A 72,089-nucleotide genomic window follows, 5' to 3' on the forward strand; every position below is an offset into this window, starting at 1 on the left:
GGAAATGCCTAATTCCTTAATTAGGATTCTGTCCTTGCACATTTAAACATATATATACTGTGTGTGTGTGTGTATACACACATGCACACACATTTTTGTTGTTTAGTCGTTAAGTCGTGTCCGACTCTTCGTGACCCCATGAACCATATTGCGCCAGGCCTTCCTGTCCTTCACTGCCTCCCTGAGTTTGCTCAGTTTCATGCTCATTGCTTCAGTGATGCTATCTAACCATCTCATCCTCTGCCGTCCCCTTCTCCTTTTGCCTTCAATCTTTCCCAGCATCAGGGTCTTCTACAAAGAGATCTCTCTTCGCATTAGGTGACCAAAGTATCTGAGCTTGAGCTTCATGATCGATCCTTCCAATGAGCAATCAGGGTTGATTTCCTTTAAGATTGACTGGTTTGACCTCCTAGCAGTCCAGGGGACTCTCAAGAGTCTTCTCCAGCACCACAGTTCAAAGGCATCAATTCTTCGGCGCTCCGCCTTCTTTATGGTCCAGTTCTCACAGCCATACATTACTACTGGAAAAACCATAGCTTTGACTCTGCGGATCTTTGTCGGCAAGGTGACGTCTCTGCTTTTTAATATGCTATCTAGGCTTGCCATAGCTTTCCTCCCAAGGAGCAAGCGTCTTTTAATTTCATGGCTGCAGTCTCCGTCTGCGGTGATCTTGGAGCCCAAATAAATGAAGTCTGTTACTGCTTCCATTTCTACCCCTTCTATTTGCCAGGAATTGATGGGTCCAGATGCCATGATCTTAGTTTTTTTAATGTTGAGTTTCAAGCCAGCTTTTGCACTCTCCTTTTGCACCCTCATCAAGAGGCTCTTTAGTTCTTCTTCACTTTCTGCCATTAGGGTGGTATCGTCCGCATATCTGAGGTTGTTGATGATTCTCCCTGCAATCTTAATTCCGGCTTGTGATTCTTCCAGCCTGGCATTTCTCATGATGTACTCTGCATATAGGTTAAATAAGCAGGGTGACAGTATACAGCCTTGTCGTACACCTTTCCCTATTTTGAACCAATCGGTTGTTCCATGACCGGTTCTAACTGTTGCTTCTTGGCCCGCATACAGATTTCTCAGGAGACAGGTAAGGTGGTCTGGTATTCCCATCTCTTTAAGAATTTGCCACAGTTTGTTGTGATCCACACAATCAAAGGCTTTTGCATAGTCAATGAAGCAGAAGTAGATATTTTTCTGGAACTCTCGTGCTTTCTCCATGATCCAGCGAATGTTGGCGATTTGATCTCTAGTTCCTCTGCCTCTTCGAAACCCAGCTTGTACATCTGGTAGTTCTCGGTTCATGTATTGTTGAAGCCTAGCTTGTAGGATTTTGAGCATAACCTTGCTAGCATGTGAAATGAGTGCAATTGTGCGATAGTTTGAGCATTCTTTGGCATTGCCCTTCTTTGGAATTGGAACATAAACTGACCTTTTCCAATCCCGTGGCCACTGTTGCGTTTTCCTTGCTGGGATATTGAGTGCAGCACTTTAACACCATCATCTTTTAGTATTTTAAATAACTCAGCTGGAATACTGTCATCTCCACTAGCTTTGTTGTTAGCAATGCTTCCTAAGGCCCACTTGACTTCACTCTCTAGGATGTCTGGCTCAAGGTCAGTGATCACACCAGCGTGGACATCAGGGACATTAAGATCTTTCTTGTATAGTTCTTCTGTGTATTCTTGCCACCTCTACTTAATCTCTTCTGCTTCTGTTAGGTCCCTGCCTTTTTTGTCCTTTATCATGCCCATCTTTGCACTAAACGTTCCTTTCATATCTCCAATTTTCTTGTAGACATCTCTAGTCTTCCCCATTCTATTGTTTTCCTCGATTTCTTTGCATAGTTCATTTAAGAAGGCCTTCTTATCTCTCCTTGCTATTCTCTGGAAATCTGCATTCAGTTGCTTATATCTTTCCCTTTCACCCTTGCTTTTCGCATTCCTTCTTTCCACAGCTATTTGTAAATACACACACACACACACACACACACACACATATATATATATATATACATACATACATACATACATACATATATATACACACACACACACACACATACATACACACATGTATGTATGTACACTTTGTCATGTTCATACACAGAACCCTGAAAGGAGCAAATCACATGTATCATGTACCTTCTAACAATCATGTTGAATTAATTATATTTATAATCTAGAGTAATATAAAGTAATAATACCACTGTGCAATATAACCGTATTCAAGTAAAACTGCTAATTTAAAATTTGATATGGAAAGAAATAGCAAAATCTTTTAATAATTAGTTAAAAGCTAAACATTAAAATAAACAAATCCTAAAATTTTTCAGTTCACTTGTGTCATTGACAAGTGCCATCTAATTCCTTAAGTGCTGATTAAATAATGCTTCCTCCAAATAATTTGTTTTACAAAGGGAACCATTTTATGGTTTAAATTCTGAATCTCCCTTCATGCTTTAGTTTCTTAAATGATATGGCAGGTACCTACCATTTCTTTGATTCTTTGGTATTAGTGCTTTAATGGTCATAATTGCAGCTTCATTTTTTACATGTAAGGAATGTCTTTGTTATTAAAATGAGAGAAATATGTTCCCCTTCACACCACATTTGCCTAGTGGGATGGTAGCCAATACAGCAAGAAGATGCTGGATGTTTCTTGTCAATCAGCTCATCTATAATCTAAGTCTTTCAAATATTAATTGAAATAAACTCAGTGTGCTATTTCAATGTCTGTATTTTGGCTCATTTTTCTGGACCATGTGTCACCATCTCTGGCCATTTTAGTGGATGAGGAATGCCAAACCACCAAAGCGTCATATTTGCAGCTCCCTCCCTTCCCCTTTGCATTTGAGCAGGAAAGGGTTGTAAAGTGACCACTTTTTTTCTCTTCATACAAAGACACAACAAAAGCTTAGAGTTTGCTTCCCACAATATTCTTATTATTAGCAATAAATGCAACACAAGTTCTTTGGAAGCTGGATAATTGAACGGACAGGTGAGCAAACGAACACCACACCAGATCGAAACATGGCGGTGACATGGAGGAACTTGGGGGAAGGGTCCCTTAGAAAAATGACACAGAGGACAACTCCCTGAGAAGAGAAGATACATTTTAAAATATCTTGATGTTACGATGGTTGTAAACATTGGATGGTTGAGGAAAGAAATATACTTTCTGCAGGGAAGGAAAAAAATAAACTTTTTTTCCCAAATGAATCCCACCTGATTCTAAGAATGATAAAGTCTTGAACTATACCAGTAAAGAGAAAATCAGCTGCTTGAGTGAGGTGACAGAAAATAACCAAGGAGTGAGAACAATAGAAATGAAAGTTGAGATGAACCAGGAAAAGATTAAGTCACATGGACCTCATGGAAAGCAAGAAATTGTACCTACTAATTCTTGTGGAATAACTATGGGTTGGATAATTATGCTGAGAAAACAGTAAGTGTGACATGTTCTTTCAACTAACATATTTTCATTTAAATATCGCAAAGTGCCATTCCTTTGGTGGAAAAGGAACATGTACTTAGTATAGTATAGGCTTTTAAAAAACAGATATTTAATGCGTGAAAGGTTTTAATTTTTAGAACTAGTCTGAACATATTCAAAATTGACTGAAAATAAGATAAAATGGAACGTTAACTTGAAGTTGTATATAATGCTTCTATTATAAATTGAAGTAGCCTTTCAGGAAAAGAATGTGTGAATTAACTTATTCTACAGCAGCAGAATCTCATGTGCCAATGTGTTACATGTGGTGTAATATTTCAGCATAATAATTCGGTCACACTTGTCAGCATGAAGCTTATTCTATTATTATCTGGATTTTAAACTCTGAGTGGACAGATTTATACCACATCCTATTCTATGCCTCTTTAGTAAAAAAAAAAAAAAATCCCACTGCATTCATGGAATTTACTTTGTATTTAAATGCATTTTAGACTGCAACCTTGCAACATATTTATATTATATTATATTATATTATATTATATTATATTATATTATATGATATGATATTATATTATATTATATTAATATTAGTCAGCTCAGTGTAAAATTTGTTCCCAGGTGAATGAACGTAAGACAATAAAATAATAAATTTATCTCCCCAAATTAGCAAATATTTATAGTCAAGGGACATATACACAGAAGTACATTTACAGATATCAGACTATTTCTTTAATTATTTTAGTCAATATTTCATGCTGCCTAACTCCAACCAACTCTGATTGGCTCACAAGGTTAAAAAAAAAAAGACAACAAATAAATAAAAATTCAATAAAGGATAATCCAAAAAGTACAAAATAGTTGAAATGTAGTTGCAAGATAGCAATCCAGACACCAGTCTAAACAGGGGAGTCCATCCACTGTACCCCAAGGCCTGAAAGAAGGCCTTTTGGACAGCCATCAAAGTGGTAGCCATCCAGATCTCAGGGGGGAGCTCATTTCAGAGGGCAGGCACTGCAACAGAGAAGTCAAGCTACATGGGTTACGATAGATGGCATTGTTTAATGCTCCCAAATATATCCTGAAGAAATTAGCTTTCCTCAGTCAAGAAGACAGGTCTTCTTTAATCTATTTTAGTTTAGTTTTTGAAAACATCAAGGTTCTTCCAAACTTGTTGGACCTTGGTTGATACCATTTTAACTACAGGAGAGTTACAGTATTTCTGCCCTTTATTAATATTTAGGGGTAATGAGTAATATTTTTTAGACCCCAGGAAATCATTGGCTCCAGGAAAACAGGTCACCCCACACATTAATCCCACTGATGCTTACTCATACATCTGAACATAAACTGAAGGAAGCAACCTCTTCTTCCATTGGCACTTTGCTCATCATTTGAGCTGCATGGTGTGAAAGAGATTCCCTTTATATCTTGTGGCCTAGAAAGGCAGTAAAATGCCTTCATTAAAAAACAGAATAAATAGTTTCCATAGCCAGTTGGCTGCATGTTCATGTTTTGTAGTGGTGAAGCAGTTGAACAGTGTGGAAGAGAAGCATGAGAAAAGGAAGATTAACTTCCCTTTTTATCTCTCTCCGTATAATTTTTACTTCTGCTCAGTTGATCAAAGATTACAGCCCAGCAATAGGAAAAGGGAATCTGTGAGGAAGGGGTGGAAATGAGTTGGTGGATTGGATGGAGAAGCTTTGAACTTCAAATCCAGCCTACCTGCTGATATTCCAACAGTTTACAAGAGTGTGACAAAACAGGGATGTCCTCAGATTCCATGCAAGATCTGTAAAGGAGCATTTCTGTGCAACAAAGAAATGCCAGGATAGTATTTTAGCACTGTGTTTGGTTCTTTACATGTTGATTGAAAGGCCACTGAGATACAAGAAAAGATTCTAAGAATGATAAAGCTCATCAAAGCGAATGCTGCAGAATAGAATGCCATTATATTTCTGGTTCCAGGGGTTTTTTCCCCCCTTCATCTTCCACCTCATAATCATTCAGCACTTATCCTCACTAGGCCTGATCAGTCCTCTCTGATGCAGAAGAATTAGGATCGATACCAAAGCTCTTTATGAAACTTGGTGTATGTGTGTGTTTTAAAAATCTCTCCCCAAGAAGCAAGAGAAAGAAGAAACTTCATTTTTCAACAGAAGAGGTTTCAAAAGCAAAGTTCATACCTAGCCGTTAGTTCACAGCCCTATTAAACTTCTTTGGTGAATGCCGGCAGCTTATCATCTTGTTATCATGAATAGGCCTGACCATTTATATCTTTGGCCTCAGGTCTATTTATTTTCATGTTCTCTGCCCTGTTCATCATAAGGTAATGAAGACAGAACAGTCTGGTCCTGCATTCTTTCCCCTTACTCTTGCAGCCTGCTTATCTTAACAGAGTCCAGGCTGGGTGATTTCATAGAAACCATCTTACTTAGCCTTATCTGTGTTATACTTCTATATTTAAACAGGGAGGGCTGTGTGTTGCCAAAGAAATATAAAACATAATGCTACTTGTTGGTTGGCATGTAAAGAAAGGGCATCTATCACTTTTATGTAGCTATTCAAAAAAGGAGGCATTTAATAAAGCCAAAAGACCAAGCCAGGGCCTCTGTTAATATAAAACCAGCAGTTTAATTATTAACATCTTAGAGTACTAAATCAGCTTGTGGGAGGACAGTGCCAAAACATTACTGCAGTCTGGATAGATAATGTGTTGCTTGGGGCAAAAGGTGTAAGAAGCACAATACAAAGAGCCAGTGTTTTGTTTTGGTGTCAATATAGATCTGTAGCTACATTGGCCACAGCTGAAACTTGTATTGATTTCTTTATTCGACTTTATTCGACAGTATGCACCACTTTTCTGGAACTTAAAAGCAGCTAGCGACTTAAAAATAATGATGAATTAAAAACTAAAAATTACTAATATTAAAATCATGTAATGTTAGGGTTTTACATATGATAGGGATCTTACTATTTTTAATGATGCCTACCTGATTTTTTTCATGATTTAAATTGATTGTATCTATCCATAATAGTCTAATCTCATCCCCATCTAAATAATGCTATTTACCCAAGTTTCAGATAGTTTGAGAATTTTGGACAGTTCTGTAGGACCTGTTAAAGACATACACAGACATAATTTGGCAAACCCACAGAGAACTGCACCTACTTTGTCTGTTCAAAACAGGTGTAAGGAACAGATCAGGTTGGTCTGTACTGTTGGAGTCTGATCTTTCTGAAGGTTGCACAACACAGTGGTTTAAAGGATTCTTTTCTTGAGGAACCACAACTTTTGTCATTTTGTCCTTCCTGAAAGGCATGACAATTCCAAAGTGATTTAGTCAGGCTGGCTCTCGAAGAATCAGTGCTCTGCCTTTGTGTACGTAGATTATGAAAGGAGATGGAAGGATGCTTGCTTTCCCTTGCTTTCATTTCTATTATGATTTTTCTGTTAAAAATCTGGAGGAAGGAGAAGACTTTAGCATTAGGTCCTGATTGCAGTGAGGTCTAGCTCGAGGCTAGAAACCAGATTAGCTTGCTGATTTAGTATCTTCAATTTCATCCTTACTTTAAGTCTCTGATGTTCATAGCACTTGGTCCAAATTTATGTGCTCACTGAATAATGCAGGCCTCTTGTTATCATCATCCATCAATCAAAGAACAAATCCCAGACAAAAATAATCAATTACTTCAAGGTGTACTTCTAGAATCTGAAACTGCATAATTCAAGGTTTATTCCATCATTGCTGCCAATCGCCAAGGATTTTGTGGACAGCTTGAGATTATTGTCATAATGATGACTGAAAAGAGCCTTTGCGTAAAGTACAGTGCTGTATATTCTCCGTCTGCAAATCACACACAACTGCCCAAAAGCAAGAAGAGAAAACTTCTGTTCAAATGCAAGTATATGACTTCCGTGAGAAATCTTTTGAAATCTTAAAAATTATTTTACACATTATTGCTTTCCTTTCAGTAATAAAAACTGGATGCCAAGAGTGAAAATCATAAAGCACATTCACCAGGATTTCCATATGCCCTTCTTTTAATGTTTCCATTGCACATTGTCTATTGCCTTAGAACACTTTGGAATACCGGCATGCTGAATGGGGTCTCAACTGAGTGTAGAATGTAAGCAAAGTCAGGCTAGTTCTTGGCTAGGAGACCAACAGATGATCCCAGCTATAGGTTAGGGTTTTTTTCAACATCTTGGAAGAACACAGTGACAAATAATTTCTTTGCATTGTCAGGAACTGAGCTCAGCTCAAGGGCATTTTTACCTTTATCTTTTTTAAGGCAACTTACTTTTCCAGTGAGGGAAATAAAACTGAGATATATGTTCATTATTCTAACAATTATGGATAGCTTTCTGCAAAAGAATGTAATTAACATTCAAAATTTCTAATTAAACTGGTCAGGTAGAAACCTGAAGAATTCAACAGTTTTCATATTGAAATATTATATATTTTATTTTCTATATAAAGGTTTTTCTATAGTTGTGTTATGACATATATCAAATGTATTTGAGTTTCAAAATATTCGCGTTTATTTTTTTGCCTATGGAGTAATTGATTCCAGATTGGAAATCAACATATATTGCTGTATTATTATATATTGGGAAAATAATCATACCATCAGAAAGAGTCTCTAGGGCAGTATTTCAGCTTAACTGAATGAAGAACCTCTGATGTAGCAAAACTGGATTATAATCTTTTGAAGTCACAGGCCATTTTTTAGCTGCATGCATACTTTCCTCTAGGAGTAACAAAGTGGTATACGAGGTTACAACTTTCTCCAAAGTTTGTCCTCATAATATCTCCATGAGTTAAGTCAGGTTGAGAGAAAGTGACTTTCTTACCCATTGAGGTTCATAGCTGAGAGGGGATTTGAGGTCCCAATCCTAGGCCAAGAATAAAATTAGGTCATATCCATTGCGATTCATCATTTTGAAAATGCTCAGTTTAAGCCCTGATGTGTCTCAAGCAGTTACACATTTTTAACTTCCTCTCATTTTCAAAAAGGTGCACCATATATTTCACCAGCTATATAAGGATAATTTGGTTTGGATGTAGGAATGTATAGCTTTGTAGGATTGGTTCCAGAGAGAAGGGCTGGCACTTGGTGAAAAAAGACTTTCTTTTTATATAAGATAAGAAATTCTACATTCAGTCTTTATCTCCTGATATGTTGAGGCATTGGTCTTTGTTTTTTATTGTTTCCTTTTCTCATTTCCCCCATCTCAAGGCATTTCATGTTTTGCTGTTATGTTTGTTAGTGGTTATGAGTTCTTGGTGGCACTTTATGAGCTTATGTGAGGGCTCCAAAGCAGACATCTGTACTTTCTTCTCCTTTTTAAACTTTTCACATGTATTGATTATGATGTATATATTCACATACTCTTTTTATTATGTGAAGCCTTCTTGACTGTCTGGGATTTTTCACTGGAAAAAGGCCAATGGAAGGTGTTAATTCATGGATTTTAACTGAGGTATGGAATGTTGCATAGGCTGTATCTGAAAGTGCTAGGATGGACACAGATGCACCATCATACACAGCTAAAATAAACATATGAACTGTCTCTACCCACTTTTGACCAAGACATTCTTCTCCTATTATTGTTGTTGTTGTTTAGTCGTTAAGTCGTGTCCGACTCTCCGTGACCCCATGAACCATACTGCGCCAGGCCTTCCGGTCCTTCACTGCCTCCCTGAGTTTGCTCAGTTTCATGCTCATTGCTTCAGTGATGCTATCTAACCATCTCATCCTCTGCCGTCCTCTTCTCCTTTTGCCTTCAATCTTTCCCAGCATCAGGGTCTTTTCCAAAGAGTCCTCTCTTCGCATTAGGTGACCAAAGTATCTGAGCTTGAGCTTCATTATCGATCCTTCCAATGAGCAATCAGGGTTGATTTCCTTTAAGATTGACTGGTTTGACCTCCTAGCAGTCCAGGGGACTCTCAAGAGTCTTCTCCAGCACCACAGTTCAAAGGCATCAATTCTTCGGCGCTCCGCCTTCTTTATGGTCCAGCTCTCACAGCCATACATTACTACTGGAAAAACCATAGCTTTGACTATGCGGATCTTTGTCGGCAAGGTGACGTCTCTGCTTTTTAATATGCTATCTAGGCTTGCCATAGCTTTCCTCCCAAGGAGCAAGCGTCTTTTAATTTCATGGCTGCAGTCTCCATCTGTGGTGATCTTGGAGCCCAAATAAATGAAGTCTGTTACTGCTTCCATTTCTACCCCTTCTATTTGCCAGGAATTGATGGGTCCAGATGCCATGATCTTAGTTTTTTTAATGTTGAGTTTCAAACCAGCTTTCGCACTCTCCTCTTTCACCCTCATCAAGAGGCTCTTTAGTTCTTCTTCACTTTCTGCCATTAGGGTGGTATCGTCTGCATATCTGAGGTTGTTGATGATTCTCCCTGCAATCTTAATTCCGGCTTGTGATTCTTCCAGCCTGGCATTTCTCATGATGTACTCTGCATATAGGTTAAATAAGCAGGGTGACAGTATACAGCCTTGTTGTACACCTTTCCCTATTTTGAACCAATCGGTTGTTCCGTGACTGGTTCTAACTGTTGCTTCTTGGCCTGCATACAGATTTCTCAGGAGACAGGTAAGGTGGTCTGGTACTCCCATCTCTTTAAGAATTTGCCAGAGTTTGTTGTGATCCACACAATCAAAGGCTTTTGCATAGTCAATGAAGCAGAAGTAGATATTTTTCTGGAACTCTCGTGCTTTCTCCATGATCCAGCGAATGTTGGCGATTTGATCTCTAGTTCCTCTGCCTCTTCGAAACCCAGCTTGTACATCCGGTAGTTCTCGGTTCATGTATTGCTGAAGCCTAGCTTGTAGGATTTTGAGCATAACCTTGCTAGCATGTGAAATGAGTGCAATTGTGCGATAGTTTGAGCATTCTTTGGCATTGCCCTTCTTTGGAATTGGAACGTAAACTGACCTTTTCCAATCCCGTGGCCACTGTTGCGTTTTCCAAACTTGCTGGCATATTGAGTGCAGCACTTTAACACCATCGTCTTTTAGTATTTTAAATAACTCAGCTGGAATACTGTCATCTCCACTAGCTTTGTTGTTAGCAATGCTTCCTAAGGCCCACTTGACTTCACTCTCTAGGATGTCTGGCTCAAGGTCAGTGATCACACCAGCGTGGACATCAGGGACATTAAGATCTTTCTTGTATAGTTCTTCTGTGTATTCTTGCCACCTCTTCTTAATCTCTTCTGCTTCTGTTAGGTCCCTGCCTTTTTTGTCCTTTATCATGCCCATCTTTGCACTAAACGTTCCTTTCATATCTCCAATTTTCTTGAAGAGATCTCTAGTCTTCCCCATTCTATTGTTTTCCTCAATTTCTTTGCATTGTTCATTTAAGAAGGCTTTCTTATCTCTCCTTGCTATTCTCTGGAAATCTGCATTCAGTTGCTTATATCTTTCCCTTTCACCCTTGCTTTTCGCATTCCTTCTTTCCACAGCTATTTGTAAAGCCTCATCAGACAGCCATTTTGCTTTCTTGCATTTCTTTTTCTTTGGGATGGTTTTAGTTGCTGCCTCCTGTACAATGTTACGGACCTCCGCCCATAGTTCTTCAGGCACTCTGTCTACCAAATCTAATCCTCTAAATCTATTCATCACCTTCACTGTGTACTCACAAGGAATATGATCTAAGTCATACCTGAGTGGTCTAGTGGTTTTCCCTACATTCTTCAATTTAAGCCTAAATTTTGCAGTAAGAAGCTCATGATCTGAGCCACAGTCAGCTCCTGGTCTTGTTTTTGCTGTCTGTATAGAGCTTCTCCATCTTTGGCTGCAAAGTATGTAATCAATCTGGTTTCGGTATTGACCATCTGGTGATGTCCATGTGTAGAGTCGTCTCTTGTGTTGTTGGAAAAGAGTGTTTGCTATGACTAGCTTGTTCTCTTGACAGAACTCTATTAGCCTTTGCCCTGCTTCATTTTGTACTCCAAGGCCAAACTTGCCTGTTATTCCGATTACTCCTTGACTTCCTACTTTAGCATTCCAATCCCCTATGATGAAAAGGACATCTTTTTGGTGCTAGTTCTAGAAGATGTTGTAGGTCTTCATAGAAGCGGTCAACCTCAGCTTCTTCAGCATCAGTGGTTGGGGCATAGACTTGGATGACTGTGATATTGAATGGTTTGCCTTGGATACGCACTGAGATCATTCTGTCGTTTTTGAGGTTGTACCCCATTACTGCCTTTCCGACTCTCTTATTGACTATGATTGCAACTCCATTTCTTCTAAGGGTTTCTTGCCCACAGTAGTAGATATAATGGTCACCCGAATTAAATTCACCCATTCCCGTCCATTTCAGTTCGCTGATTCCCAAGATGTCGATGTTCAGTCTTGTCATCTCATGCTTGACCACATCCAGCTTGCCTTGGTTCATAGATCTTACATTCCAGGTACCTATACAATATTGTTCTTTGCAGCATCGGACCTTCTTTTCGCTTCCAGATACATCCACAGCTGAACGTCCTTTCGGCTTTGGCCCAGCCGCTTCACTCTTTCTGGAGCTACTTGGAATTGCCCTCCGCTCTTCCCCAGTAGCATATTGGACACCTTCCGACCTGAGGGGCTCATCTTCCGGCGTCATATCTTTTAGCCTTTTAACATTGTCCATGGGGTTTTCTTGGCAAGGATACTGGAGTGGGTTGCCATTTCCTTCTCCAGTGGACCACATTTTGTCAGAACTCTCTGTCATGACCTGTCCGTCTTGGGTGGCCCTGCACGGTATAGCTCATGGCTTCACTGAGTTACGCAAGCCCCTTCGCCACGACAAGGCAGTGATCCATGAAGGGGTCTCCTATTATTACTATTTAGCAAAATCATTGTTTTCTATCAGAAGATGATCAACAAATGACAATGTTTATTGCCAAGACTATTTGACAAAGCATAAATAAATAAGTAAATTTCACTGACTTCTGAATTTCTCTAATCCTCTTTCTCAGGAAAACATAGATGGTGGTCACTCACCACACATATGCACACAGATGCACTCACACATAAATGCAAACAGGTATCCTAACAGTTACTCAGTTGTTCTTGTAATATGCAATACTCATTCAAACTTTAGGAAGAAATCAATTTAGCATTATCTTTTTCTTTTTATTCAATAAATGTATACTGTACGAACAACACCTGTGGGGTTCTCTCTTTAAACAGTGAGCACATATGCCCCTGTAAAGTCACTATAAAGTACTTGCTTATGAAGGGCAACTTTCATTTGCCTAAATGGGTAGCCCTACAGCCCAACTGGGATACACTTATACCATCACACTCAGGAATGAAGTAATGAGTGGAAATATAAGGAAAGCTTTGTCAGAAACAGTTTGTGAGTTAAGATGGTTTCATCAAGTATTCACTGACTTGGAAATAAAGGTGTTATTGCCTTATACAGTGCATGAAGATTCCCAAGCCTGTATAGGGTTAGCTAAAACAGAAAACCTAAGAGCTTGTACAAAGTATGTTGATGTAAAGTACAAAAATGTAAGACAAGCTATGTTAGAAAATTTCATTGATTTTGTGTATTGTGTATCTGAATCAAATCTTGCAGATGTATTTACCAAATCATTGCCTATTGTACAACATGAAACAATGTTAACCAGACTTGGATTTGAACAAATGTAATTGTTTCTGTATTGTTGTAACCATTTGGCTGTACTACCCTGTAATGTGTAATGTTGTTTCGAAAACGAGCTGAGAGGGGTGTTAGGATTTTCTCATGGGAAAGGATGCAGCTCGTTATCTTCACAGAAGTGTTGTGTCTAGAGAGAGATTGTATGACTTGTGTGTTAGCACGTATATTGCTATTTACTGCCATCTATTGGCGTGTGTATGCTAGTTACTCGGGGGGGTATGGAGTGGCAATATAACTGGAGCATTGTATGCCCAGCTCCGCAGTTGTTTTAGCATTAGCCACCATGTAGTTAAGTAGTTTTATGGGTTATGTAGTTGTAACTAATAACCAAGTAGTGTACCTCTTCTCTGAGAGTTTTTGGCTAGAGACTTTATGTTTGTAGATAAGTCTTGGATGCTGAATTTATGAGAAGACGTGTTTTTTCTCTATATTTTGTATACAACTTGTATTTTATGAAGTTTTGCATTTTTATCAATAAACAACCAGATAGTATATATTTTCTGGCTGAGTTTCTTTGGAGAACAGGATATGGACATTGCAGTTTGCAAACCTTTCATGCTGGTGTGTATTTTTTTTCCTGGGCAAAGTTTTCCTGGGAGCATTGCTGTACTCTGCTCAACAGGAATATGATCCTGCACCCCTGAAATTATATCCAAACACTACACTATTTTTTCACCTGTTTCTCAAAAACTAGATTAAGAATCTGTCACACACACACAAACTCTCTCTCTCTCTCTCTCTCTCTCTCTCTCTCTCTATATATATATATATATATATATATATATTCACACACACACACACAATATCACTGAGATATTATCGCAGAAATATTAGGACACATACATATACATGGAAAATATGCCATATATTTTTTTTTAAATAACATTAATTTTTAAAAATAACATTACTATCAGCATGGCCTAAAGTTGCCTTGCCTGACGTAGCAACCTTCTAATACATTAGGACTAGTTCTTCCAGAGTTTCAAGCCAGCATAACTCTCTGGCCATGATATCTACAAAATCTTGGAACTGCAAACCAACCGGTCTGAAAGATGCAAGGCTCAGAAAAACTGGTCCCATCTTTGCCAACCAGTTCAAATCCATTTGGTTTTATAGTTCCATAATAAACAATACTAGCACTATGGTACTGAGGATTTGTAAGATTGGTAGTATAAATTTGGTATACAGTGGGCATCTCCTTTATTTTTCACAAACTTGTGTGTGCAGGGATGTAACATAGGTCTTTACTGCTAATTGCTATATAAAGTTTCTACATTGGATTATGCCATAAAAGGCATTATGAAGGATAGCAAGATACAATATCCCATGATTTCTTGCTCAAGTAATTTTTGGTTTCTGTCTATATTTCCAGTTGCAAACAGTTTTGGATACAGATATATCCACACTAGCATTCACACACACATATAAACATAATTCTGTAGTCATCAGGAATAAAGCAAAAAGAACTTCTTTGCTTCTCAGAATAATTTCCCAAAATGGACTTAAAAGTGAATAATTGTCATTTAATGTTACATAAGAATCATTGTTATCTAATTGGATGCTCAGATTGTTGTTTGTCCATGACATGATGATCAGTAACTGAGTCTCTACTAAGGCATGGACCGAATGTAAATACGCTTCCATGAATTATGACAATATTTTGGGATGGAGTGAGTTTAACATAAGGAACATAACTGAAATTTATGTAATGTGTAACTAGAAATTATTACAGTAATTTGATATATATTGTGTAAGTTTTTATATCAGTTTAGTGTTTGTGTTATTCTCTTCTGATGTGCTTGTGCTTGTTTCATTTCCTATAAAGTGTTGGGAGATCCCTGAAGCAACCCAACAATGTGCTGTATCCAATAAGACCAAATTTACATGTCTGGAAGTGTCTCCTTCTATCACTCCAATTAAGGATGTAAGTCATAAAAGCTTACAGCTAACCTCAGGTGGAGGTAAACTCCTTCACAGAGTATTATATGGCTTTCTTGGCATAAGTATGGAAGTGTCAGGCCCAGCTCAAGAACAATGGACTGGGCCTGACACTTCCATACTGAACAGTCCAGTTGAGTTGGGTTAAGAACAGTCCAGTTGAGTTCAGCTCCTTTATTTGCTTACACCATGTAGACAGAACCTTGCCAGACTAAATCTATACTACTGCAACTAGTGGATATACCCTGGGAGATTCTAGAGGTGGCTATCCTGAACCTCTTATGCTTCCCACACTCCTCCTATGGACTGTGTTGTCTTTTGTCTCCTTGCTCTTCCTGGAATGCACCCCCTCCTTCCTGAGAACCTTGCTGTCTGCTGCAATCCACCACATCACCCTCCACTTGGTAGATACATCCCATCACAGGAAGTGCTTTACAATTTCCTTCTTCTGGAATGCCTTTTTGACTTTATAGTCTAGTCTACAGCTCTGGGCTTCAAGGTGGTTTTCTTGAAGTACTAACCAAGTTAAACTCTACTTAGCTTTTGAAAGCAGTCAAGGACCAGCTAGTACAAACACTTTTCCTCCCCTTTTCTTTTCTTTTCTTTTCTTTCTTTCTTTTTCTTTTTTCCTTAGTTGGGTTTAACCTGCTCACCTAGTGATGAGGTCATGGAAGCTTTATAATGTATAAGTATTTTATAAAATTATTGCCTCTAAAGATTTTGGATATTCTTTTTCTCTTTGTCAGCATGGCTACTATTGCTTTTTATTGGGCTGGATTGTCTTCAGAATGGGTGCCCAAGTTTTTTAAAAATTGCACCTGAAAGCGTTTTAAAAAGGCAAGTATGCATTTGGAGGACCCTCCAAGGTAGACCTGTAGCATTTTCTGTTCCTCTGGAGGACTACCACAGATGGAAATGTCTGCAGAACCTCTGTATAAAATCTGCAGAGGAAACCCATTCCTAATTCTCCAAAATATAATCCTTTCTTTAATTTAATGAAATACTTTTTTCCCAATCTCCTTTGGAAGATTTCAGAATCACAGACACTTACTATATACTGAGTAATTAAAGCAAAAATAGCTGCAGTAGATGCATGAGTTTATACATCATGCTAAGCCGTAATGTGATTTCTTTATTTGTAATATACCATGTGATATATATAGATATTCTGGTTTACTCAAGAAACATGATTAAACTTACATCTTAGCTCAGCCTGTAAGTCTAGCAACAGCATTTGAGTTCCTTTCATATATTATTCCAACAAAATGAATTTTTTTTTGTAAATACTAGGAAGAGGAACTATAGTCCTGGCCCCGTTTGTCCCTGTCTTGAGACAGCCATAGCAAAGTACCTGTATGTGAATAGATGTTCATGAAACAAATGCTTTATGTTCAGGACATTAGTGCAAATGAATGTAATTAATGTGTGAATGTTTAGATGTGAATCCATGCTAACCTCTTAGGTATGGGACAAAAGTGCAGCCCCATTGCCCAAAACATTTGCAGTGCCCCAAGAGTAATATGTAGAATAGCCTTGTGGTCAGAAGAAGCAATCTGAATATTTTCTTTGATAAGTAGCAATCTAACCTGATCAAGGCTAGTGAAGCAAATCTTTGTAATTTCAGTAGAAAAGTTTATTACAGGAAATATATTAGGATGAAGGAATGATAGGGAAAGCTTAACTCCTAGCTAGCTACATCCTATCAGACGGAGACACAGAAGCAACATGCTTTCATATACCACAGCAGGAAGCACCCTTACATTAGAAATCTCAGGAAGAGTCGGCAGAGTGAGAGATAAAGAGAGAACACAGAGGAAATTCTTGCCTCTGTATCGACACCTCACTGCTCCTTGTTCTCAGGGCCTGGTGAGGTGCTGAAGTTGCTCAGTTGAAGTTCAGCTGCTCAGGCAACTGAAGTCACTTTTCGAACACGTACTAGCTGAACTGTGGTATCATTTCCACAGAAGACTTTTTCCATTTCTCCAATCTTTTGAAACTATTTTGAAACCAGCTGTGCAGTTGTGTTCACTCTTCCAAACCTCCAAGCATAGAGAAGTAAAAAGGAACATGATGACCTCTTCACCAGTTGATCAATAGAGAGTACAAACAATGTTATTAGACCAATGATCTCCCCAAGCTATTGGAGATCCTAGAGCAATAAATAGCTCCTTTGCCTCTGTTCCACTGAAATGAAATAAATTGCTAGCTACCCTGTCTTTCCACACTTATATTTTCAGAATATACGTATGTATTTAGCTGTTTACACAAAAAAGTGTAAAGGGATACTTTGGAAGCATTAAGCCATCATTCCTATATTATACTTAAAGCCTATTGTAAGCTATAGCATGCTGGCATGTTTATATCTAGTTTTTTTCTTCAATCACTGTATGTGCAGTTATATGTTTTTGTAGTGGTTGGAGTGTAACAGAGGGGAAGGTCTGTTCTAAACAAGCTAACACATAAGTACTAAGAACAGAATGCTGAAGGTTACCAATGGAGTGGAGAAAACAGCAAACCCCCTCCCCCCCACACACACATGAAAGGAGGAAGATATACTAGTACCCCTGCTGCTTATCCACAAAGCCGTCACATGAAAGTAACCTAAGCACCAACCACAGGCATTGCAACCAGCTAGTGGTCTACCAGAAAAGTCATAGAATTCTTGTGACTCTAGCTCCCTTCTCTGTGGAATAGTCACAAGGATCTGGAGATCAATCCTGGTTGCATTTTAAAGTGGAATACACAGGCTGGTGTATTTATCTAGTCACATGCTAAAATAAAATCAACATAAAACTGAGTAATTGTTGTGAAAGTCAGGTGTGGAATTGTCAAGCCACCTTTCCTCTTTAAGGACCTGAAAAGAGAATATAGGTAGTCCTTGTTTAGTGACTGCCTTGTTTAGCAGTTACAACATGATGAAAAAGTAACTTTGCAAACAACCCTCACATTTATGACCTTTACAGGTCTGTAAAGCAAAGGAAAGGTGAAGTAAGATCATAAGCACTGTTGCAGTTTCACTTAGTGACTGCTTCGCTTAATGACCAGGTTGCCAGTCCCAATTGTGGTTGCTCAGTGAGGACTGCCTGTATTGTATCAATTGAAGCCCATGAGCTGGGAGGAAAGGATGAAGCAAAGTTTCTGCTAAGGAAAATAGATTGTTCTACACAGCTTCATAGTTGCAAATGGAAAGATTGTTGCTGTGTTCTCCAACACTGCAAATGAGACACAAGTAAATCAGCACAGCTTACAAACATAGACAAAGACATGGCAAAGATATGGGACCGATTCTCGAGCGGTGCAAAGAACTCATGTGACTGTAGATGAAATAGGGCTATTCATTAGTAATTATTAAATAAAGCTCCAGATGGCAAGGCAATTAATCAGTAAAATCATAAGAACTTGTTGGTCAGCCTTAAACTATTTATTAAAGCAAGTGTGACAGTAGTATGCAGTAATTTGTGCATGAGTGTGTGGTACCAGAGTTCAACAAATGTGCAACATTGCACCAAATTTCCTATTTTTTTACTTTCAGCACCTGCAATTTCTTATATGCCTGCAACGTATAATGTTAACACACAAATTCAAATGTGTGTGTATGTGTGCATACACCAAACTGGTAAATACACCCACACACACACACGTGTGTATGTGTCTGTATTTACCAGTTTGGTGTAGAAGTTAAAGGCACAAGGCTTGAAACTGGAGAACTGTGAGCTCTAATCGTACTTTAGGCATGAAACAACTGCCCAGTCACTTTCTCTCAGCCCTTGAAAGAAGATAAAGGCAATGGCAAACCATTTCTGAAAATGTTGCCAAGAAAACTGCATGGACTTATCCAGGCAGTTGCCAGAAGTCAAGGCTGACTTCATGGCTATCTCTCTGCATGTGTCTGTTTTGTGAATTCTAGAAGAGTGCTAAATAAAAAGCTAGGAATTAAATTTACTTTTAAGCAGGATTCATTCATATCAATTGAGTTTATACAGGATAAGTGGACCTTGTCCATTTGAGATAACTGTTGCTTTTACTGTTTCAGTAATGATCTTTATAATGTTACCAACTGCATACCTGTAAACTATGCTAGGTGTTCTTTGATTATTTATTTCTTTCAGAATTATTCAATTCTAGGGCTCATCTAGTATTCAGAAAGCACTTTGGTTTTTTTGTTTTGTTTTGTTTTACTTCATTATTTTCTTCTTTTCTATCTCCCAGCAGTGGTAAAAAAGAAAAAGAAATAATAATAATAATAATAATAATAATAATAATAATAATAATAATAATAAAAAAATCAGCCTAAACACTTGGAACTAAAGTGTTGATGAAGATAGTTTTACATAATTCCATGTAGGCTTTCCAGTAGCTGTCCTACTGGAAGCATCTAGTTCAGTGTTTCTCAACCTTAGCCACTTTAAGATGTGTGGACTTCAACTCCCAGAATTCCCTAACATGGCTGGCTGGAGAATTCTGGGAGTTGAAGTCCACACGTCTTAAAATGGCTACGGTTGAGAAATGCTGATTTAGTTGAATAGCAGTTAATGCTTCATGTCGCCAGGAGACTTCTCCTGAAGGAACAGGAGGTTTGCCTTGTGCTGGACTTGTCATGTCTGCCTTGTGATCTTAGGTGTCTAATGTTTGAAACCTGAAGCCCAGTTACACACAGTGGCAAAATGTAATACCTTAAATCTCTGCCTTGTTTGGCAGTAAAATCCAGAGTTATTGTTTGCTGAAATGGCAGAAACAAAATGTGACAAGCTCATGCTGCCAAAATAAACTAAGCTGTATTGGCTGATGATTTAACATCCCCTCCCTGATATGCCATTTTTAAAAGAGTGCCAATTTCCACCCTTCGCTTGAAATCAACTCAGCTTTCATTAAGTTACACCTAAACTATTCTTTACATTCTTTTGAATGCATAGCAACACCTCACCACACCCCATTCCAGTACTGACTTATCAAATGAGGCATGACAGAGTCCAAATCTTTGAAATACTGTCTTTTTGCTGGGGTGCATTTCCCGACTGAAGTATGGGCTTTTTGCATACATTTCAATTCTCTCTGCTTCGTTATTGTTTCTTCCATTGCACAGCTGAGCATTGGAGTTAAACATTGGTTCAAATTGAGGCTGAAGAGGTGGTTTACATTCTTCACAGCATTATCCTTTGCAGCAAACATAGACTGTGCTTTCACAGTCTGAGCACAACCAACAGATCCCTATCTTGAGCAAGAGTTTATCAAGAAGAAAGGGAAAGCCAAGTGTAGAAAGTAATAAATATGAGCAAATGTATTTGCATACACTTCAGCTTGTTTGCACATGAGAATGAAGTCTATGTGGATTAAGTAAGAGATTCCTGGAAAAGGAGGAACAAATATTTGATGGAACAGGGGGAGGTTGTACAATCATGTTTAGATTTCATGGAGATTTGGACTGATTTCTAAATTATCTTTGCCCTGAGTAAGAAATGAAGCAGGTGAGAGACAAGCAGCTGTGTTTAGCCTGGATGCAGTGACACACCATTGCCACCTGATTATCTTACTTTCCCCCCCATCTCTGACATTCCAGGCACAAAATGCCACTCCTGCTGATGGCAGGGAATCAAGAAGACTTCCATATATACCGTTTCCAGTCTCTCCAAATCAGTTTGAACTCTCTTCATTCCACGTACTCTTGAAACACTACGAGCATTATGATCTAATTAGTTTTCTCCTTCCACACAACCAATTGGAGCTTGCAGAAAGCATAATTTAATCAGTGCCAGATCTGGAGCAAGAAATAATCCCTCATCCCCAAATCACACAAAAAGGAAATGAAATAAATTGCTCATTCCTTCCTTCAGGCTTCAGTATATGTTATGTGTACTGCCTGCTCATTTAGTTAAAAAAAATCTGAGAGTTTGTGGCATTTATTTATGCAACTTTTTATTGCCTCAATCCATTCTGACCATCAGCAGTTTACAACCAGCCATACCTATTACACAATGTATAATAAAATAATATGCTATAAAACAACCACAGTAAATGTGATTTTATTATATACTAGTCTGATGTTCAAGGCACTACATCTGCTTTACCACAATAATCTAATCTCCTAATGCCTTACTAAGTAGCCAGACCTTCATCAATTTTTGGAAGGCTTTAAGAAAAGGGAGCACTCTTGCTTCTATGGACAGGCTGTTCTAGAAGAGGGGAAGTCCCATAGAGGAACCTGACTTTCATACCTTCCCCTCCACTGAACATCCCAGTAGGTAGGAATCCTCATCAGGCACTCTCTATTTGTGAGTATTAGATAGGGAGATTCTCCCCAGAATAGGTAGTCTCAAAAATAGTTAGGTCCCTTGCTCTATACGCTTTTTAAGTAATGACCAACATCTTGAATTGCACTTAAAAACCCTCCCATAGCAGCAGTGTGACATGACAATAATGGATCTGAACTGTAAGCACAAGATCAACCACATTTTATATCAGTTGAAGTTCATGGATGTGTTCAAGGGCAGTCCAGTGTAAAGTGAATTAATTTAATTGTGATGTAGAGGAATATGGAGGTAGCCTTGAAAGTATGTGGCACTCATTTAAAAGCATGTGCTTGGTCCAGAAGGACAAGAAGAGGTCAGGAAGAAACTCAAAATTGGCCCACTTAGACTCTCTTGGCTATAAGAGAGAGAGAAAGAGAAACTCTGTCACGCTTTCAACATTCTGTTATTATAGAATAATAATTTATAAATAAAGCGTAGTTCCAGGCAAAGTTGTGGAGACTGGTCTTCCTCAAAGGGCTAACCTGGGTGGTGACAAAGGCATGATTTTCAGTGCCTCCCATTAGAGGAATGGCCAAAACTGGTGTATCAGCCGGACAAACCATGGTGTCCCCCTTCTCTTCCAGTAGAAGCCTTGACATGCTCTTTGAGCAGGAGCACAACCCCATCCAGTTGATGGCATCCCAGGCTTGTAGCTTCTGAATTAACAGTTGCTCTATCATGCTTGAGACTGAGCCTGTTTCTTCCCATCAAGGGTCTGAGAGACTCCAATCATGACATCTTCCGTTCAGCTTGGATTTTACATTTAGGTATTTGCCCCAGTGCCTCTAACCATGGTTGTAGGATGCAAAAGTGGCTGAAGCAGGGGAGATAGGATCATACATTCAAACTCATTGCTTGTTTTTGATGGAATTTATTGTAAGGGGCATTCCCATTTTGCCACCACTTCCACTTGACTTTAGAAGCCAAAATCCCTTCCCCACTTCACACAAAAGAGAAATTTTTTAAAGAATCCAAAAATCCTGGCACTTGCATTGCTTTTCATCTTCTATGATGAGAAGAGGAAATGGGCAGGCCTCCTCAGTCAGGTTAGCATTTCTCTTAAAGACTTGCTTAGCCAGGAAGTTTGGTACAGGGGATTTTTCTGAACCAGAACAAAATCCGCCCAGTTGCTGATCTCAGCCAACATTGTGGGACCCTTGAGATCTGGAGCTGTTTTGGAACCAACAGAGTCCTCATCTGGAAATGCCCAAGTACCTCAAAAAATACTTTTCCCCCCATACCTGATAATTGATTTTAGGCTAAATATAGTTATGAAATCATAAATGAAAGATCATTATTATTATTTCTTCATCTGTTGATGATAGAATTCTATGAAGTCCAGAACCACTCCCAACTTAGTGCCCTTCAGAGGTCTTAATCTTTTCATCAGAAAATTGATATATTACAGAAATTGACATGTTGGTGTGCTAAGTCATTAATATCTGAATTACCTCTACTTTTAAGAGTGTTTTCAAAAGAGAGATTTCAAAAAAAATGGGCTTGAAATTCTGAAGGAAGCATGATAGTGTATCATGCTTGATAGTGTATACACTCTTGATAGTGTATCACTCTCTGAGGATTAAGGTTCCTATTGAGGAATAGGCAGGTCTGACCTCAGGCTGCTATTCCAAGACCTCTATGGCCCATGGCATTTCGCCTATGTTTTCAGGCACCTGGACTATCTATCAATACCAGCTGATTCTGTCTCCCACCATCTCAAACTAAGTTTCCACATAAGTTCACATTAAATAGTAATGATGTTCATGCATAATCAATATAGGCTACATTTAAAGCACTGACCCAGCAATAATATTTCTATATCCTATTATCCATACTCAGAGCCACCAGGACTTTATACAGACAAAGAATTATAGACTTACAGATTGCTCTTGACTTTTCCTGATGAGGAAATATAATAAAGAAGTCTAGAGGGTGAACCCTTTCAGTCACACACTCACAAGATCTCATAAGAGTAATGAAGTTTTGTGTCTTGTTCCAATTTTGATGGATTTCTTCCAAGTAATTAATCTAATCTGAAGAAATTATATCGTGGGATCCTGTAGCCCATTTCAGGAACCTGGTTCTAAATAGTCTTGTAAGCTTGCTTGTATGATTCATAGGAAAGAGCAGTCTTTATTTTATTATGGTATTTTCATAGAATATATTTATTAGTTTGTAGTCCACTTTTCCATCCCTAAGTATTCAAGGAGACTAACAGATAAAACAAATGCAAAAAGATTTTAACAATTAAAATCCAGTTGAAATAGCAGTTGAAATCACCACTGATTCAAAAGGTATAGGTGATGAGGAAGACTTGATTTGTTTCCTGAAATTTGAATAAAGCAGCTACTGTGAGAATGTGTTCCAAAGCTTGGAAAAGACATAGGAAAACATCCTCTTCCATTTGCCAAGTGGATGTAAACAGGAATGTTTAGATGTCCATAAATCTTCACACTGACATGAATGTTCTTTTCTCGTAATCACAGTATAAACACTTTAACTTTTAAAACTGAATCCCAGGACTTTGAATTCTACCTGGAAAGCAGCTGGTGATCATAGGGACAATGTGACCCCAATACCGTACACTAGTTAGCAGCCTAGCTGCAACGCTTTGTGCAATTAAAGTTTCCAGAAGCCTTTCATAAGCAGTCACATGAAGAACATATTGCAGCAGTCTAGCTATGATGTGTGGGGTAGCTAAATGTTGCATATCATATACACAGGACCTTTGGACAAGGGCCCTCTTTGGCCCTTACAATACTACCACCTGGCCAGTTTCAGAGGTTCAAATCCTCTCTCTGGAATTACATTTGAACCAGGTTATCCAGATTTCCTTCCACATTTGTCTCATCAATTCTGAATTCACATAAATTTTTCAGCTTCCTAGAACACAAGATTTGCATAATATTTTGTGACTTTTGAGAACAGTAATATGGAAAATTTATCTTTCTTGTGGCCAATAATCAACCCTGTTTTTTCTCTCTTTTAAAAATTACTGTGATATATAAAGTTGCTGTTTCACAAGTTTCTGCCCCTGCTCCAAAACACCAATTTTCAGAATTGGGGATCTAAGCTAGCAGTGAATGCACTTTGATTTGCATACAATCAATAGGAATCGAGGGGAAATTCTTTCAATTTACAGCATGACCCAAGCCTTTTAAAAAGAAGTACAGTTTTACTTTAATTAATTGCAAAATATTTATAATAACAGAAATAAATATAAGCATGGATTAGTCTGAGAATGTTTGTGTTGACTGTTAAAAAGTTGGAAGAGTGATGCAGCCACACAGATAGGGCTGGACAAATTAAAACACAGACTCAGAGATGCTAAAATGATTGAAATATACAGGGTTATACAGCAGTATGTTAATAGGAGAAAATTGCATTTTAAAGTACATCTTCAGAGAAAATAGAAACGTGTTAAAGGAAAAATACAAGACAATCTACTACAGACTAAATTAATACAAGACATAATGGAATCTTTAGCAGTACACATTTATTTCTTTTTTTCATATTTACTAGGGCTACCAAATCTGGAATGCTAAAATCTAAACAACTACTCAACCAGTAGATGGCAAAAAAGAGTTAGAAAAGTTAGTATTTCTGCTGCCATCTAGTCATAGTCTGAATGTTGGCAGTCCAGATCTGATAGCCATTGTGTTACCTTGATCTATAACAGTATGGCAGATACTCCATCAGGAATCAAAGCACAACATAATTTACTTAGGATAGAAAGTTTTACTCATTCCTGTTCTGGAAATAATTTTTTAGGAGTGAATTGTTGGAAAAACTTTGATTTTTCAAGCCTATACTTAGGGGTTAATGAACAACTACAGCTTTTATTGATTGTAACTCAAAAGGTGATGGTAACCCTATGCCTGACACTGAAATAATCTTGGCCTCTGACTTCAAATGAGCCTATAATAAGTTTAGGTATTTGAAGACTGAAATCTCTCACATTCATAAAGCTTAGAAGGCAAGCTCAAGATGGATTAAAACGGTACACTGCTCTGCATATTGATTTTATCCCTTTGAAGTTGGTGGGATAAGCCTAAGTACATGTACTCTAGTTGATGTAATTTGGAGTAAACCATCAATCTCCCTCGAAATGATACATCAAGTCTTAAAGGTATAGCCAAATTGTTTTTTCATCTACATTTTTCCAAAAACAATGTACAAATACATCAAAATAGGAAAACACAAACTGCAGTTGAAAAGGTACTTTTAAAAATACATTTCCATATTTGAAATTGTCAAAATATTCCCCAATTAATCTTGGTTAAACTTAATGTAATCATTTATTGCAGCCTGTTCTGGCATATTACCATTTTTTTAAAAAAATTCCTTTGAACTTTCTCCAGCTTGACAAAGTCTTCCACTTCACTGCTGAATACAGCATACTATAATTTAACAAGATCTGAAATGTGACTCCTGGTGATTTATCTTAAATGGTACTGTCTCTGCTCCCACCCACCCCTTTTTTTTAATGACATAACACATTGCTGATGGAACTGTTCATCTTCATCACAGGCTGGGGATAAGGTAAACTTTGCAAGCGACACTGTTATTTTTATTTAGTGTGTGTATGGGAGCAATCTGTTTGGACTGATTTCCTTTTTGCATCTATCTGCATCTATGAACTTCCATTCATATGTACAGTTCACCCTGGCCACACATTTTTGTTGAACTGTAACCAGAAACACAGCAAGGCAATCCTGCTTCAATGAATAACATTTCATCATAAAGTTCTAAACTGCTATATTACTTCTATGCATACCTTTCATGCTTAGGCAAAGCACAGTGGGGCATTCATATAATGTTTTTAGTAAGAGCAGGAAATAGTAAACTAGGTAATTAGCCTGCCATATGCAGGATTCCCTGCTTGCCCTAAGGACAGTACCAGTCCATTTTGTCACATTTGGACCAACATGTCAGAAGCACAACCAAAGTCCAGTTTTACCTCAAGCATGTTACACAATCTTACGCATCCTGGGATCTCTAATCTAAAGAATACCTTGAAAGCCAAGTATTGCTGCCTGCATCACACCAACTAGGAGGTACAGTACATACAGGAAATTGGCACAAATATTGCAAGTTAAGAATTTAAGGAATGCTTATCTAGCCAGCATTGGATCCCTCTGTGCAGAAGCATCCAGGCCTGGGTCTCAGGTACACATGAACTGCACAATTTTACTTTGTAACTATTACCTGGCAGGGCTGAGGCCTAAAGGAACAGCTACTGTTCCTCCCAGCCACCTTAATACACAAAAATTTTGCTCATACGTGTTACATTATTGTAACCATCTAGACTTAATATGTCAAAATCTTATAGCAGATTTATTTAGTGGTAATTGACAATTATAAGACCAAACTCCAGTCTAGAAAAGACTTGCTTATCACTTATCAAATCTTTGCCCTAGATTTTTTTTTTAATGATATAAAAGTGGGAAGACACAAATCTGCATTCCAGTTGTTAAAATGAAGCACCATTTAAAGGAACTAAACCGCACTGAAAACAAATGATGATTTAACTTAAGTTACATTTTTGTTTATAAAAGGTTTGGCTGCACATTATGCATTCAACTTTGCTTCACGTCATGTACTTTGGAAATATTTTTTCAAGCACACTCACACTGTCTTCTCCAATAAAATGCATCCGTTAAAATTATTTATTCCCCACAAATGGTTCCCATTTAGTTCAAACTCCTTCCTTCCTTCCTCTGGTGGTTATTAAAGCAATTGTTTTATAAGTTCATTATTAGATGTCATTGGTCTTTAATTATAATGTGGTTTTATGTCCCTGAAGTTTTCTTTCTTGGAAAAATGACCAGTCTATCAGACTACCCCAATATATCATTCTGTCAAGTTAGAGAGCAAGGTCTGTTAAGGAGCACATAAGGATATAGTGTTAGCAGCAGTGGCTGCAGGGATGAAATAATACCCAGTTGCTATTTCCCAGCTGCTGTTCTAGACATTTTTAAAAAATAAAGCAAAAAGCTTGTTTACTAAGAAACACAGTGCTGTGGAGAAAAAAGTCCTTCATTCAACAAATATTGAATTATCATTCAGGGCATGGGTGAGACATATGGCAAATAAAGGCAATATACCAGGACAAACAGAATCTAAACATCTTTGGGCAATAGTAAATATTAATAACACGCACGCAACTAGTGCTTGTTAACCTTTCATGCCTTAGATATTTGCTTACTCAACAGAGCCAACTCTTTTTCAAAGACTCTTTAACTTCTTTATTTTTCAGAATCGCTGATCAACACGGAGGGCATGTCAATAATAGGATTCTCAGGTATGACATGAAGAAAAATAAATTTCTCCAGGATCATGGCATTTGTTAATTTAAATGTAATGAAATGTGAAATGCACACTATTTGGTGGGACTCCAGTCAATCTGAATTTGTAGAAAACAACACTTGTGGCTTTTACATTGGCTTAAAGATTTAAATGATGCACTTATTTCTTCCAGGTCCATAGAAGTTCCATTCAGACATTTCTTCATAACTATAGTGAAACCAAAATGTGATGGAGTTGTCTTTTGGACAATTTGAGAGTTATCCTAATGCATCTGAAGAGCACAAGGCTGGGGAAGGTTGACTTTAGAAGCAGCCATGCCATAAAGTCATGATACTCAGATGCCAAGGCTTAACTGTTTAGCAGTTTAATCCAAATAAAGGATTGCTTCCCCCCCCCCCAACATATGCCCAGGATTTTGAGCCTTGGATAATGTACAGCAGTTCTCTGGAATGTTGCATTCTATATCCGCGTGAACGAACAGCAAACTAAAGCTGTTTGCCTTTTTTCAACTAGAGAAATGTGCTCTCGCATGCAAATTTCTTACAGCCCAGTCAGCTATTCCTTATTTTAGCAAGATATACTATTTTTCATGTTTGCTGAGGAGTTGATCCTATCTTAATCTCTACCTTCCTTGCCACACCATTTTCTTGTTTTGTTTTTGTTTTCCTCTTAAAGATAGTTAAAGATCTAAGTGTAAATTGTATATATATCTAAATTCTGTTGCATTTTTAAAAATGAAGTAATGGAAACTTCTCTCCCTGTTTCTCTCTCTTCCCCCCCCACCCCCCATTTTTTTTCCCTAGCAGTGCCTCTTCCATTTTGTTGAACGGGTCAAATAAACATGTGTCTCTTGAAATCAGGGTTTCATAAACACATCCGGTGCTGCCTGACTGAAAACACCTTTCCTCTTGTTCTGAGGTATTTATACAATTTATAGCAAGATGTCTTGGAAAGTTGACTGACATTCTCCAGCATAGCCAGGAGCATCTGTGTGCTCTGCGTATTAAATTAAAAATTTCTCCCAACAGTCCCCCTCTCTTATTCCTTACAAGTTCATGCAGGCCAACAATTTTATTCCAGTCTTTTGCCTCCAGTATAGCGGATGAAATTATCCTTCACAATTTGGTGCCACTTATCAGTGTGTGCTTTTAATGCATACCGAAACATTTTTTGATACAACTGAATTACCTGTTCTTTTCTTTTTAACACAATGTTTGCAGTATATTACTTTCTGTTTAAAAATAACGAAGAAATCTTAATTTTTAATTACTTCTAATTAATTGCAATTAGGGAAAACATGCCTATTTTTTTAAAAAATGCTGATTATGAAAGCAGGACAGTGTTATTTGATCAACAAACAGTGATAGTCAAATATTTTCCCAACAGATACACTGAGTATAGTTCAGTAATAATGTAGGGGCATGTTACACATTCTCAAAGATAATTTCTTTATCATGATATATTCAAAGTCTAAACTTTTCTAATCATTTCTGGCATGAGTTTGCCTTGAAGAAGTTTTGTTATAGACATTGGTAACTACACCAAGACCAGCTTCACCAAGACCAATCATAGTGGAGCAATTTACTCAACCATTTTGAAACAATATGGACTACTCAGAATGTGCAAACAGATAATGCCAAGAGGCAGTAATCATCATGATCTAATTATAATATAACATATAAACTGGCAAGACAGCCAGGGGGTAAAAAAATAAATAAATAAAGGCCGTGTCCAGGACAGTGTGATTGAAGGTCTGCATGTTTTTTAAGTGCATTGCAGCATCACGGGCAATGCCCATGTGACACCCCTGCTGTGTGAGCTGCACTAGTTGCCAGTTTGTTTCCAGGTGTGATTCAAGGTGCTGGTTATAACCTATAAAGCCCCACATGGCATAGGGCCTGGTTACTTGAGGGATAGCCATGGTATCAGCTTGGCTGGTTTGATCCAACAGGGTTGACATGCTCTGGGTTCCTTCAATCAAGCAGTCATGGCACCTGCTGTCTGGAATGAGGTTCCCCCAAGACCTAGGGGCTCCCACCGGATTGGCATTCTATAGTGGTTCCGTAAAGACCACTATGAAAGTAATTTCTAGGGTGTCAGATGGTAGTTCACTAGGAGGAACCTGTATTTTCAAAATTTTCCAAATTGGCATACCTGGATGCCATTTCAAAATGGAATATGCTTGCATATTCCTGTTATATAGCACCAATTGTGATTGTGTTGTTTGTTTGTTTGTTTTTGCAGTGCAACAAAAATCATTGTTATTCTTTATGCATAACTGTGATGTAGAATTTAAAAAAATGGGAGAAGGTCATTAATAACTTTTACACTTCAAAGAAGCTGAATTCAGAAATGTATTAATCTTCAGATATTTAATGGTAATATGGTATCTGTATGTTACGCTTCATACTTAAAGTCTCCTAATGGTATATGTGCTGGTGATAATGCAAATCATTGATATTAGATGCTTCAGAATCATTAGGAGCCTGAAGTAGAGTGGAAGAAATGTAAAGAAATCCTTTGAGATGAAAACTATTTTGCCAACCAAAAACTTATGCGAAATTCTGTGGTATTCAAGATAAAGAAGGACAGGGAAAAATAGGTGAGGCTCTCAAAAGGAGAAGAAAGATGCCAGCTGGATTGTAAGTCATAAATAGTGAAGATGTAGTGTGGCTTATTGAAAGGTTTGGAAATCAGTACTTAGTTATTTTATAACTCGGGAGACAGAAAATTTAGACATCGTAGTCATTGAAAGATATCCATTTTTATGTTTATTCAGTCAAGTACTGAATAAACATGAACAGGAATCAGATTCAACTTGTGAAGATATCATCTTCAACTGTGTGGGACAGAACTGTTTCTCTCCCCCTGCCACCTACAGAATTAGTGATTTACCTAAGAAAAATATGAAAACTCTGGACAAAAAGTCCTGAGTCATCAAGTGAACCTTTCGGGTTATGTAGCTTTTCATTCAGATTTTTAGTGTATAAATCATGTCCTACAGTTCTGCTCATACATGTTTCTCTTTTCTTTAAAACAAGAGGAAGGAAGGAAGGAAGGAAGGAAGGAAGGAAGGAAGGAAGGAAGGAAGGAAGGAAGGAAGGAAGGAAGGAAGGAATGAATTTCTGGATTTGCAGAAAATATGCTAGAACAAATAAAAAATTTTTATTGTGACTCTTTCTTTATGTATCTAAACTTTCCTCTTTCCTTATGTACCCAATTTCTGTGTAATTTATTTCTGTGTGTAATTTATTTCTTGTATTTGTACTACACACAAGGCATAAAAGCTGATACACTGGCCATGATTGAAATTAGTATTACTTGAAAATAATTAAATACCAATATAGGCAGGACTGGATATTCTTCATGTCAAAAATACTCTAATAATGAAAAAAGCAAGAATTACTATAACTGCCTAAAAGTTGCAGATATTGAAAGTTTGGGTACATAAGGAAAGAGGAAAGTTTAGATACATAAAGAAAGAGTCACAATAAAAATTTTTTACTTGTTCTAGCATATTTTCTGCAAATCCAGAAATTCCTTCCTTCCTTCCTTCCTTCCTTCCTTCCTTCCTTCCTTCCTTCCTTCCTTCCTTCCTTCCTTCCTTCCTTCCTTCCTTCCTTCCTTCCTTCCTTCCTCTTGTTTTAAAGAAAAGAGAAACATGTATGAGCAGAACTGTAGGACATGATTTATACACTAAAAATCTGAATGAAAAGCTACATAACCAGAAAGGTTCACTTGATGACTCAGGACTTTTTGTCCAGAGCTTTCATATTTTTCTTTGTAAGCCTAGAAGCTTACTTTACATGAAGCTTACTATATATAAATTATAGTAGCATTCAACCAGCTATGAATATCATCTTTATTAGTATACAAACACCTAACTAGGTGCCTTGACTTTTAGCAGCTTTATTCTTTTCCCTACTTAACTGGAAATAACTCATGGAGCATCCTGTTATAAAAAAGATGGAATAATATCAGGACATTCTGATGTCCTGATTTTTAAATTAATTTGGCACCCAGTTATGGAACTCTGTCCTGGAGGAAGAACAGTGTTCCTTATCCTGCACATGAAGTGAAAGCCAAAGGGAAGCTTTCTCAGTAGCTGCCCTCAACCTAGGAACAGGGGCCCCTTGAGGTACATGGAACCCCCAACCTATTAGCCTTTTAGACAGCTGTGAAGAGCATCTTATTCCTGCAAACATTTTATGAACTATCTTTTAGCATAATCGAGTGTGGATTAAATCTGGTATTTTTCTGTTTAAGTGGGTTCTCAAGGAAGCATATGAATTGTTGTATATGGACATACACATATATACGTTAAACAAGATATTAGAACAGAATTATAGTATCAGAGTAAATAAGTAATCATGGCTTTTTTGAATGATTAATTAAAAAAAATGTTTCATTTTCAAGATATTTATAACTCTTTGACTTGACTTTTGTATTGCATTACACCTTGCATTGTATTTTAACAGATAGGCATTTCTTTTCAAAGTTGACTTGGCCATAAACGAATGAGACATCTAATAAGGGACCTGGAGATTTGCTTATTAAAACAAAAAACAAAAACCTGCCGAGAGTCTTGGCTATTCTGTTCTGTGGCATTTTATGTGGCAGTCAAAGCTTGCATCCTATGCATGGTTTGCAAAGAAAAATGGCCAATTGATGAAGTCAGATGGCAGCCAGAAAGAGAGAGAGATTAAGAGAAGGAGACCTCACCAGGGGAGAAAGACCCATTTTCTCATTAAAATGACTTGCTGCATTGTCACTGATGGAAGGGATGCTATTCCAGTTAAGTCCCTAGATCCATCACAGGGCTGTCTTAGATCTGAGTAGGAATAAAGAATGAGGGCAGTTTCAAATGTACTGTTGTAGTGGACAGGGTCCCTTTTTCAAATCCTTCATCAATTTAATCACTCCATGCATCTGATTAGTGAGCTATAGCTTATGAAAGCTAATGACTTTTAGTAAAATTTGTTATTTGCAAAAGATGCTTCTGGTTCATATTTTCCTTAGGAACTAATATTGAGATTAAACCAAATTTTACACATATAAAGCTGTAAAACCAAAAACATGCAATCAGTTTTCTATTAGGTACCTACTGATCTCTCTATCAAAATTTGGAAACAACAGCCCAGTGAAATTTTAACCTCTTATTTTGGGTTCATATAGATGTTCCACTGTCTGGTGCCCAATGTAACACTTTTCTCATGTGGGGAAGGTAAACTTTATTGTGGTCTTTAACCAACTTATGTACACACATACATATAAAGTTCAACACACATCATAAAAAATAACAATTAAAAGAAATTAAAAGAGTTAAAAAGGAAAGGAAAGGAGAGGGAAAGGGTAAAGTTTGAAGGTATCAAAGAAATGCAATTTTATTGGCTAATATTTGCTGCCCCACTCTCAGGGCTGCAAGGCAAAATTTGGCTACATTATGGGTAATGGTGGCCTTACGATCTGCTAAAAGATAGGGGAAGGTGTGGAGAAGAACAGGATAGAGACTGCAAAGAGGGGTTTTTCCAACTAAGAAAAGTTTCTGTTTTCGTTATCCTTCATACCTGCCCTCTTGAAACATCCCCAGTCAGCTCAAAATCGACAGCCCCAACATCAGCATTGCTCATTCAATCCAGCAATGATGGTATAAAAACTAAAGCAATTCCCGACAAATCACAGTGACCAATCCCCTTGCTATTCCCTGGAAAGCCTTCATATTTTAAACTTTTCTCTTCCTAGCTGTTGAAAGCGAGCAATATTTTGTTCTGAGGTTACAATCATTTCTATACTTTTGGGAGTTATCTCACTGGCAGGCGCAATCCCGTAACTGGCTGTTTGACATCTACACGTTTTTAGATTTTGCCATTGTCTACTTCCAAAAATGTTACCCACCACTCTGATTGCTTTTGGTGACTTTCTGTAATGAGTTTGAATGTATTTATTTATTGAACTTATATGGCCACCTAGCTCATCTGCAATAACCCTAGGTGGCTCACAACAAAATCAACAAAACAGCACATTTTAGAGTGCCGTACAAATTGCACATTACAAAGTATATTAAAAATATACAGTAAATGGTGTGAGACAGTGCTATTGGTGACAAATCTGTTTCCCCCCCCCCCTTTCATGATAGTTTTTTTTTTAACCTAATATAAGTGGTTATATGAATTGGAATTAGATCTGTATGCCAGATCTATCTTAGATCAGCTAGTTCCATATCCTTTCAGTATGAAGGTACTACATTATTGGTAGTATCAAGATTTTTCCCTATCTTGATCTGAAATGCTCACTGATATAGGTGCTTGGGACCTGTTTCATACTAAGTCAGACCAGTGATCTATCTACTCAGGTACTGTTGACATGGACCGGGAGGAGATTGCCAGGGTTTCAAACAGGAGTTTTTTGAGTCTTATCTAGTCTGGTTGGGGATTCACCAGAGATTTTCCATGTCCAAGTGGGGGCTCTCCTACAGCAAGAGAGAGTTCATAAAGAAGAAATAAGTTAGCACAGGTGGGATATCGAGAATATGTCATGATGTGCTGGAAAACATAGTGATCAACTTCCATACTGGAATGAACTTCTGAACCAAAACATCGGGTGCATAAAAGCAACAAGGTCTTATTATAGTCTTTGTTCTTTGGGTGCCGATGAGAGCTGTAAAAATTGTAAACTCAACTGCCAGCCATCTGTAAAGTCACCAAAGCTTACAGATTGGACCTGGCTATCATGTTTTCCATATTATACAAGATAATAAAGCAATAAAGAGGCAAAGCAGCTGCTGGGATTCTCTGTTCTCCAGGTGTTGTTTATAGGCAGGTAGGCATACACACACATTTCAGAATACTTTGTGCTTTAAGGTCAGTGCAAGTGCAGGCAGTTGTAGGAGATTAAAGACGGTCTGAGAACTGATGAATATGAACAAAATGTGTGTGTGTGTGTGTGTGTGTGACTGATAAGACACATTTTCTTATCAGTCCCGTGAAGCCATAGTTCACCATGTAAGATTAAAGGATTTATTACTTGAAATACTCATTTAAAAATGGGGTTTTTTGATCCATGGAAAACAGTATAGCAATGTCTTTTTCTGAGTAAAAAAGACATTGGAAAAATGATATCAAAGATATCATATTAGCCATTTTACAGTAAAAACAATCAGGAATCTTGTGGCAACTTAAAGATTAACATCTTTATTTGAGCACAATTTTTTGTGGATCACAATCCAGTCTACTCTTCCCATCTCATGAAATAGATTATGATCCATGATAGTTTATGATATAAGAACTTTTGGGGTACTGCCTGACAAACACAGACAGCAAAATGGACTGAATTTTAGTAATGTTTGAATTTTACAACCTATGATTCCATTATTCTAAAAATTCTTAAAATATTGAACCAACTTTATACAGTAACAGGAAATCAGGATACCTTGATTTGCTCCATGCCATTATGTTAATTGGGCAGAAAGTTTCTAAACAAATTAAACCCATATAATATTTGAAGCTACTTTTTAAAAATGATCCCTTTCTCTGCTGGCTCATTTTAAAAAGGTCCCCTTAATAAATGAAGTAGTTAAATTCTGTAAACGTTGTGCTTTGGGAATAAAGAATTTAAGTCCCATGTAATTCAAAACATCAAATTATACAGCCATGAAAAATTAGGATTTTTGAACTGAATCGACAAGTGATGGTCAACTAAAAGCAATAAGGGGAATGCAACAATAGAACATGATACATCAGTCTTTGCAGCCTGCTACATATTGGTGATACAAATCACTAGTTAAGTCAGAGTGGAAATAATGGCTCCAGTCCAAAACAGCTTTTTACATGAACAGTTATAGGAGATCCTGATGGAATTGGCTCATTAATAATGTAGTTATACCAGTGTCAATCCATTCATGTTTCTAAACAAAAAGAAGCTAAAGGTTGTTTAATATTAATGTATACACATGTCTATATAAACTCCTTAACAAAACTGTTGTGTTTATATTTCTAACAGGGAAGTATTACACCATTGTTTTGTTGGTGAAAGTTCAAGCAATGTTTTGTGCTTATTTATTCTGGAAGGGAAATAGAAAATAGCAGAACAAATGAAAGACACATCCCTAGAGGAGATTGAAGCTGTAGCACTGCCCATATGTTAGGGGCAAAGCCCACAACAAAGCTTCTATGACACACAGACAGACGATGATGGTATACCACTTCCCTGCTTTTTTGTAATAGTTCCTGTAACATTCACACCAAATACAAAGCATAAAAGACAATGACATAATACTCCTAAAACCATGGTAGCATACTCAGAAGACATATGCTTAGGAAACTGCATACCCAGATTTAAGCTCTAGTTCAGGAAAGATTATGTTTCCACACTTTTACATAGGAAGTGGGGAGCAGATTCTTACACTGAAGATTCAAATTACAGCAAGAGATACATCTACCATTTCTCTCATTTCATCTGAGAAAGCAAAGTACGCAGTTTAAACCATTTATAGAACAACACTCAGATTCTGATTTTTTTTTTTAATTCATCCAGATTTTCATATATTGCAAATCACAATTTAGGAAATAATTTTCATTTAAAACTGAAAACAACTTGTTAAAGTGGTGCATGGCAAAACCAGTTAATACTAATTTAAAAGTCATCAGCAAATGTAAAGCAATTGAACGAAAATGCTCAACTCTCAACAATAAGGAAAAATACTGCATCAGTCCATTAGCCTCAAAGGTCTTTCAAAATGGGAAAAAAGCTTTCTTAGTTTTCTGAAGGCCAAATAGAATAAACCTGGAAGACCTTAGGAATACTGATGCTCGGTTCTATTATGGAAACAAATTCCAGAATGAGGGTACCAAAACATGTGAAGACCTACTTCCTGGGGTCACAAATAAAGCCTTGCTTCTTGTAATCACCTTTAGAAAGTGAGGTTACCATAGAATGTGATGGGCCTTCTTATGTGTAAGAAGCTGTGGGGAAAAGACTGGGAAGGGTAGCATCCATATTTTTGAAATATCGTAACAACATTAATGATAACAGAAACAAGAAAAGTCAAGAATACAGCTGCTATCACTTTATCTCTAGTATAGCACAACACCTAAAGTAATATTGTCACACTGATTATTTCTCTCTTCCCTACCACTGAAAAACCAGTCAGGTGAAGCAAACAGAAGAAAATACATCCATAACCATGTCATGAGGCTTTGGAATATACCACATGTTATCAGGAAGAGGAGAGGATGAGATATGCAATTATGTCTGAATTATATATGGGAAAACCTGTCAGGCTTGGCTCCTATCAAGTTTTTTCTGATGTTAACTTCATTTCTGCCTGTTTCTGCGTTGTTTATAAATTTAAATATGTGTGTGAGTTATTGCATGCTTTCCCCTAGTACATGCATTTTGTGCATACTTTTACTTAATAGACACATTCTTGGGAGCATCTGCTGAAACAGCCAATGTGGGACGGCTGAAATAAGTAGAGTTACCATTATGAGTATTAAAACTGGTGCTTCTGCAAAGATGGCTTACTTAGGATCACCATATCTTCCCCAGTGAGGCAGCGATACAGAGCAGCTGAAGGTGCTCTGTTCAGGGTAATGTGGAGGATTTTGGTTTCGCAATTCATCCGTGGACTGCCCTTATTCTGCATTAGCTGCTTCATCTGTATGGAGAAGGGCCCACTGTGGAGGGTTAAGCAAGGAGCACTGGATCCTCACTCCATCCTACATGGAACATTGTTGTTTTTGTTGTTTTCTTTTCAGGAAGTAACTGGGAGCCACCTAACCTTGACACCTTAACATACAAAGAAGGAGCATGCATCAGAGAGATAGCGTGTCTTTCCATTCAGCCTCCTGGATCTGATTCTGGATCTGGGTTGGGTTCCCTTCCCTGGCCTGTGCCTCACTGGTATCATGCCAATGTAGGAGAAAGGGCAGGGGATTTTTGTCCTATTGCTTTGGCATTTTTAAGCAACCCCATTGCTCCCAGTTCAGGAGGAGAAGGAGGAGGAGGTGGTGGTGGAGGAGGAGGAGAATGGTAGCTCAAAAACTAGAATCCTTTTCTTCCCCATCCTTGAAAACATTCTTGGAGTATGTAAGAAGAAATAGAGCTTCTGCATTATCAATCTCCTTTAGATTCCCTGGAAAAAAATCCCTTTTTATCTCTCTGCTGCAGAATTTCCATAGCAACAAAGCAGGAATGACAGCAGCAAGGGAAGTTCTAAGGACAGAACGGCAGGCGTCTTCCTTTGTGGGTGGAGATTTCTATGGCCCTTTGACACTCTCCCCAGATCCATACAAATATATTCTAAGGTCACAGTCTCGCCAACGTAGAAGAACACACCTAAATGCCCAAATGCAAACAAAACAAAAATGCTCCTTTTTTTCAGTCAAATTACTCTTTCTAAAGAATTTGGCTTAAAAGGAGCTTTTACTCAGGAGGTGGCATACCTTGCTATAGTAACTTTTACCATGCTATAATAAAGATATTGAAGATAAAATGCATTTGAAGGAATTGATAAAGCACTTTGCCATTTCAAGGGGATTTAGAACGGGAAAAGAAAGAGCAGGCCCATGCTTGCAGAGGGTAAATTTGAGTGATATGCTTTGTCCTCACTTCTAGAATTTCAGCCTTTCTCTCTGGTATCTCAGCTAAGCTTGTTTTCGGAAACTTTCTACAAAATAATGCTAAGCATTCATAATGAGCCAGGAAACTATCATTTGTGCTCCTCATCACTATACCATTTGGGTCTTTCTATCATATATACAGAGAATGCAGATTAGCTTCTTTTATTAATTTTTTTACTGGGTGAACCCAGGAAGGCTGGGAGGAATCTGGGATGTTTTCTGTAAACTGTTTAACCTGGGTAAATGGTTTTGTCAAACAATGTGGGAGGAAGGGGCAAGCTTGTTAATAAATGATTGAGAGGTCCATAGTTCTAGGATAAGCACTTGATAAGCCAGAAGTGACGGCTGCTTTGATCTGTCAGAGCCTCTCACACACAAAGAAGTGTCATGGTGTTCCAAAGGCTTTCCTAATGTGGAAACCAGGAATGCTTAAGACCAAGATATTATAAGAAGGCCTTTCACTTCTCTTTAACTACTGAATGTTGAAACAAAAAGGTCGATCTTCCTTTTAAGGAAGTTTGAGGAACAACTGCTTGTGTTAAAAAAATAAATAATATAAATGTATTGGCAACTGTCTGAAACATTAGAATTTTGCACAAAAGTTATGTCTGAAGAATCTTGCCTTGCAGTCCTTCTTTATGAATTTACAATGTGAATAATCTCTGAAACAGAACTACTTAGGGTTACAGAAAACTCTAATCCATGGCTGCCATTTATTTGTGATCCCGATTTTTGCAGATTAGATCTGGTGAGCTACTCTGATAATCTTTTGCCTATAATACTAGACAGGTTCTCACTTCAACTGTGAGTAGGATTAAGTGACCTGTGGGGTGGGGTGAATTATCTGGCTTGTCTTTCTACGTTCAACAGCAGAAAACTGGAATTACTCTCTTCATCACTTGTCCAGATCATATAGATAATCAGATTAACAGGAGGTTTTATGCTGTTTGTGTTATATGCTCTTGGTTAATGAGTATCTATAACAGTGTTTCTCAACCTTAGCAACTTTAAGTTATGTGGACTTGAACTCCCAGAATTCCCTAGCCAGCATGGCTGGCTGGGGAATTCTGGGAGTTGTATTCCTCATATCTTAAGGTTGCTAAGGTTGAGAAACACTTATTTATACTCATTCAAATAATCTACTAATGCAGTATTAGATGATCAGTGTGGCACAGATTTTCTCATGTTAATGTAATGATTTGTTAACTTGTCAACAATTAAATTGTTGCAGGTCATTTGCCTGGTTCAGGGTTTCTGAAATCACAAATGATATACTTCAAAGATGTATAAACAAAAGAAGAGAGAGAACTGATAATTATAATACACAGCAGTTCCAAAAGCAATGCTAATATGGCATTGTCTGACTAAATAAAATTGACTAGCACTGTTGGATTCAGTTATGCTCCCATTTCTTCTATTTTCAGCCATTCACCATCATGTATCTCTAATGATGTTTTGCTGTTGAATTCTCAGCACAGTTTTGCTGATTCTATTTCTTTCTTCTGACTTCTCTTTTGATCCTCAAAACTGGGTTTCCATTCTTTGTACTGTACTAAAACTCTCTCACTCTTTTTAATACTGTTCTCATATTTTACATTCTGTTTCTCTCCTCCTTGACCTGTCTGATATCTTTGACACAGTTGATCACTCTCTCTTCCTTGACTTTCTTGACACCCTAGTTATTCATAATTCAGCTGGTGTTTTTCCCTGCCTCTCTGATTGCTTTTCTATTTTTCTCCCTTTCCTGTTGGAATCCCAAAGCATTTGTTCTTGCTTATCCATAGTTCTTTTCTACACATTGTCCCCGCTGTCCTCAACAATTCCTATGACTTTCACAACCCCTAGAATGGCAATCATTCCTTCAAAACTTCTTCCTTTCATCCAGTTTCATATCACTAAATACTTGTGTGCTATGGTTTCATTCTCATGTGAACTTCAGTATCTGCAGAATTGAGCTGACACTTTTTCTTTTCAAGTCTTTCAATTCTCAAAAATTATTTATGAACCATGAGAACATCATCTTCCATCCCAGTGAGCAGGGAAGAGACCTTGAATTAGTGTTTTTGTTCCATATTTTTAGTTCATCCTTCTGTAATATTATAACAATACACCCTTTCTTCTTTCATTCCTTGGCAAAACCGATGATTCTGTGTTTGTCACCTCTAATCTCTTGGCTTCTTCTTCTCTCTGTTTCACTGTCTCCCCTTATCTCTACTGTAACCTTTGGAGTCCAAATCATTCACATTCTTCTTACTCCCTAAACTCATACACTAATTTCCAGTCTAGTTCTATATTAATCCCTTTCCTTTTTATTCCAAATGCTTTGTGAGCTTTCTTTTTAGCTCTCTACTCTAAATAATCTTCCTTCTATCACTTCCATAATCCTTAGATATGCAAAGAAGACTCTTCTGCTTTTTTATCGTGTTATACTGCACAAATGCATAACAACCTCTCTTCAGAAGCTGCTGTTAAGACTTTGGTACAATGTTTTCAGATGCTATTAAAGCCAAGCTAAATGCAAACAGCTGAAATCAAGATGTATTTTTCACATATTTCCTTCTGCTTCTTTTGGTTCTCTTATGTCAGATTTTAGATATGAAATCTCTTGGGCCAGAAACTTGTGCTTTTGTGCTGTTTAAATTGCTATGCAGCACCACTATCGTAAAACAAATATGACCTTTATTGGCAATAACTTCCATAAAGTTCAACTTTAAAAAAACAACTATTTGCACTGAAAGACACCTGTCGTCTAAAGACATGTCTCAGAAGGCTGAACCAACAAATTCTTTGTCACATCAACCTGTCATAGTTAGAAAAGGCTACCTTTTCCTGCCAGTGATCCTGATACCACTCCCAGAAATACAGAAACTCATGAGATGCACCCTGAACATGTGACTAAAAATGAAATTCAACCAGCAGGCAAAAAGTGAGGTTTTTTGCACTGGCCACTTAAGCAATACCCTGCCTTGTTTCTGATGACAGTTGGTGGTTTTTCTTGTTCTTATGGAAAATGAAATGTTTAGATTGACTTTTCGCTTCCTGTGCATGTGGGGTTTCTTCTTGTCTGAAGATATGTTTCTCAGAAACAGCTTTCACCCACCACCCAGGGATGTTTAGAAATGTTTATTTGTCTGCCTATGTATCAGCATGTCTGTGACATGTGGGCACATGTTTGTAAGTTTAACTAAGTTTAAGTAAACTTTTTAGTTTGAAGCTGATAAGGATCAGATGAAAGTGATCAGTGAAATGGCTGCTTTAAGCAATAAATTGGAAGTCTTTGGATCTCACATCCTCTCTTTGAATAATGCTACACTGATTTTAAAATATCAGGTACAGAGTTGTAATATGCATTTAACAACCAATTACAACTGGAATGGTATGTTATACCTGTAACAATGGTTCCTAGTCCAGTAAAGTTTTAAGGGAAATGCTTTCACAGTTATATATTTAAAACAGAATATTGAATGGTTTTGTGTTGCAAAAAAACTCTGGATGACCTCTGCATCTTGAAACTTTTGTTAAGGCTGTAATAGTGGTAGGGCTATAGTGTGTAAATCCAATTTTCTTTCCCACTATAATACCCCTCTTCTTTTCAGATTCTGCAAGCCATAGGAAAGAAAAGAATGTAATGGCAACAATGGCATTAACACTTGTAACATTTTGAAAAAATGTAGGCCAGCTACTCCAACAGAGTATTTGGCATGCAACATTCATTGTGAAATTAACACCCAGGATGCTTAACCTTGGGGTGGTAGGAGTTTATATATTGAGACATGGTTCCAGAACTGCTTTACAAGTATACATGAATGCCTGAAAAAATTTGCCCCCTCTTTTTTCAAAGTGACATTTTCACAGAATCCCAAGGAGACAGACATTTTGTAAGAATGGGACCACAACTGAAGTGATACACCAATGGCCAATGTATTGCAAAACAGATATAATCATCGTGGCAACCTTCACAAGAAAATACACATAGCTCTTTTGAAATAACACAATGTTCTCCTTAAAATCATACAGTTCTGCATCTCTTGATGGTCAACCTCAGGACTATGGGTGACATCTAATACCAAAGGACTCTGACTCACTCTGTATCCCTTAACCACTGTGATCTTTGTGTTGCTAACAGTCTGATACTAAGTACAGCAATTTCGAAAAATGTCCATTGCATCAGAGATAGGCTTTTCATGCCAGGTTATTATGAAAAATGCAGTGGTGGTAGAAGTAAGCTGAAAATGAATACTTTAAATAAACTGCTTACTGCATGTCTTAGCAGTTATTTCAATATTATCTACTTAGAGTCCAGCAGGATTTGAGCAAATCTTGCCTACAATCATCATCATCATCATCATCATCATCATCATCATCATCATCATCAACAGCATCAACATATTATTCTGATTAGAGCGCCAACATCCCTATACAGTCAGCATGACTGTTTTTAGTACTTTCTGGTTGTGTAATCTAAAATATAAAATTCAGTCAAATTCAGAATTTTGAGAACTGTGGCTTATCCTCTTAAAATCAGTGATAAACTTGGATATTAAACTGATCTTTCAGTTCACCTGCTTCTTCACATAAGTAGTATCTTCTAACGTACATTTTTCTGTATCTCATCTGGATTTCCTTCTGGCCAGATAATTCAGGAAATACAGTGCTGATGCTGTGAACAGCTGCAGGCAAGTCCTCTGCTCCTCTATCACACGTAAATCAACTTACCTTGATTTGCAGCTACCTTTCCACTGTTTTGAATATTTCTGAAATTTAATTCACATGTTATTTTTAAAAAAGCATGTGGAAGTCTTAATTGGTTCAGTACTAAATATTAGCAAAAGGGAATTCACTGCTTTTTTGATAGGAAGATATGCAAATTTTTCTTTTAATTGGAATATCTATAAAATATCTCTAGTCACAATGTTGTTTATTGTTTTCCATGGACCAAAGGATTCAGCCAATAAAATGCAACCCATGAATATTCGCATATATTATACATGCACAATTCAGTTCAAAGGGGTTGTGTAAGCAGTAACAAATTGGACAAACACATTAAACTTAGAAAGTTATGCTGTACATTTGCTTCAATTCCAAAGAGATGACTGATTTGAGCTACCATACGTAGTTTTGCTCTGAAATTCATGTTTATCTTTTCCTTAACGCAGCTGTTTTCACATATATGCATATACTTAATTCCTTGTTTACCTTTTAATGATTTCATCCTTCTGCTTATTTTATGCAACACAGTTAAATGCTTCCAATAGACCAGCCTGAATTGTTCTGGAATTTGCATGTTGATGTTTGCCTGCAGGATGTATTTTCAAGTCCATATGCAAGAAAATGTAAATATGTAATGTTTAATGATAATGGGGAAAAACACTTGTACAAATATTTTCTCCCAGGCTATACTTCAATAGGAAGAGAAAATCCTAAGTCTATTTTGAGATCTGGATATAATACTAAGAAGTGACAATATTTGAGTTATGGGCTGGAAATGAAAGAAAAAAAGTTATCAGTTCATTGAACTGAAAGGACTTGTAAATCATATAGCTGAACTCTATGCTCAGTAAAAACTAATTCCCAGAATCTTTATTAAGATTAGCTGGAGAATAATGAGAATCAAAGTCCATACATGTGAAGAGTACCTAAGTTGGAGGTACCCTAAGCTCATCTAGGGAATAGACATTGTCCAATTTTGACTCATCATCATACCCCCACCCCCACAAGAAGAACTGAAAGCTATAGACTGTCTAGCTCAGTGTTTTTGAACCTTAGCAACTTTGAGAAGTGTGGACTTCAACTCCCAAAATTCCACAGCCAGCTTGGGAGTTGAAATCCATGCATCTTAAATTTGTGAAGGTTGAGAAACCGTGGTCTAGTTGCTCATTTGAGGAAATTCCTCCCCTCTTCTCTGGACTGAAACATTAGTGCTTCTTTGCCCAGGTTGCTACATAGCACAGATTAAGAGGACACAATTCTCCACCACAGTAAGCTTCAAAGACCAGCATTTGGAACAGCCACAAGGCAGCTACAATCAGGGAAGCAGAAATGTAAATGAATTCTGCTGTTAATCCTCGGGAGGCAATCCAAAGAGACTGATGGCACTGGTCACAGATGAAGCCCTGATAGCTTTCCCTTTTATCTCCAAAAAAATCAAATCAAATCTATGGAGGGACTAGGAGAGGATTGCACTTTTTTAAATGGATCGGGTGGTCAAAGGGTCACTTCCACTTTTGATTAACTTTTAAAATCCCAAGCTCTGTGCCCAACTATTTATACATTGGCTTCTTTCTATCCCTGCAACTTATTTTAGGGTTTAACAAAATGGAAAAAAATCCCTTGGCTTTCTTTTTAAAAGTTAAATGTAATCTTCATTTGAAGATTTGTAAACAACAATCTTCAGATCTGCCATATATTTTATCTTACATTAAAAAAAAAATCTTTGGAAAAAATGCTAGTCCAGAAAATTGCCTTGCAAAAAGGAGATAATAGAGTGAAGAGTATTTGCGGGGAGCAATACATAGTTACTGATAAACAGATCTTTTTTCCCCATTATTATCGTGCCAGACCTGTTATAAATACCCCTACCTTATCTTGCATATTTTATCTTATATTTATTGTATATTTATTTTTAATCCTTGTCAGCTGCCTTAGAGGACTAGTAGGCAAAGAAATACAGTGTATATGTACATCCATATAAAAGAGGACTATTTTGGTCCTCCCACATCACCACCCCATCTTGGGAGGTCTGAATAAACAAGAGTTTTTACCAAACTCATGTCAAGTGCTATTGCTGACTGCCCAGAGAAAATATAGGAAGAATTCTGATATTCTGGAAACACCATAATAGAACTTTAGAAATGTAGGAAGCCTTCCATGAAAATAAATGGCACAGTGTATATTTTTGTAGAAGGCAAGTCAAAGCAAATTTGGTTTTTAAGCCTGTAATGATTAACAGGCAAGAAAAGATGTTCTGGTACAACCACTTAACAACAAGATAATGATGAAGTTTGCAGAAGTGTCAGTGAGAAAGTGCTTGTCAAATCATGATTGCAAGGTCATTTGTGTTCCTTGAAAAGAGGAACAGTTGTCTTTTATATGGTAGTCAACAAAATAAATTTCTCCCTCTTGCTTTCATCCTCTTTCCAATCATGTTGATGTGCAAAATCCCTCTGATGAAAGTTATGAGTATTAAAACTCAGGAATTTCAGGAATGTGAAAAAATATGGCTTCAAAACCTGATTTTGGGTGAAATAATCACACAGAACAAGAGACAGACAGATGGATGCCACTGGGAGCCATTACAGTTTGCAGTGTCTGAATCTGGTGCTTGAACTGAGTGAAGTGAGCCTAACATGTAGTTGAATATCATGCATTCCTCTCTCCCCTCCTCTTGTATGAGTTAAATTAAGTTTGGGGTAAGTGTATAGACACTCTGCATCTAATGTTGCATTGGTTTTTAATCACTGAAAGGGTATGTTTGTGTTTTTGTGTGTGTTTTTATATTTCATCTTTCTTTCAGGAGCTGATGGCCCCACCAGTATATACTATTCCCTCCTTCAATCTTTCCAACAACAATTTTGTGGAGTACATTGGGCTGAGTGACTGGCCCAAATCACTCAATGAAAGTAGACTTGAACTTGGTCCTTCTATATGCACAGTCTTAACCATTAGACTATACTGGTTTAGAATCTAGGGTACATTCTGAAATGTTTGTAAGAAGGAATAATAAAATTTGAAGATCAAAATACTTATTTTGAAGTTCCTTATTTGTGGAGTGTTTTGTAATGTTTCTACAGATCCTGTGCTGGGTCAAATCTCTTTTCTGACTTAATGCTGCCTGAAAGATTCTTTGTGGACTTGCCTTTTTGGTAAACATTACATCATCCTTTCATGTCTTAAATCTCCTACTTCAGAACAAGAATCAACTAGTTTACAGGGGCACCAGCATTTCAAACAAAGTTGAAAGCTTTCCTTTAGACTAATATGCACCAATGTCTGCTGTACTTTAAATGTATTCATTCAGCACATAGTGATAAAAAATGAACAGTGGTAAAGACAGCTTTGGTTAATAAATAATGCAAAGCTCTTTTCATTATTATTCTTGTTAATGTACAAATTCATCTGAAGAGTGGTGACTGCAAAAAGGTTTTTTTTTTTAATGGGGAGGGGGTGGAATTAAGCAAGTCCATGTATCAAATGGATCCTTTAAGACAACTTTCCTTCCACTACTGCTTTCACATATTATGCACAATTAAATGATATTTGTCCTTATCCAACACCCCAAGGAGCCCTAAGGTAAAGCACTAATCTTGGAGGTGAAGTGCTGTTTTCAGGTCCTCCTGCCATTCCAATCCCAGAAGAAAATCTGACATCAGATTCTCCCTCTCAATCAGCTTCTGTAGCTGGCTTGTTCTAGGGTCAATAAATCCCAATATCAAAATGGCCCAAAACAGGTTCTAGAAAGGTATTTGGGAAGTGGATTCTGACATCCTGGGGATCAAATCCACTCTCTTAGCTCTTCTATCCAGAGAAAGGTTTTGAACAGATCAATATGTGATTTAAATACATTTCTCCCATGGTGTATATTTTTTAAAAAATACCCTGTCCGGGAAGAGGTTGGAAAGACATAAACATTCTGAGTGGTCTGATGTCAGAATACATCAGAACACATTAACAGAACTGCTCTGCAACATCTATTTGCCAAGAAAAAGCCTTTATCACTTAATAAACAAGGAGTACCCAGATAACCCTATAACCAGCAGGATCTGTGGCCTGCATATGGGAAAGCAATTAACCAATTGGTTAGTTTAGTCCAATTGTTTTATGGTTGAATTTTATTTTTTTTAATATATTTTGTATTTGTATGACCTTTCAGCAGCTGATAGCTACTGAAGAAGTATATATTTAATGAACACACACACACACACACACACACACATATATTTGTCTTCGTTGAATTAGATTAGTTCAACTCCTATTTCTTTTTTAGTATTGGGGAGCAGGATGCGCAGACATTCGGTCTCTGCATTAGGAGAAGCATTTTTTTCCTATAGGGATGGGTTCCTTTCGCCATCACATGGGATAAGATTTGGAAATAAGGGGCAGGGGGGAGGGAGTTGAGCTTATTCTTCCACTGTTTCTTAGGGTTAGTCATTTTTTTAAAAATGGTCCTTTACTTTAAAGCAGGGTTTCTTAACCTCAGCAACTTTAAGATGTGTGGACTTCAATTCCCAGAATTCCCTAGCCATCCACTTTTAAAGGTTTTCAGAAACAGTCTTCCTTTAGTTATGTCTAAGTGCAAGATAAAGAATCATAAGAAGGGATCTAGAATGGGCCTAGAAATAGCATATTAACATTCAACATGGATAGAATGAGGCATGGTTTTCTCAAGTATTTGTTTGGTAGCCATGGGCTTCCCTAAATTTTATGTCTTACTTCAGATGGCTTCTTACTAAGATTGAATGTTAACAGAAGCTTTAGTATTGGGTAGTTCAGAACATGTAAAACACAGCGCAAGCTAAACATTTATACCAGTTGAAACAAAGCAGTGTTTAAGGTAATTTGTTTTTAAAATGTGCATTAAAGCAACTTAAATCTCCAAAGGATAAATATAATTACATGGAATTAATACCAAACTGCCTAGAGATCAGTTACTTTCAGTTAGCTTTGGGTCTTGTGTGTAACACACCCAATTGTTCCTCCTTTTAGTCAGAATAGCACATCTGATTATGTAGTTTGTGTGCACACCTGTAATTCATTTTTAAAAAGCCATGCACTCAAATATTTTCTCTACAGTAGAATGGTGCCACTAAGTTCCTAAAATGTTCCATACCATTTGCTTTATAGCATGTGTTTTATCAACCCGTAGTATGGTACTTTCAGAGAGCTTTGAGTCAAATACTACACTTGCAGGTGCAACATTCTTTTTCCTACCCCTATTTTTCCTCAGGAGATATTTCAGAGAGGAGAAAAAGATCTTGTTCAGAGGATGGAGCTTCTAAATAACACTGAATCCCAGTTTTTATCTCCCAACCTCTTACCTCCCTTTTTCCTCAAGACATAAATATTGATGCCATAAGAATTGGCCATATAGTCTGAACCTTACTCATTCAAAGCTTATGTGACCAAAAAATTAAGAATGTAATCCTGAAAAATAAAAAAAATAAAAAAATCCCATATATTATCAAAGCCCACAACATTAGCATTTGAATCTAATTGAGTCTTCATTTTTGGCTTCCTTTTTTTTTTTTTTTTTGGCCTTTCTTCTTTAAAAAACAACCTAGAAACAACTGTGGACATTTTCTGCTATAAACCTTCTGTTTCACTTCTGCTAGTCTATAAAAAACATTTCTCCCATGAAATATGGCCAACATTCTCCCTTTTATGAGACAGGCCAACACCACAGAGTGTAGAAAATTAGTGACCTTTGGTTGTGATCCAACAGCATCATTTGTTTACAGCATGCCTACAATGAAGGTTATGTCAATTTTCAAATACATGTGAATAGTATTTAGAAGAAATAGTTCTGATTTCTTTTCTGTGAAAGTGTACCATGTTATATTGTTATTGTTCTTATTTTAATACAGCAAAATAAATTGGGATATTTATTTTACAGTCAAGACAGCAGCGACTACAAGATGCAGGTAGATGATACAGTCTCCACCTAGGCCAATGTCTCTGTTTTGAAATCAAACCTCAGAAAATCTCTGGTACCCAGTAATACGAATTCTGACTCTGATTGCAAAGCAAAATTAATGTGGAAAAGTAAGAACATCCATCTCCTTTCAATTTTCCTGCTTCATTTTCTGCCCCTGTTATTATAGCTGCATTCAGAGCGATCAAGCAACGTTTGTGGGAGAGAAACTATTGCCAGAAGAGATCACTTCTGAGAAGAGATGTTTTTCTGGCTTCAAGGACCTGTCCTCAAATTTCCTAAAGCTCTACATGCATGGCTGGAAGTCTGCAGAATAAAAACATTTAATCTCAGGGCTGAAGCTTGGTTTGTACAGGCAGAAACTTAAGAGACAATATTTACAGAGGTCAGTGCAAATATTTTATACTGGAACAATTTGCTTTGGTTTAAAAGAAGACAAACACCTCAGAATCACATTAAAAAGCCATCAGGTTTCACCTGTGTTCATGCTGATGCTAAAAGAAAATGCAATTTAGAAACAAATTATGCATTGTCTGGAACATGACAATACAAGGGCAACCCCCTTTTTTCCCCCTGTATATTTCTGATTCAACAGAAGATTGTGGAAGACTTTAAATGGCTAACAAGAGGATGGGCTAGAAAAGATGTGGGCAAATTAGATTGTAAAGAGGAAGTGTCTCCTTTACTTTAATAGTTGCCTAGAAGACAGAATGGGTAAACATAGAGCCTGTAGCTTCTACAGAGAGGCGAGAATAACATCACTCTTACATTCAATACATTCAGTTATTGAATGTACTGAATGATACAACAGACATGTGACTACTTGTGTTTTTTGTTCTCTTCTTGGTTTGTGATGTTATCAGGCTATGCAGTTCCCATCCCAGAAATGAAAATTGAAGAACCCACATGTTGAGTAGACATGACTGGGAACAGAGAGATATTGACTGAAGGTGACTGGGAGAGAGAGAGAGAAAAAGGCAATCTGTTGCCCTGCATCTTTAGAAGTAAACAAATTGTATCTGTAAACACACAGGGGTTTCAGTAGATAGCAACAGTATTGTTATTACCCATACCATATCTGGGCTGAAGAAAATCCAGAAGACCATTAGGCAACAGCAAAGAGATATATGAGTATCTTACTCTTTCCTGATATCTGGTAATTGCATGTACTGAGTGATTTTTGTACTGAGATTTAAGAAAAGTCAGAACTCTTCTTCCTACTGTGATAGCATGGCTAACAGACCATGGGAACACAGAGGGAGCAGCAAGAGAGTTAAGGGAGGAAACAGGCCCATTACAGACGAGATTCTTGAGTCCAGAAGCATCAGAAAGACTCACAGTAACTCTGCTTTAATTAAGCTAGGTAAAGGATGTGCGGGAAAATTACTTTGTTAGGCTTTCAAGACTAAGTTACATTACCCTACTTGCACCCTAAAGTTCTTTCCAAAAATCCAAGTGGTTCTTATCTCCTCTTGTAGGGCTGGACTACAAGATACTCAGTCAATTTGTGTTAGTTGCACTTAATCATGGCATAAACATGCCATAGCAACATCTTTTTCTGCTGGGTCCCCAGGATGTGACCTCTGTGGATACTGTTTTTTTTTTTTTTAATCTATTATTTGGTCTACTGTACTCAAAATGTGTGCCCAGGTTGCAGTGAATAAAAGGGCAGCCAACATACAAACATCAGAAAAGCCCCCTAGAATTAGACCAAGTACTCATCCTTTCCTAAATGAGTACAATAAATTCTTGACCACTCCTGTTTCTAGTGACTGCATTCAAATGAATTTAATCGGCAGCAACAGGTTAAATAGGAGATAATTCTTATCATTTCAGGCAACCTATCTATATTCTCAATATCTGAAGCTTAAAACATACAGAGTAGCTGGACAAGTAGCCCAAAGTGACTAAATTACAGAGGATAACCAAAGGCAAATCATTAAAGAATGGCACAAATTATTCATAGAGAGCCAGTAACAACCTGACCAGTAACCAGGTAAAAAGGCTTAGCATTGCATGGAAGTGTCACAGGTCTATCCTTAATTTGCTCTCTTACACCTCTTGTATAGTTCTTTAATAGCACTCTAACCAATGTTCAGACTAGTTCATCCTGTATTTTTTTCCTTTGGACTCTATTATTTCTTAGTTTTATTGTTCTTGGCTTCTTGGAAACCCAGTGAGTTGACTTAGCTTACTTGAAGAGTAATTAGGTGATACCAACTCTTGCAGACTTTCTTCATGTTCAACAGATCAATTAAAGCTTCAACCATACTGCCAACAAAGGACACAAGAAACTTCCTAAAAGTATATTTAGTAAAGTATTCATATCTATCAGGTATTTGGCTTAGTCTACTTTAACCTGTACATAATACTTACTGGATTCCATGTTAGGCAAAAACTAACCAGATACAGTGGTACCTCGGGATACGAACGCCTCTACTAATGAACTTTTCGGGTTACGACCAGCTCCGGCCGCAAAAATTTACCTCGATGTGCGAACTCCGCCTCAGGGTACGGTTTTTCCGCCCTGACATGTGGTCCGTGGCCATTTTTCCGCCCCTGAAATGTGGTCCGCGGCCATTTTTCCACCGCACCGTGTGGCGCCCAGCCGTTTTCCCGCCACGCCGCATCGCGCCCGGCCATTTCCACACCGCGCCGCACCAGGCCGTTTTCCCGCCACGCTGTGCCCGGCCGTTTTCCCGCCGCGCCACGCCATGCCCGGCCATTTTCCCGCCCCTGACATGTGGTCCGCGGACGCCAGAACGGATTAACGGTAATTACATTGAACCTTATGGGAAAATTTGCTTCGGGGTGCGACCAAATTCAGGCGGAGGGCGGAACGGATTAACCGGATTTACATTGAACCCTATGGGGAAATTTCCTTCGGGTTACGACCAACTCGGGATATGCCCAGAGTCACGGAACGGATTAAGTTCGTATCCCGAGGTACCACTGTAATGATTTCTTAAAAATAAATGGATGTGGCTGCATGAATGGAGCCAGGTAATTAGTTGGGAGAAATTCATGAGCAGATAGACATTTAAGAACTTTATCATGTATCATTGTGAGGGTAGACACCAAGCATTGGTATGCTTTAAAATAAAGAATCTGATTTTTAATATAAACAATTTCAAGAGTTGATGTATCTTTCCTCACAACAAAGATAAATTGATTCACATTTACAGTTGCCCTGAAAATGAGTAATCCTACTAAGGGGGAAGGGGCTTCCAGATGGATGGCACAATCAAGGCAGATTCCTTTAGTTCACATATGATGTTAAGGCATAATATTGGGTGCATGAGCTCAACCATGGGCATGATGGCTTAATAATTAACTGAACCTATCCAATTGTATTTTATTGAGCAAATTGTGATTGAAATGTACACAAATCACCACAATAGGACAATATGATTATTGACTGTTTTCACACATCAAGATAAGTCCTAATCTGTTTAATGCTAAACCAAAACCCAAACAAGCCACATAACTGGTTAGATCAGTGTTGTCCAAACTTGGCCACTTTAAATGAGTGGACCTCAACTCCCAGAATTCCCCAGCCAGCATGGCTGGCTGGGGAATTCTGGGACTTGAAGTCCACTCATCTTAAAGTGGCCAAGTTTGGATAACGCTGGGTTAGATACTGCATGAACATCTTGTGTGCAGCCACTACATCTTCTCTTCCTTAATAGATAATTTTGTGGAATGACACCAGAGAGAGAAGAAAACAGTAGGTTCACACCACAAGGTTACTGCATGATAAAAAGACATATATAGAAATACCTTGGGACTTAGTTGCCAGAGTGATCATTTCCTTTCTTTTTTACAAAACTGAATAGAAGAGTTTTGTTCATTTTCCCATCTTTATATTAAAATCTTCCTTTCAATGAACAATATAGTGTCAATTACAGCTCTAACACAATATTCTCACATTTTTCTATCTGCGCCAAGGAACATACAGTTAATGGAAATCCTATGAAGTGCTTCAGGGGAAGATAGAAGATACTCTTGAAGAAGATAAAATAAGGCTACTGCAAAAGGGCAAGGGAATTAATGAACATACATTTTTCTCAAGTTGAAAAACATATGTTCATTAAGCATATAACTATTTTAGAGGTGGGAAAAGTTTTCTTCAAAAAGTCACGATATAGCCCTGAATTTGTACACAGAGGCCTTCTCATTCTGAAAACATTCCAGTGATGCAAATGGTAAAGTTATACACTATGATCAAATACCAAAGGTAACATCACAAGAACACCATCAGAGATTGATGCATTGACAGGAAATGGCTGGGGTCTCTCACTGTGCTGAGCTATAATGTCGTTTGCTTGATTTAGATTTTGTGTTTCATCAATACTGTCATTGTATATAAACTATTATTTATGGCTTACCATGATATGTGGAATCAGTCAATTGCAGTCTAGTTAACAAACATAATTTAGCAAACCATGCTGATAAGTGAGATGTGTATACTCAGCTAATGCTAGAGCAGAACACTATAAAACAATTCATCAGTTAATTCTAGGGATGAATAGAGTTTGTGCGGGTATCTTTGCTTATTTTATTTATTTATTTATTGTTACGCATTAGCAACATACAGATCTGCAGGGCTATAAAGTTGATTTCTGTTATCAGTATTACAGTGCCTGGCACTGGCCTATCCATCATTGGAAGCACTGCCATAGTTCCATCAAGGCCTCCTATGCACATCAAACAAGAAAAGGAGTAAGATGGAACTAAGTAGAGATGTCAAAAGAGACCCAGGGAAGATTAGGAAGAACCATTCATCAGTCTTTGAACAATGCTGATACCAATACCAAAACAAGCTGTAGTTGCACTACAGGGGGTCATGGCAACTATTATTTGTTTAGAATCAGCCCACTGAAGTGAAGAGTGTCCAGCTGGTTTGGTAATTTGATAGCTCAGAAACTGGGAGTGAATGTGTTAGGTTTGACTTGGATTAACTAGACCTGAGTCATCAAACTGTTTTCACCAGATCAGTGATAAGGATTTGTAATCCTTGAGGAGCCATATTCACAGTACATATTTAAAAAAAAAAAAAAAGTTAATTTAAGTACTTTCTTAAGTGTCTTATGGGACCTGTCATTTATCACTGAAAGTGTTTTCTTCAAAGAAATGTATCACACTCTTCTTAAGTTACACAGTTATGGTGTCACCATAGTAATTTGCTTAATAAATGTAACTGGAAGGCCCAGTTTTGCAAATAGCCTTTGGGAATTCAGAGAACATCTAATTAAAAAAAAGTTGCCAGATTTTTTTAAAAAAATAACCAGAAGGCATCGTTTATCTTGTCATTGTGGAAAGCTTCCTTTCCAGGTAACCTGAACCCCTTCTTTAGATAAACTCCTTATTATATTATAGTTTGGAAATTAGCCATTGGACCAGAGGGTAAAAATATTTTGCTTTATAGCAAACTTGTGGAATGTGCTTTCTGTATTGCTGTAAACTATTTTAAGGGACAGTCAGTTGAAGATAGAGATAATAGTGGCTGAGATTTTCCTGTTTCATTGAATTACCATCTTTTATTTTTCCTTCCTTCCTTTTATACATTCAAGATAGTTTGAGCATGTTAGCTTAGTAAACATGATCTAAAATAGGCAGGCTGAAATGCTGCTTCCTTTTAGTCATTTTGTAACCAATTATTCCTACACACACAAAAAATCCGATTCTATCATTCAGTTCATGGATTTACAAACTAAATGCTTTTCATTCCATCAATAAATCCCTGCCTCTTCTGTTTCTTCCACAAAACACGGCTATATAGGATTCCAAACCAGATGCCAATCTGGGCACTGACCAGGTCTAGACATGCTTAGCTTGGAAAAAAAAATGACTACTTGGTTTCAAACCAGGCCCTAGGATGTAGATGGGGAACCAGTGGCCTTCCAGATGCTGCTCAACTACATCTTCCAACATCCCTTCCATTGTCTAAGCTGTTTAGAACTAAGCTGTTTAAAAATTGTAATTAGGGGTGAGCAACTTGCATATCAGGGCCTAGTTTCTTACATTCCTCAATCTAATTTCAAAAGCCCTCTGAAATCCAACAGGCAAAGGAAAACAAAGATACAGAGAAACTGAAAGATGGCTAAAGCTATCCCCAAGATAAAGGAGCTTGTTTAAAGGAAAGGGTTCCCTACCTCTGCCTTAGAAAGTACAAACCCAGGGGTAATAAGTTTTGAAGAAGAGACTACAAGTATTTTCCAACCTTGAGAGGCTGTATTGGCTGGTTCCTGCCACTGAAATGGTCTTTCTGGGTCATTCATATCAGGAAAGAAAGAAACAGAAGAGTGTTACCAATTGTACTAGTTAATCATGTCTGAGAGATAGAGTTTTGCATGACCTTGTCTAAATGTCATTTTTTTTTTTTTTTGTCTGCGCTCAGTCGTTACTGACTCTGCAGTGACTGCTTTTTTTTTGGACGAGTCCTTTTTTTTTGCAGTTTTCAAGGCAATTGTTTTTCGGAAGTGGTTTGCCACAGCCTCCTTCCTAGAGCAGAGCCCAGCTGGCGAGCGCAGGAGGCGGGGTTTCCGTTGCTTCACCCCCTTTTTCGGGCGCACGCGGTTTTTCGCACTTACCGGCAACTGCTCCCAACTCCTTTTTGCAAGGCGCCACCAGCATTTTTCCTCCCACCAGAGTGAGAGTCCCCATTTATCTACTCACGTGAGTTTTCGACCTGTTGGGTTGACAGGAACTGGGGAGGAAACAGGAGCTCACCCTGTTTAACGCGAAGGCTGGACTCGAACCGCTGAAGCGTCGACCATTTCTGGCCGGCAACTTTCAGCGTCATTAAGCCGCTGCGCCACCACGTCCCCCTCCTAAATGTCATTACCAGAGGGCATTTCTTCCATGATTGGACTCCATGCCTGTCCTTGGAAGTATTTGTCTTTCTGGACTCCCTTTTTTCTGCCTGTACATCTTCTACTTCTAATCAACCAACCAACCATTTACAATTTCTCATGCACTGAAAACAGAATCAACAGGAAGCATCAGTAAATGGAATAAATCTCTATATTCTATAATCCAGGGATAGGTGAGAAATCCCTGAATCAGAACCCATCTCTGATTAGCACTCTGCATACAGTCTAGTGGAAGCTTCTATAAAAAGCCAATTTAAAATAAATGGAACATGTTTTAAATAAAAATTGAAGCCATCTTGGTCTTCTTTAGACTGAGGAGAAATGAAATGCTTGTCATATGGTGGAAATATGTTAAACTTCAAAGAAGGAATTATAAATGTTAAAGACGGCAACGAGTTTCTGATTTTTCTGAGGTTTGAATGTTATGCCAGATTTAACATTATAAAATATTAATATGTCATTCTATTGGAGAGTTAAGAGGGAGGGAATGAAAAGTCTTCAATTTTCCCCATGGCATGGAATCATTCTCTGGAAGGATAGCTCCTTACTTAAATTGTAAAGCTGTAGCTTAACGCGTACCTCCATTTAACTTAAACAACCTACTTTATATTCTCTTTCCTAAGGGAGCCACTTTCTTTGAGATGAGGTCCCACCCCAACGCTTTAGGAAATGGAATATGTGGCCTCCACAGTAGGAAGTCAAGTCTCAAGGTAGACTGCGTTCCTTCCACTGCAGGAGGCAGCCTTAAAACTAGTGTTTCTAAGCTTCCCAAAGAGTGCCTGTACTAGGGAGCTGAAATGACAACTGCTGTGCACAGAAGGGATGTAGACTAAAAGAGGGGAACGGAGGTTTCTATGTTCAAGAGGAGAGGGGAGCAGAACAGAAGATCTCGAAAAGAAATGTAGGAGAGATCCATAGCAATAAAAAGGAAGAGCTCTCATTTTCCTGTAATATAATTTCCCAGTTTTACTGTATTCTGAGAAGCTATTTTAAATATCCTCAGAGCATAATGAGAACTGCCAGTTGAATAAACAATGATTTTAACGCAACAGTAAGATAATCAGATTTTCTTTTTCTAACTCCATTCTCCTTCTCCTTCTTTCTCCTTCTCTTCCTCGTTCTCCTCATTCTCCTTTTTTTAACGGTCCCATTAAGGCAAATCCCAAAGCATTGCATCTGTATTGAAAAAGGATGAGGTTGAGAGAGAGTGATTTATGAAAGTCCTGTGATGTAATTTATAAAGACACATGCAGTTCAGATGTCTGAATGTAGCACACAGCTAATATTCTAGATCAGAAGAGATGCTACTTATATAGCCATCAATGATTTTTTCCTAGGCCAAAATGAATTGCATGAAAAGCTTTGTGTTCTATTAGCTGGCGGGCAAACGTGTTACATATTGAAATTTTCTAAATTAATTTTAGAAAATGATTACAAATAATTAGACTTAGGTTACAGCAGGGACTCATGTCCTTGGAGTTAACATTTGTTGTTTTAATCTTCTCAACAGGTTTCAGTAACACAAGCACATTACAGATACTTGATCATACTTAATTCAGTTGTGTGCATGCTCATGAATAAGTAGTACAGCTTGGGTCATTTATGTGCAAGGGAAGTGATGGAAAACTGGAGTGGGGGATAGAAGGGAGGGTCTGAACTTCTGAACAGAAGCTTTCTTCACTCCAACATTTTGTTGCAAAGCTCCATTTGTTTTTAGTATTCTTTTTCATACATGCTCCAATCCATTTCAGTTAAAATCATTCCTCCTCAACACATCGTAGTTGTGAAGTTTTTCCCACCCTAGTTTTCCATTTCCTTCTTTGTGATTGCTCTCTCTATCATCCCTCACACATTTTCCATATAATATCACCCCATTCCTAATACAGCTTTTAGCCAAGCCTACAGCCATCTAAATGTTTATCAACTATTTTTCCCCTCTTTCTTTTCAAACAAGGAAAATATGCTATCCTATGTATTAATTTGATACAAATATAAGTTTAGAGTTTCATTACTTTCCACGGACTGGCTTAAATCCAAGAACCAAACTGTTCATGATATAGACAGCTGACAAAATGTTAGGAAGCTGCCAGAAATTGTTCAAAACTGCAGTAACTCTTTGCCTCTGCCATTATCTCCGGATCTGAATTTCTCTTGCTCCTAATGCATTCACAAGGACATACAGTATTTAAAGACTGTAAGAGGAGAGGAGAATGTTCCCTTAAATGCTCCCTTCAGACACATATTTACTTGTATGCTTCATTATTATGACTTTCCTTCATGGTGTTTTGTCCATTTAGAGAGGTCCCAGTACACAAGACCATACAGAGAAACCCAAAATATTAAAAGTACTCTTGGGATCCAGTTTAATGTATTAGTTTTACAGCCTAAAATAAAAATATTTTCTTATGATTTCAACACTGAACCATAACTTAGATGGACCTAGGGCAGTTGCCCCTCCCTTCAGTAGCCTTGGCATACTGCTATTTATGATGGAAGGAAAGGGTTCAGGGCCAGGGTTACATCTCTTACTGGCATACCTCCCTCTCTACCCCTAAGTTCTATTCCCCTGAGAGCTGTTGGACTGTAGTGGGTACAGATAGAATGAACAAATGTGTTAATTAAGTAAGTCACAACCACAATAATCATAAATCCATTGATTAAGCACAATATTGCTATTTATAGAAATGAATCCATTTAGTTCATCTTTGCTTGCCAGGGGTCTTCTTTCCCAATGACGTGTACTGAAATGCTTCCCAACATTCTGTGGAACACTCTAATACACAGAGTTCTTTCAGTAATGCTTTGACTGTATCTTTGTCCTACCTTATTCATTTATTTTATTTATTCATTTGTACAATTTATAGGCCTTCTGATTCCTAATGACTCTGAGCAGGTAACAGTGGAAAAGTAAGAAAAATTACACAAGACAAAAAGAAACCATGAATGGCCCCAAAACAACATATAACAAAACAAACCCCATCTAGTAGGGGTTCAAACTTCACTCTGTCCCCAAAGCCTGGGACAATAGCCATGTCTTTAATTGCTTCCTGAATGTCATCAGGGTGGCAGCCTTTCTGATCTCTGGATGGATATCATTCCAGAGGGCATGTGCTGTGACAGAGAAATCACACTTCCTGGATCCCATTATTAATTTAATTAATATAGCCCAGACTAAAACAACCAGAAGAACAAACCACACAAATATGACAGAGGCCTCACAAATAAATCATCAAACACATTAAGCCCAAGCCTGGGAACACAGCCTGGCTTTAAAGGCTTTCCAGAACTCCAAGCGAGTGGACGCCATTCATATCTCTGGGGGATGCTGCTCCAGAGGGCAGGGACAATGGCAAAGAAGGCACACTTCCTTGGTCCCACAAGATGGCAGTGTTTAATAGAGGGGACCTGGCACACATTCTCTCTGTCTGAACATATCAGGTGGGCAGAAGCAACTGGAGATGGGCAGTCCCTCAGATTCCGATAAAGGGCTTTATGGTTGACCAACAGCATCCTGAATTGCACCCAGAAGCTATTGGCTACCAATGCAGCTCACACAGCATTGGTATAGTGTAAAGTTGCTATCATGAAAGTGCTGCTGCATTTTGTACCTGCTCTAGCCTCCAGATAGTCTTCAAGGGCAGCCCCATGTAGATCATATGGCAATAGACCAGTTGTGAGGTGACCAGGGCATGAGTGACTGAAAGGCCGCATGGTTGAGGAAAGTGTGCAACTGATGACACTGCTGGTCAGTGGGATCTAGAGCATGATCACTTTGCCTGATAGCACTGAAAAGGTAGGTACAACCAGAGACAGGCACTCCCTCAAATAGCCTGGCCCTATGCCATGGAGGGCTCTGTAGGTGATAACCAGCACCTTGAATTTTACCTGGAAGCCAGTCGGTAACCAGTGCAGCTCACAGAGCACTAATGTCACATGGACATTATGAGGCATGCCCATAATAAAATTCGTGCAATTTTACCTCATAGGTGAGACCAAACCACCACAGTTCCCTCCAGTTGGAGTGTTTCTGACACTTCCTACCAATGGTTCCATCTTTTCCCTAACCAAAGAAATTCCATTAAGCAAAGGAAAATGGAATAACTGCCCCAAAGCCATTAGAATGGTAACACCAGGAATGCTTTGTTTGAAATCACCCTCAATTATATAAGCCAACAATATACCTCCAAGTGCCTAAACAGCAAGTTACTGATTCAGAAATATATAATTATTTTATTTTATTTTATAATTTTTGGTGCCTTTGAGTCAGTCTTGACTCCTGGCGACTGCCTGGACAAGTCCCTATAGTTTTCTTGGCAAGATTTTTCTAAAGTGGTTTGCCGGCGCCTGCTTCCTAGGACTGAGAGAGGGTGACTGGCCCAAGGTCACCCATCTGGCTTTGTGTCTAAGGCAAGGCTAGAACTCATGGCCTGCTAGTTTCTAAAGCATGAGCTAAAGAGATTAATGTGTTTTCCTCCCACATACCCATCTTGGACTTTAAATATATAGTTATATATCTGTACATTGGCTATATGGGTGCATAGTGACATTTATCCCTGACAGCTTTTTTTGTTGTTTAGTTGTTAAGTCATGTCCGACTCTTCATGACCCCATGAACCATATTGCGCCAGGCCTTCCAGTCCTTCACTGCCTCTCTGAGTTTGCTCAGTTTCATGCTCATTGCTTCAGTGATGCTATCTAACCATCTCATCCTCTGCCGTCCTCTTCTCCTTTTGCCTTCAATCTTTCCCAGCATCAGGGTCTTTTCCAAAGAGTCCTCTCTTCGCATTAGGTGACCAAAGTATCTGAGCTTGAGTTTCATTATCGATCCTTCCAATGAGCAATCAGGGTTGATGACAGCTTTTAGTCCTTTCCTTTTCATATAGTACATCAAAATAGTGATATCAGCTAATACATTGCCAGAAATTCAGACTTAACTATTCAGATATAATACATCATAGACATCCTTCTGATGCAGCCATTTCTGAAGCATCTTCTCTACAATGCTAAACATACACAAAGGAACCAAGGGCACACTGAAGCATGAATGAGATCAGCCTGCTAGTATTCTCTTAAAATTCCTGCTTTTTAGAAATATGTGACTAGTCCTGGTGAAATGTTCTGCTTTGTTTGGTTTTTGTCAACCATCCCAGTTCAGTTTCATGGAAAAGAAATTGCTTTCTATTTTCTTTTCCAAAGGAGAAGAATATGTCAATGAAATTCTCAAGGATGAAGTGTGGTACTTATTTAGTTATGAGATGACGAAGGATATATGTTTGTCTTTGCAAAACCATCTCCCTAGCAGCCTTCAATCTCTCTGGCTTCCCATACTTGTTAAATCCCAAGGAAGACATTACATCAGTAGTCCTTCCATTGTTTTTTCAGATCAAAAGGAAAGAGCAACCAGAAAAGCTAAGATGGATTGAGAGATGATTAAAAAAACAAAGCCATTACCAACACTTTCTGACACCTCACAGCACGGTATTGTCAAAGACCACCAAAAGTAATTAGATAGAAATTCTCAGGCTCCTGAAAAATGTGATACATAATTGAAGTTGAAGAAACGTTTAAGCAAATTAGAAGATATAGATTTGGGAGATATTGTTATCTCCTAGCTGTACAGGCCAAGAAAAAATGCGAGCATATTCCCACTCCTGTGCATTTTGAAGAACCTCTTCCCCATACATTCCAAAGCACTGCCCTGCCCTATACTCTGGTAATGTACAATGTCACGTGGTTCACAAGAGACAAAAAGAAACAAGACATTTCTTTCTTTTGACTGGTTTCCATTCGTACAGCACCATATTTGGAGAGAAGCATCACAGCTTAGCTGAAACCAGAAGTTAGCTGAATAGTACAGCCAACAGATTTATGGAAAACAAAACAAAACACAACTTCAAGTGCTTCCACCTACAACCTCTTTAGCAGCTGAACTCAAGACCTGCTCAGAGCACTCAAAAACAGTAAACATTATACTTAGATCTGACTCTCCGTTTGTAATTAATGCCCACTTTCAGTCAAAAATAAAAAGTAGTATTCTATTATGTAGTTGGACGTAATCCTGAGTAGAAATGCCTAAAGCATCATTAATAAGGTACAAAAATAATTCTTTGTTATTCTATAACCTTCAGCAGAGTCCATAAGGAAAATGCATCTTAAGCATATGCTGTAAACAAAGACCAAAAGTGTTTGGAATTGTAAAATGAGGAACCAACTAGCAGGAAGTTCAGTCATATTCCTAGCTTTACGAAAGGGTTTTTCAAACATATCTCAAATATGCTTCCATGGGTGGTCTACCTACCACAGGATTTCCAACAGTGTAAGCTAGTTTGTTTACCAATGCAAGTATGATAACAAAGTGTGTCAACAGGCCCAAAACAGATTTTATTTTGTTAGTAAGATGAAGCAAACACCCCCCCCCCCATAACTGAATGTATCTGTCTTTCACAAAATACATTGTTCTTTTGCATGTATAAAAAGCTGTTCTGTTAAGCTGGGTAATTTTCTGTGGAAAGACAGATGTTTACCAGTAATTATCCTCTTTGACTCAAACAGCTCTGACTGCTTCTTAATTGCAAAATAAATAAGAATTCATAGCCATATGTGGTCAAGTGTGCATACTCTAATAGCTAGTTGTGGTCGTAAGGAATAGAATGCAAAAGTCATCGTGCCCTTAAAATGCTGTGGATAGAAGCAGTAAGTACCTAGGGATGGGCAGACTGATAACAAATCTGCACTGTAAGAGTAGAATTTTTGCTTTCCATTCTACTTTTTTTCCTGTAAAAGAAAACCTATAGTCATACATTTGCAACTTGCTCTAATACAGAGTTTTGATGCGTATATGAGAAAAAAATGTGGTCCACTTAAGGCAGCAGCAGCAGCAACCCAGAGGGGCAACCTACCTTACCTCTCAGGTTCCTACACCTCATTCTGTCATACTTTTTCCCACTGGGATCCCCAGTTTTGTTAAGTGGCTATTTCCTTCACTTCTTCTCATTATTCCCACCCTGCCAGTAATCCCCTGCTGTATGACGTGATCCCTATGCTTGTCTTTCTTTCATTTTAGGCTCGGTTCATGTAAATGTGGGCTTTTTCAGATCATCATTATTCACATCACTAGTACTTCTTTTATGCAATTTTCAGAAAGTTCTTTTTTATATGGGTGCTGATTTTTGTTCAGATAAATAGATATTATTGGAGTATATAAGTCCATTTTATAAACATTCAGGGATCCACTCTTACTGAAGTCTGTGTAAGATATTTTCCTCTCTAAATAGCATCCAAGCAACCAGAGTATATTATAATGCTGAGGGAAAGTTGGTTGTAAAGTATGTCTGGATCATCTTTCGATGAACCTATCCATGATTATTTTTTTTCCAAGGTATTAGCAATATTCTTCTTGAACTGGACTGTTCACATAGGTACAGACTACCTTGTACTGGCATTAAGAATTGCAGACCTACAAATTTTCAAGACTTGAAAATACTGGGATGGATTTACATATGTTGTCCTGTGAATGGAAAATGCATCTTCTTTATAGAATATAAATTTTGGATGCAGACAAGTGTTTCCATTAGTAAAGATGCCATGATCTTTTCAAGCAACAGCAACATACTATTGCTTCTGTTGCAGGATGAAATGCAGAATTCTTTTGTAGGCCAAGAACCACACTAATCTTTTGAATGGCAATTCAAGGGGCCTACTCCAAAAAATAGTGGGAGGGTTAAGGCAAAACTTTTTATTTTATTTAAATACATTGAGTAGCAGTACTCTCTATCATGTATATAATGCTCTCCTCATTCTGTTACAATAAGAATGACAGAACAGTAATAGTTGGTGGGGGTCTAAAATATACTCTTCAGGCAGCTGTATAGCAGTTAGATCATAATATATTCCATAGTCTTTATCTTCATTTTGAACAACAAATTATAATTCTAAGAATTGTAATTTGGTGAAATGTTGAGAATTCTCTCCTATCACTTATTACAGCATATGGGACTCAGTGTTTCATAGGAAGAAGGAATGATTGTGTGTTAGTAAGTCATATCAGCTTCCATTTATAACCCATAAAATGAAATGTATTTCACATGATTCTCAGTCTTTTTAATCGCATGTATATTGCCTTGCTGTAAACCACTCAGTCTTCAGGAATTAAGCAGCATATATATCCTGAAGTAAATAAAATAAGATAACCAAACCAATAACATACTTTGTGTTACTGAAAACATTTGTTTACCCTTGCAGCAACTTTCTGAAGTGAAAATATGCCAATTGTGTTTGAAGTTAAAAAAAATTACAGCTGTAAAGTACAAAGAGCTAGATGTAGAATGAAACAAAGCCTTTAGGGAGCATTGTGATAGTTGTTACAAGACTACAGAATTTCTAAAAAGCAATCATTTGTTCTAATTTCCCTTTTCCATAAACCACCAACCTGACAAATGGTATTTGGCCCCAAACCCTTTCTCTTTGACTAAGGAGAAGTTTAATCTCTTTTATTTCCTGTATGTACAATTTAAAAATTTAAAAATATTTCTGTGTGTGTCACTTTGTATGTATTAGCTGATCCAGTTGAAATGTATACACTAATGAATTTGGCAGAATATTTATACAAGTGAAATGTGGTGAAAAGGTCAGGCAATATCTGAGTATCTCTAAATATGGAAGTACCTGCCAAACCTTTGACAGCAATATTGTGAACATGTTTTACAGTGGTGTGTAAAATATACAGCAGTAGAGGTAAAGCTCACTAATAATATTACATTACTGTTTTTTCTTCTTTTTCTTTCATCCTTTCTCACACCTGAAAATAAAGATATGCTTTCCTCAGGATATATCAAGTTGTAACATTCATAAAGGGAGAACAGAGTGTCAAAACATGCAGTTTATTTATAACAGAATACAGTTCAAGAATAAAACATCATCAAATAGCAACATATACTATTCCAATTCAGCCAGAAAACCTTGATTTACTTAGCTGAAAATCATCTTACCTGAAATCTATGGAATTAACTTCTGAGTAGACATCTATAGGAAGCCAGTTTGGTGCACCAGTTAAGGCACCAGGCTAGAAAGTGGAAGACTGAGAGTTCTAGTCCTGCTTTAGGCACGAAGCAAGCTGGGTGACCCTGGGCCAGTCACTCTCTCTCAGCCCTAAAAAGAAGGCAATGGCAAACCACTTCCGATAAACTTTACCAAGAAAATTACAGTCAGTCAACACTGACTTGAAGGCACCAAAACAAAACAAAACACATGTATAAGAAGTGATTCCCTCCTTTTCCTTAACAATGTTCAAGGTAGCTAAGAGCAATCAGTTAAAACTAAATCAAGCCAACTTGCAAAAGGTGAGCAGAATGTAAAAAGATATAAAGTAGAATGTCTTGCTGATTGGAAATTAAGGAGACTGTACTCATCACACATGAGGATGAAGATGATCAGCCAGGGGCTCAAACATGGCAGCTGAGACCTAAAGATTGGCTCCAGATATGATCAAGATGATGCATAATACTGTATCTCCAGTTATATCAAAAAGGCATTTTAAAAAAAAATGTTTACCTCTTGTAAAACAAGGCTTCCCCTTTCCTTACAAATATTCACCGTATCTATCTGACCTGAGGAGTCCAGTAAAAGCATTTTCATAATAGTACATGCATCTAAGACCCCAAGCTGCATTAAAGTTCCTTTCTATTTCTGAAGGTTTTAGCTTTAGAAAACCTTTCTATTTATATTTATTCCTCTGTCTACATATGGAATCCACATGCATGTTGTAATCATGGAAAGACTGATCTTCCTCAGAATGATTCATGGAACTGTTCTTCTTAATGGAGAATGTATAAGCCATCTACAGCCACAAGACACGTGTGGCTCTTGTCCCTATTTGGTATGGCTCTTAGCCTTCTTTTGAAGCCCAGCATGCAAAAGATTGGCTCAGAATTATCTCTGCCTGCTCCTTCCTTGCAGCTTGCTGTTTGGAGGACAGAAATAAGGCTGTCAGAATAAAAAAGGAGAGAGGAGTGAATCAGGCTCTCTACCATTTTTTGGCTTCACATTCACTTAGTGTCAGCCCTTTCAAGTAGGCCAGGTCATAGGGCAGAAAATACAAGGACTATTGAAACTCCACTTTATTGTTATAGGATATAATAACAGAATATTGAAAGCCTGGCAGAGTTTCCTTCTAATACCAAAGAGAATCAAGGTGAGATTATCTTGAGTCTCTTTCTCACCCCCTCCTTGCTCAAACTGGTTCTTCCACTTCTTCTTCAAAGTTGTCTCCATACTCTGCTAGACTTACTGCTGGCTTCATCCTCCTCTCATATTTGTCTTTTAACAGACTATTTCTAGAAAGGAGTGGTCAACAGTAAAAAGATGTTGACCCTGGAATAGAGGATCTTGGACCTAAATGAATGCTGGCCCTTATGAGATGTCATTTCTCTACCAGGTCCAGAGAGAGGAAGATGCAAGGAAGCTGTCAATATTTATCAGGCATGTAGACATGGAAATCTAATTTTAAAATAGACCAGGAAGAGCTGTTCAGTAGAGAAGATTTAAAATAGTACATCCTCTGTCATTCTCCCCCTTTCTTTTTTTCTTTCTTCCCTTTCTGTCGTCCCGGGCCTCATCATTAAGCAAATCCATCCCTTGAATGTTTAGCAGCTGGCATTGGACCTGCAGAATCTCAGAGTTTCAGGGGAAGGGGAGCAAATACAGGGTGTGTGTGTGTGTGTGTGTCAGGGAGCATGCTTACCAGGTGTTAGGCACAGCTATAATCTTCTCCACATGCAAGCATGTGTTCACAGTTGTAAAGAGATTCTGAGTAATTGCATGTGTGAGACATCTTCTCTTTAAAGTCTCCAGCATGTTCAAAGGCATCCTCATTCCCTCCTCGTGAAAACACCCTGATGACATTGGCGTTGTGACCTTTGTTTGTACTTAAGTGGGCGCTGCTTTGTGCCATAAATATAATTAGTATCACTTGTGTAGTCTTGTTCGTTCAGCTGAGTTACTGACAAAAGTTATTTGTAGCTCATTTTCCATTGGCTGACATGGCCTTTGGACTTCCTGAATCCAAGGATAAAAGAGGCAGGTATATTAATTTTATCCCTCTATACTGCACAGGCTATCATTAGAAAACTTCCAACTACCAGCCACTCTCTGGTCTTCACTATTGAATTATTTCTCAAAGCAAGGAGCCTCAACAGTACCAACCACATCCACGATCATGAATGCCTTAGTGTAAGCTTATAAATGCATACACTGATTTTTCTTGTCATTGTTGCTTGCTCATTAATAAACACACATGTTCTTTATGTACTTGGTGGACATTAGAATATTGGAAATTATTTTTTACTAAATATGTGGGCCATCTGGTCTACCTGAATAGTAACAGCTCCCTAACAACTTTTCCAGACCTATCAGGTTTTGAATTTGACCTTCTGCATGCAAAATATGTGCTGAGTTACGGTTGTTAATATCCTTTTTTAAATCATTACTTCAGACTACCTTCAGTTATATTGGAGGTACAGTCACAAAACTTGAAGGAAAGCAATTCATCACAAAATGTCCATACAATTCAAAAATCACATTTCAGCTCACAGATATTCCACTGCTGAGAGAAAGGAGGGGTTCTAGCTAGCAAATAAGAATTTTTTAATACATTGTAACATATATTTTTGCTGTCCATGCTTGCAATATATATTTATCATGTACATTGATAAATGCAACTAACTTGTTTCCTTGCCATAGAGCCATAATAGATCAATCCTGATTTGCAGTCAACTTGAACAAAATAAGCCAATTATACTCACACAAAACCCCTGTTTCGTAATGTATTGACCTAGATCACAGTGGCATATTTTCATTCACTGATATTAATGCAAGATACTCTGGGTGGATGATGTGTTTCGGTACAGCCATTCAGAGCTTTGGAGTCAGGGGACATCAGCATGTTGATGACACTCAACTCTATAGCCTCTTACTAATTCCAAGGAAATAATCAACAAGCTTAATCTTGCTTTGGATGGGGTAGGCTTCCCCAGAAAGAGCTGGTTCACAGTTCAGGAATGTTCCTTGACTCCTATGTGTGACTGGATTTACAGGTGATGGCTGAGACAAGAACCATATTTGCACAACTACTACATGTGTGCCAATTACAATTCTTCCTGAGCCACTTGGGCTTAGCTATAGTGAGTTATATGTTAGTCACATCCTGCCTTGACTACTGCAATGTGCTTTATATGGGGCTACCCTTCAAAAGTGTCCAGAAATTATAATTGGTACAAAATAGAAGAGCTTGATTGGTAACTTGTGCAAGATAGAAGGATCATATGATCTCTGAATTGAAATATCTACAATAGTTACCCACTGACTACTGTGTATAATTTAAAGTGCTGGGGTTGAGGAGGATGTAAAGATAAGGGTAAGATTTAGAGGAGCTTTTAATTAAAAGAATTGATTTGGGGGGCTATGGAGATCTGGTTCCTTGAACTTTGTTAATAAGCTTTTATCTCTGCATGCTTGGCAAGAATTTTTCAGTCCCCCCCCCAACCCCCCAGCATTCCTCATGAGAAGTATTGCCCACTCCTATTAAAGTCCCAAATATAAAAAAGCGTCTTTCTTTTTCTCTCTCTGTCTCTTACTAATTGGATATGTCTTAAAAACACAGTGTTTCATGACAACAATCATATCAGAAGAGAGAAGCATTCTGAAAACAAGAAATTCACAACTGAAATTATTTTTGTTCGTGCTGCTACCTTCTCTTTGAATTTCTCTTCTAAGCAACCTCCCTACAGAAGTTTTTTTTCTCCTTGTTGGACTACAGAGGGCAGCACTGTTGAAATGTCAAACTTCATTGATGCTAACAACGATTTAGGAGCCTAATTAAAGTAACAGTCCTACATCACCCTATTTGTTACAAACTCAAACATCCCATAAAAAACAGAAGTATGATGGTGAATGCAGAAGGGCTGACTTCTCAGCATGCTAATCAAAAACAAACATTATCAAACAGTTCATTTTAAAACCTCTTCAGATTTTACATTGCCGAGCAGAAACCAATTTGGTGACATTATGGAACAGGAATGAATAGTAAGAACAATTAGGTTTCATTTTTAATTATGGAAAGGCTCCAGAACGAAGAAATATATGATATGCCTTGAGGCTGCCTGCATATTTGACTCTCAGATTACCTCTAATATAGCTACCGAGACACAGGAAAGGAACTCTTGCAGAAAGGAATATGTTAAATCTGTCTCAGTTATCATTCTACTGGCTCTGTTCCAGAGAACAAGGAGTGTTTTTCATTCAGGTGTGTTTGAGATGGACATACCTGAACTGATATTAGGATTCCTTTATACTTTAAAGTGACGATATGAGAACTTCTTAGTTGGATGGAAAGGAGTACCTCTTATTTCTCTGTCTCTATTATCACTGTCTCCTTCTTTAGCAACTGTTACACCATCGTGGACTGAAATTTACCTGTGAGGTAAAGCATTTGCAGACAGAATGTCAGAAAGCTCATCAGCTGTTAGTCATGGTTGCAGTCTGGCTTCTCATCTCTTGATGAAGGAAAATATTTCATATGGATGGTTGGCTCCTTGCTATTGATAATAGTATTTCTCCAACAGTAGAACAATCTCAGTTCCTTTCCAAAATCCTGGTACATATTTTTTTCGGAGTAAACCTTTATCATCTGAATGGGACCTATGTCAGAAGAAACATGGAGAAGAGACATTTATTAGTAAACTGTTTCTGCAAGGATAAATAGAAATGACTAATGAGCTTCTTAAGATGAGTACATGACCTATAGCTGAGGGACACGTGCCTCCTAAAGCTTTTCATCCAGCAAAGTCCTGTTCCCAGCAGATGGAAACGGTGGGAAAGGGTCAGTGGGTAGGGATCAATTTATTAAAAGAAAAAGAAAAATATTTGAATGAACTCACTTTCCTTCTTGTCCTGCCCTTGTGTGAGTCCTGACACACCCATTCTGGACATGTGCTGAGTCAAAAGGTTGTATCTCCATATTCTTAAGGAAGCTCTGGGGACACTGGGAAAACATACTGAGCTTCTGACCTGCTCAATGAAACTAGTCCAGTTCAGACATGCTCCTCCTTTGTAAGTCATATATGTAAGATAGTAATGGGAAAAAGTGCAACAGCTCTGTCATTGCTCTCATCCTCCTCTGTAAGTGGAAGGAGATTGTCTTCAGTAGAGAGGCACCTCACTCTGTGGAGGGTCTTCTAGTATTTTAGAATTTGAGATGTGTGAAGTCAGAGCGTGTGGTTACTTATTATGGATGGGCAGGACATTTGCATCTGTTCAAAAGAGTTCATTCTACTTCATTTTCACTCCGCAATAAACCCTGCTGGATTTTAGGGCTCAGATTCAGCTCTCCTGCTGGTTTGCTTTGATAGTATCAATAGAAAGGCCACTATATGGAGTACTCAAATAGGGTGGGCAATGTTCTCTCTCCTTTCCCAGCTTTCTCTCCATGCGGTTGTGATAACATCTGTGTTCAGGGTGAGAAATAATGCAAAATGTGATGAAGTCCATCCTAAAACAAATCTTACCCCAAATCCTACAGCTCCCAGGCACTCCTCTTTCTAAAGTACATACAGTTCAAATGAAAACTTTCTTTATAGTGCCACCCATTTTGCTTTTATGATTTGGATTCCTGTGTTTTCCAAATTCCTGTAACAGTATGTCCCCAACAGTGCATCTGCAGTTCATGACGTTCACACATATCAGGCCCAGCAGTATACTTTCCTTTTTTGTAAAAAATGAGCCTCCTAGTATTTAAATTTATTTCAATAGTAATAAGGCTAATATATTCCAGCCCTCAAAACATACTGCAGCTATGGATTCTGAGCTAAGGTGAAATATCAGCATTTCTCCACCTACACTTTTTATGCTTCCCAGATGGCATTAATGAAAATGTGTGACAACTCTGAGCAAAACACAATCCATCTTTTTGACATTGATAAAGTTCGTGCACACTACTAAACACACATATGAATACACAACAATAGGAAATTGTGAGGAAAGAAAGGAGAAATATAAGTCAAGGTAAATATTGTTTTATCTCTTGTAACCTGGAAATTACAAAAGGCAGCATTCATACCTTCAGTCAGAATTTTCCAAGCAACCCTAACTCAACATTTTTCAATGCAATTAATTAACATATCTAAATTCTAAAGCTGTAATTTACAAAGATTTGTTTCCTACTCACTCAACATGAGTTACAGTTTAATCTGAATCCAACTGTTCTCTAGAGAATTTTGTTGTCAGACCGTTTCCCTGCAACATAGGCAGAATAATGTAAAAGGATGTCTTTGCAAAATGCAGTTTTTTCCTTCCCTTCTATCTTCCACATGGACACATGGACTCAAGTGATGATGTCCAAGTTATACAGCAGTCACAACAGGGAGAATTTTCTGATTATATCAAATGACTTCATAATGCAATAAGTTGTTATGTTCAACAATTTATCATAAAGTTGTGAGGAATCAAGATATGAAAAATCAAAAGAAGTTCACAGTGGTCAAGCTCGACACCTAAAACAATAAGGATGTTCTGCAGTTTGCATTGTTTTCATCCATATGTAGTGGTAGTTGTTCCCAGCTGTGGGATTTCCTGATTATTTCCCATTGTAGAGGAGCATGGAGATAACTTTGAAGAAAGAATGTAAGAATGGTTACATAAATATCAGCTTAGCCCTAAAAGAGAGGACAAGGTGAGAAAGAAACTCAAGATTGCTCTACCTTGATTCTTTTTCAACATTCTGTTATAATAATAATAATAATAATAATAATAATTCTGTTATTACAATAACGTAGAATTACAGTAGTCCTTGCATTGTCTGTTCCACAATCTGGCCTACCTGAAATGGCTGACACCCATCCATATAAAGTGCAACTCTGTTTAGCTTTTTTTGTGATCAGCCAAGGTTTACTAGTGCTATCACCTGCTTTACCTAGATACAAAAAAACATGCAAAGAGACAAGGAGTATTATTCGGTATCATAAAAGAGATATTCTCTGCTCTCACATGTAAGGACATATATCTTTTATTTAGCAATCCCTATAAAAATAGTAAATCTATGATGAGACCTCAGATTGTTTCTGTCATCTCTAACTTTCCTAAATTGTTATATTAAATGAAGTAGTATAATGTTAAATAGATAATTGGAGAAACATTTTAATCACAATAGTTTAATTTAATAATGAAATCCGTTATTTAATTCAGTCATTGGCAGTTAGGGTTTTATAAAACAACAGTAACCATAGGAGAAAACTAACA

The 72,089-nt window shown here is 37.8% G+C and overlaps 1 long non-coding RNA gene across 1 annotated transcript; it reads left to right on the forward strand.

Annotated features, from left to right (window-relative positions):
• Window positions 1-27,605: 27,605 nt before the first annotated feature.
• Window positions 27,606-45,998, forward strand: LOC112541756 (uncharacterized). Its single transcript, XR_003085713.2, has 3 exons — window positions 27,606-27,655; window positions 28,467-28,578; window positions 45,793-45,998. It is a non-coding gene; the product is annotated as an uncharacterized LOC112541756 (long non-coding RNA).
• The last annotated feature ends 26,091 nt before the right edge of the window (window positions 45,999-72,089 follow it).

The sequence above is a fragment of the Python bivittatus genome, unplaced genomic scaffold, assembly GCF_059951505.1.
Source record: "Python bivittatus isolate LINGU-HERP-01145 unplaced genomic scaffold, Pbiv_v1 ctg000980_np1212, whole genome shotgun sequence".
Classification (NCBI taxonomy): Eukaryota; Metazoa; Chordata; class Lepidosauria; order Squamata; family Pythonidae; genus Python; species Python bivittatus.